Source organism: Sus scrofa, chromosome 2, assembly GCF_054392235.1.
Source record: "Sus scrofa isolate SSC_HxYL_T2T_F1_AM1 chromosome 2, Sscrofa_HxYL_maternal_Yorkshire_Landrace_v2.0, whole genome shotgun sequence".
NCBI classification, from domain to species: Eukaryota; Metazoa; Chordata; class Mammalia; order Artiodactyla; family Suidae; genus Sus; species Sus scrofa.
Genome location: NC_139384.1, coordinates 78,463,938 through 78,536,026, shown reverse-complemented (window position 1 = coordinate 78,536,026; position 72,089 = coordinate 78,463,938). Strand labels below are relative to the sequence as shown.

The window sequence follows — 72,089 nt, the reverse complement described above, 5'->3', positions numbered from 1 at the left end:
TGAGGGATTTCCAAATCTGCACAGAAGGTGAGATGTAACATCATCAGGTATTGCAGCTGGGAGTCCAAAAGGCTTATGGAAAATGACACCAGGACCAGCAAGCCACAGAGGCGGGGGTTCATGATGACCAGATAGTGTAGGGGGTGACAGATGGCCACCAACCGGTCATAGGCCATGACTGTCAGAAGTAGACTCTCCAAACAGGCAAAAAGAGAAAAAAAAATCACCTGAGCTAAGCACCCCGCATAGCTGATAGATCTTCTGTGTGCTTGGAGGTTCACTAGCATCTTGAGGACAGTGGTGGAGCTGACACTGATGTCAGCCAAGGACAAATTGGAAAGGAAAAAGTACATGGGTGTGTGGAGGTGGGAGTCAGAGGTGACAGCCAGGATGATGAGCAGGTTCCCAAGCAGGGTCACCAGGTACATGGACAGGAGGAGCCCAAAGAGAAGGGGCTGTTGGTGTGGATCCTCTGTGAGGCTCAGGAGGAAAAATTCTGAGACAAGTGTAAGATTCTGTGGTTCCATGTTGAGGGGACACCTTCTGAAAAAGAAGAAAGGGTTGAATAAACAAAACAATGTAGGGGCACCCAGATAAGTATCCATACTTTGGATTTAAGCAATTCACAAATAAAGTGTTCATGCTTGAAGACCATACACCACAGTGCCTTCAGCAATATTTCTCAGTTGTTAGCTCGTCTTCATTGAAGCAAAAACATAGACTTCTTTCTTTATCCATCTATTAAGGGCATGAGGAAAAAAAATATTAGAGAAATAAGGAGATTTTGAGATAAATCCATGAACAGAGAAAAATATCTGTCCCCTTATTTTGAATGAAAAATTTGGAATAAAAATATTCTTCGCTCTTTAAAAATATTTTTCTAATAAGATGAGACAAAAAAGCACTGAAATATACCATGTCTTCTGCAAATAAAGTACAAGAAATCCCCTTGATTTGCATTGTATGTCTAAGAGCTAAAATTTCACTCACAGGAGTATAAATTAAAAGCAAATGTTTATAATCACATAGTATTTTAATATGCCAATTATAATTTTAAATTAAATTATATTTGATTTATAATGTTGTGCCAATTTCTGCTGTATAGCAAAGTGACCCAGTCATAGATAGATAGATAGATAGATAGATAGATAGATAGATAGATACCTTCTTTTTTACATCATGGTCTATCCCAGGATATTAGATATATTTCCCTGTGCTATATGGTAGGCCCTCATTGCTTATCCATTCTAAGTGTCACAGTTTGCATCTATTAACTCCAAACTCCCAGTACCTCCCAGTCCTTCCCCCTCCCCCTTGGCAACCACAAGTCTGTTCTCTATGTCTGTGAGTCTATTTTGTAGATAGGTTCATTTGTGTCATATTTTATTTTATTTTTGATTTTATGTCATTTTTAATTATTCAATTATATTTATAGTTGTATAGTGATCATTACAACCAAATTTTACAGCATTTCCATCCCAAACCTGTGTCATATTTTAGATTCCACATATAAGTGATACTACATGGTATTTGTCTTTCTATTTCTGACATATTTCACTTAGTATGAGAATCTCTAGTTGCATCCATCTTGCTGCAAATGACATTATTTTGTTCTTTTTATGTCTGAGTAGTATTCCCTTTTATATATGTACCATATCTTCTTAATCCATTCATCTGTTGATGGGCATCTAGGTTGTTTCCATTTCTTGGCTGTTGTGAATGATGCTGCAAAAAAACACAAGGGTGCATGTATCTTTTTGAATGAAAGTTTTGTCGGGATATATGCCCAGGAATAGGATTGCTGGGTCATATAGTAATTACATTTTTAGTTTTCTGAGGTGCCTCCATACTCTTCTCCATAGTGGTTGTACCAATTTACATTCTGATCAGCAGTGTCAAAGGATCCCCTTTTCCCCACACCTTCTCCAGCATTTGTTATTTGTATACTTGTTAATGCTGGTCATTCAGACTGGTGTGATGTGGTACCTCATTGCAATTTTGATTTGAATTTCTCTAATAATAAGCAACGCTGAGCATCTTTTCTTGTGTCTACTGTATATGCCAATTATCTTTAAGGGTTTTTCATCTTTACTTGGTTTTATGACATCCATCTTCTATGGAGATAAGTCATCACTCAAATGTGTGGGTTTATTGGTCAAAGTTTCTTCAAAAATAACTTAAGTATGAATATTTGGCCTTGGTGGACTTCACATTTATATGTATATGTGTGTGTGTGTGTGTGTGTGTGTGTGTATGCACACACACACACACATTTTTTTCGGACACACCTGTGGCATATGGAATTTCCTGGGCTAGGGGTTGAATTGGAGCTGCAGCTGCTGGCCTATGCCACAGCCACAGCAATGCCAGATCTGAACACATCTGTGACCCACACCTCAGCTTGCAGCAATGTTGGATCCTTGACACATTGAGCCAGGCCAGGGATAAAACCCACATCGTCACAAACATTCTATCAGGTTCTTAACCCAGAGAGCCACATCTATAACTCTTGATAAAGATATTTTTGATAGAAGCTCAAACTCCTGAAGAATTGCTGATCTTGAATATAGCACTAATATATGATATACCAATGATTAAATAGTAATTAACTTTTAATAAATATTTTGAACTTATTTTTCCTTTTTGCAGAGTTTCTTCTAATAGTGCTACACACTCTCAGAAACAGGTAAGAGGCTGAGTTTCCTTTTTGTTCTTTTTGTTTTTAGTGCCTAGGTAAAACTTCTTTAACATGTCTCCAATCTTAAATATTTGTGAAGGGTTGGTTTCTCATAAATCCAACCTTCTCATGAACTTACAAAAAATGTAACACCAAAGCCAGGTCTCAAACTCTCACTTGGCCTTCTCATGCCAGACTCAGGGCTTTTTAAAGTAATATTTCTCTGTCAAAGAATCACATTTCTCCTACATTCAGCTCCATGATGAAGGCGACTCAGGTCTTCATTTCTCCTGACAGGTCTAAATGATGTAATTTGGGAAAAATCAAAAGAGAAAAAACTGAAGACAAATATCATGAATATCTGGAGAATTTATTCATCAATTCAGTGGGATATTAATTGGGCTGATTGTACACAGTTGCTTAAGAAATCAACTTAAAGTACTTAAAGTGTGGCTATCAGTCCTAGCTGATCATCATAATTAACCTTCTGTCTTTTAAATTTTAACTGTGGACTGGCATGGCCTATAACCAATTAAAACAGAATCTTTATCCATAAGTCCTTTGGACATACTAACATAGAACCAGGGTGGAGAACCATTGCCAGGCAAAATAAATGTTGCATTATTGTTATGCATTATGATACAGTATTTACCACATTAAATATACATATTAAATAATACTTGCTTTAGATGTCTTCTTTTTTTTTCTTTTTGGCTGCATCTGAGGCATATGGAAGTTCCCTGGCCAGGTAAAGATCCTACTCCACAGCAGCCATCAAAGCCACTGCAGTGACAATGCCAGATCCATAACACCCTGAGTCACAAGGGAAATCCTAGAATTCCTATTTCTTACTGATAAAACTTGAGGTATTTTTCTTATCCCTGCATGGTCTTATTCCCCTGCCCCTTAGCTGCCCAAAGATAAACACTGCCATGAATTTAGTAGATGCATTTTCTTTTCAACAGCTCCATAGTGTTGGTGTTAACTTATGCATTCATAAGCAGTATTCTTGAAAACTAACTTAAATGCTATTACACTATGCATATTTTTTTACTGATTCTGATTTACAAACATATTTTAACCTCTCAGTGAAGTACATACCTTTATTTCAATACTTAAAATGAACATAGTATTACCTAAAGGATAAACTTCATTTTATTTTTCAAATTCTTATGACACAGTTAAGGAAATTCTTGTGCCAACATTCATATTACCCAAGTAAGAATTTCCCAAAGATACGTGCATATAAGAATATTGTTTGAACTGGAAAACTTGAACCCTGTGCAATCTTACTCTTAATGACCTATAATTGTTTCTTGATGGAAAAAATCAAAATCAAGTTCATGCTCTGATTATCAAGGTTAAATTTAAAAAAATCCAGAAGTCTTACTAGCAATAGTCTTTTCATGATAGAGCCATGTGAAAATTCCTGTCTGTATAGGAAGTATTATTTCCATGTGTCAGATTTCCAAAATGGACTGGAAAATGCATTACTACCAGAGAAAACCCCATCATCTATAATATTCATGCAAACCACTTGGTCCTTTCTGCTCATTCTCAGATGGGCTCAGAAAATGCCAATGGAAGGAACCCATGGTTCTACTTCCATTTGATCATCTGAGAGTAAGGCAGGTTCCAATAGAAAAGAATCATTCCACTCTGGTGGGACAGAGCCCTGGGATGGGAATCAGGAGGGCTTTGTCTGAGTCCTACATCTTTTAGCCACTAAATCTCACTGTGCTTGTATCCCTAATATTGACATAAGGCCAATAACCCCCATCTGTAGGATACCCATGGTTTCAAGGAAGGGGAAATTCCCCCTTCTACCCCTCTTGAGTTCTTGTTCATGGACTAATAAAAAAATGACACAAGACAGATTAATAGGAGAAAAAGAAACAAATTGAAATTCATGCACATGAAGGTCTCATGGAAGTGGTACCTAAGTGTCCAAAGCTGGCTACTCTCTTTTTTCCTTTCTTTTCTTTATTTCTTTCCTTTTCTTCTTCCTTCCTTCCTTCCTTCCTTCCTTCCTTCCTTCCTATCTTTTCTTTCTTTCTTTCTTTCTTTTTTTTTTTGTTTTTGTTTTTGTCCTTTTGGGGCTGCACCCGCAGCACATGGAGGTTACCAAGCTAAGGGTCTAGTCGGAGCTACAGCTGCCAGCCTACGCCAGAGCCACAGAAACACAAGATGTGAGCCGAATCTGCGACCTACACCACAGCTCACAGCAACGCCAGATCCTTAACCCACTGAGCAAGGCCAGGGTTTGAACCTGCAACCTCTTGGTTCCTAGTCGGAGTCATTAACCACTGCGCCATGATGGGAACTCCCTATTTCTTTCTTTCTTTCTTTCTTTCTTCCTCTCCTTCTTTCACAGCTCCCATGGCATTCAGAATTCCTGGGCCAGGGATCAAACCCATAACACAGCAGTGACAATGGCAGATCCTTAGCCACTAGACCACCAGGAAATTCCCAAAGCTGGCAACATTTATACTTTTTAGACAAAGAAAGAAAACATTGGTGAGGAATTGACAGGACAAAGAAACGTAGTCGTTGGGTGCTGCTTTAGTGAAGAATATAAAGAGAGTATAGGCTTGGGATGGTAAATTAAAAAAATTGCAAAGTTTGTGTACAGAGGCTTCTAGGCTCCAAATTCCCTAACTCTGATAGTAAGGGAGTTCTTCTACCTCCAGAGGCAGGGGGCGTTTCTTTCATATGAGAGATTTATTTCCTGCTTCAGGGAGACAGATGAAAGTCAAGAATTTTCTTCTTGCTTCTGCTGCATCTCAAGCAACTTCAGCTTGAACTACTCAAGATACCATTGTAGCATATTTTGGGATACCCCAACCCTGATCCCCAAGAATGGCACCTAAAAGAAGTCAGGACATAATACATATTCACTCACGATTCTTCAATCAGAATTTGAATCATTTATTGGAATAAAGAGTTTATTTTATTTTGTTTTGCCACACCCATGGCATACAGAAATTCCCAGGCTAGGGTTCAAATCAGAGCTGCAGCTGCTGGCCTATGCCACAGCCACAGCAATGTGGGATCTGAGCTGTGTCTGCCGGCTTGAGGCAATGCCAGATTCTTAATCCACTGAGTGAGGCCAGGGACCGAGTTGCACCCTCATGGTTACTAATCAAATTCATTTCCACTGAACCACAAAGGGAACTCCTATTTTTATGACTCACTTTTTTAAAATAATTGAGTGTTGTAGATTCTATTAAATGGAAATTTAAAAGTCCCCTACAAAGGGACACAGAGGCATACAACCCCTGTTTCACCTTTTGTCTAGTCCTATAAGACATCACTGGAAGGAGTGAAAGGACAGGCAGGAAAGTGACCAGCGTGTGCAAGACCTATTGCCCACATCCTGTTTCTGAGAACCAGGGAAGGGTCTAGTCAACATCTAACAGAGATTTTTTTTTTTCTCATAGCCTATTCTGTGCCAGGCGAGGAGAGGCTCTGAGAAGTCAGAAATGAATGAGACTTAGAGGTTCAGCTCCAGGCATTCAGAATCTACTTATGCAAAGACAAAATTAAAATGCTCTCTCTGGATCCAGAGAAATTAAACTTCAAATTACAGGACATTTTCTTTGAAAATATGTTACTTAGCCATGATGATGATGATGATGGTGAAAATAATACCTAAGATTTACTTTACTCTTACTATAATGCATCCATCACATATTTATTCATATGCTTAGTACCAATTTTGTTTCATTCTGGCTCAACACACTTGTATCAATGGACTATCACTTTAGATGATAATGTTGAGACTTGAAGATATTAAGAACTTTCCCAGTATCATTCAGATAATAAGTAGAAGAAGCATGTTTCAAAATTAAATTGTGGGCCTCTCAGGTTCATGCCCTGAACTCGTCCACTCTTTTTCCCCACACTTGAGAGAGGAAAGCAGAGGTTCAGAAGTCTATTCTGGTCTTTTCTGCCTAAGACTAGAACCCAACACCCTGACTCTATATTCCCCTAGAGATCAAGAGGGTATAAATTACAAAAATAAAGGAGGAAGTGGACAGTGAAGCAAAGCCCGATAGAAGAAACGAGAGAGAGAACTGCTCTGAATTGTCATGAGCTGATTCTTTCTAGGATCCCCTCCTTCAACTCAGCCATCCTTCTTAGAGTTAATGGATCAGTTGCTTCCCATGCCCTCTACTGTGGTCCTCCAAGAACCCCCAAAGGGAAGAGCACAGTGAGCAGGGTCTCTGCCTGGGATGAAAAGGAAGAGAGTTTGCTTTTTGCTATGTTTTTGTTTGTTATGGCTTGATAAAACTTCTTAAATATGTCCCAAATCTTCAACATATTTCAAGTATTGATTTCTCATCAAATCCACCCTTCTTATGAACAGCTGAGACATTTAGGATCAAAGCCAGATCTCAAACACTAAGTTGGCCTTTTTTTATGGTAACTTGAGTGAACTTCAAGTCAATTCTTCCTTATAGAGGAAAAAGCATGTCTCCTCCTAAATTCAGTTCCCTGAATGCAGACTGTGTCAGCAGGAGAGAGGACTGTGTAGGTGCCTATGAATGGAGTTTCACTGTCTGCATTCAAATTGAACTTTACCCATTTTCTACCCCCAGGGCCTGAGAAAACTACTTTAAAACACTGTGGTCCCACCCTCAGCTGTAAAGTAGTGGTAACAGATAAAAGTAGACAAGCTACATAAAAACCTTATCTCAGCACCTGGCACTTGAAATCACTACATAAAGGCTTGTGATATTTGGATTACCATCATCATTTTCATCTTTACCATCTTCATGATCAAATGGAGCACTTAGGAGTGAGTTTAGAACCACCTATTTTCTGTACAGGTAGAAAAGATGCCAATGGAAGAGAGGAGCACTGTGAGGGGAAAACAGAAATTTAAATAAAATTTCTGGGATCCCCACCAGTCCCCCAAACCTCAGTTTCATAGGTGTCTGAGCTGAATCTGCATTTTTCTATACCTTCTGCCCTTCCCAACTGTCTGCTGGTTTGAGGATGAGAACACAAGGCTCTCCCAACCTTTCCTGCATTCAGTGTCTCCCAGGGCACCTGGCTTTCCTTGTGTTGTGTCTCTGCTGGAGCAGGACTGAGGAAGGCCCATGGCCTGCCCCTCCCCTACCTGGTGTTGGATGCAGGCTGAGGCTTTGTCCTCGGGACTGGCAGGAAGAGAGACCCAGGTATGACCTCCTGGTACAGACAAACGTGGGGAGAGGAGGCAAACACATATGGATCTCATTGGACTGGAGCTGGCTAGATGAAGGCCTAAGAAGCACATTCTGATTATTTACAGTGTAATGACCTTGAGACCTCAAGTCATGACACAGATAATTAGCCAGATTGGTCCATGGTCTCTCAATCTCTGAGGATTTGCTAACTTAATGGTAGAGGAATAGGTAAAAAAATGAATGCATTTGGAATGCCCTAAGCTCTTACCCTTCTCAGGAGGAGGTTGACTTCTAAGTTAGGTATCTTGTCATTAAACACAGACACATTTTAATTAATTAGAAAATGTAATATGTACTTTTATATCTGCAAATCCATTGAATTTGTCACGTAATTTAGAGAGATACAGGTGTTCCACCCCAAGAGTCTGACAGTATTTCCATTTTTTTAGTTAAGATTTATGTCTCTGGGAACTTCCTATTTTTCTTTAGGTATCCCTGGTTTGGGATTTGAATTTATTGGATATTTATTGATTTTGCTATTTCCAATGACAGTTCAAATTCTAGTTTTAACTTTATTAGAATGTTAGATTCTAAGTTCTAATTAATTTAAAATTTGAGCTCTAATGTATCTGCTTATTTTATGTTTGCTGTTACATTTCACAAGTGGGTGTATTGACATATTTCTCTGGTAACTTGCTAGCTTGCTTTCACACTTCAAGGGGGCTCAGAGACCTCTACATTCAAAATGTCAACCAGGACTGCAGTGCTGTCATTCTGTGAGTAGAAGAGTGTCTGATTCCAAATTCACTTACATGGTTGTTGATAGGATTGATTTATTTGAAGACCAGAGGATTCCCTTAGTTTCTGACCAAGTAGGCTTCTGACAACATGGCAGCTGGCTTGCATCATGGGTGAGCTGGTGATACTGGCAAGGCGAAAGCAGGATTTTTCTAAACACTAGTGGTGGACTGGACAGCCCAGTACTTTTACCATTTCTACACATTGGAATAAAGTCACTGTGTCCAGTCCACACTCAAGGATACAGGTATATACAAGACCACGAATACAGGTGGGATGGTTCATTGGGAGCACACCTGGACCTACCCACCACATAGTCCTGACCCTCTATCAGGACAGTTGACTCTAAGAAAACATATTATAGGGAGGAGGGAAAGATGGCAGAGGGGCAGGACGTGGATCACAACTTCTTCCAAAAATACATCAAAAACACATCTACATGTGGAGTGATTCTCACAGAACATCTACTGAACACTGGCAGAAGTTTTCAGACTTCCAAAAGGGAAAGACAATTTCCAGGTAAGTGGGTAGGACAAAAGGGAAAAAGAAAAAAGAGAGAGATAAAGGAATTGGGACAGACTCTGGGAGGAAGCTGTGAAAGAGGAAATCTTTCCATGCATGGGAAGACCCTTCACTGGTGGGGAGATCCATGGGAACAGAGGGGGAGTTTTGGAACCTTAGAGCAGATTGTAGCCACTTGTTTGGGAAGGGAAAGCCAGAGAAAGACCTGCACAGAGGGTCAGTGCTTCCACCTGGCACACCCCAGCCTGAGATGCTCATCTGCTTGGGTAGGCAGGGGCTTGGTGCTGAGGCTCAGGCTTTGGGGGTAATATTTGGGGAGAGACTGGTGTTGGCTGCTTAGAGACAACCTGTGGGAGCTAGGGTGTAGTGCATTATAACTGAGCAAGTGTGGGAAGAAGCCTGGGTCCACCAGAGAGGCAGGGTGCCTTTGGGGGCATGAGAGGGGAGGGATGGCACCACCATAGATCTTTCTTTTTCTTTTTCTTTTTTTTTTTTTTTTTTTTTGTCTTTTTCGCCATTTCTTGGGCCGCTCCTGCGGCATATGGAGGTTCCCAGGCCAGGGGTCGAATCGGAGCTGTAGCTGCCGGCCTACGCCAGAGCCACAGCAACGCAGGATCCGAGCCACGTCTGCGACCTACACCACAGCTCACGGCAACGCCGGATCCTTAACCCACTGAGCAAGGGCAGGGACCGAACCCGCAACCTCATGGTTCCTAGTCGGATTCGCTAACCACTGCGCCACAATGGGAACTCCAGATCTTTCTTTTTCCATGCACAGGCTCAGGCTGAAAGGCACCCCCCCTTTTTTTTCTTTTTAGGGCTGCACCCATAGCATATGGAAGTTCCCAGACTAGGGGTCAAATCAGAGCTGCGGCTGCTGGCCTACGCCACAGCCACGGCAACACCAGATCTGAGCTGCATCTGCAATCTACACTGCAGCTCAAAGCAACACTGGCTCCTTAACCCACTTAGCAAGGCCAGGGATTGAACCAGTGTCTTCATGGCTACTAGTCAGGTTCATATCCCACTGAACCATCACAGGAACTCCTACAAGGCACCACTTGCATGAGCTCTGGCGGGGTGGGGTTTCACTGGTGACATGTCAGGCTCCAGAGCAGGTATAGGCCATTGCCTCCACTGAGGGTCTCACTGCCATGCCCCTACCTTCCTGGAAGTGTACGTGTGGACCATGGCTGCCTCTCCCCCAGAGGGACCCACCACCACCAGGCATCAACCCCTCCCCTTGCCTTCCTGGGAGTACATATAGTCCACCACCACCAAGATTCCCACAGCTGCACACCAACCTCTGCCTATGACTCCCTGGGAGTGTTCGTGGCCCACTGCTGTCTCTGCCAAGGGACCCACAGCCAAACACTGACCATTGCCTCCACCTTCCCAGGAGCTTGTGTGGCTCCCAGTCATCACCAATGATCCCATGGCTGCCAACATCTGTCCTTGCTTCCCTGGGAGTGTGTGTGACCCACTGTCACAGCGGCTAAAGGGCCCATCACCAGTTGAGAACAGGTGGTTGCCACTGGACTCCAGGAGGGGTTGCACAAGGCACTGCCACCTCCCTTGGAGACTCAATCACCAGCCATCATCCAGCTCCAGGAACAATCGTGAACCACTGCTGCTCCCATCACATGTGAGGCACATGTGAGGCACCACCACTACTGAGAACACTAGGACTGGGCACCAGCCACCACATCAGCACATCTACTCTCAGGGGGATAATGACCAGCACAAGCTGAGGAAAGAGGTGACAGGCACCCATACTAAAATATCCTGTGACTAAGGGGGAAGAGCTGAAATCTCTCTTCCTAACTGTGTGAACCACTGGTTTTAAGTCTCTGCTGCTTGGCTTCTAAATTCAGCACAGGTGGATTTCTCATTGTGGCTCAGTGGCAACAAAAGAGACTAGTATCCATGAGGATCGGGTTCAGCCCCTGGCCCCACTCAGGCGAAATAAAGATCCAACGTGGCCATGAGTTGCAGTGTAGGTGCCAGATTTGGCTTGGATCTGGTGTTGCTGTGGCTATGGTGTAGGCCAGCAGCTGCAGCCCCAATTTGACTCCTAGCCTGGAAACTTCCATATGCCATGTGTGAAGCCCTAAAAAGAAAAAATAATTAATTAAAATAAATTCAGCACTGGTGGAATATCCAAATTGATGAGTGCTTCCCCAGATGAGATGAGTCTTTCTTTAGCAGCCATGGGTTTTTGGGCACATATATATACCGAGGTTGGACCAGGCCAGAATCTGAGATGCCTCTGTAGCTTCCATAGCAGGTCCAGATGCATGAATACTGCATTCCTGGGTCCTGACCTCAATGGATCTACACTGAAAACAGTGGACTAGTGAAAACAACACTTGAGAGACACCAGGGCCAATTACCTACATACACATGGTTAAGGTGGGGTTGAGAGAAATACCAACAACAGTGTATTTCTGTGAGCTCAAACAATGGGGAGAAGGTGACACAATAAAGCACATTCTCAGATGAACAACTCCAGCAGAGGGATACTCAGTGGCTCCTCTCCCAGTGAGACTGCTTCAATCTCACCTGCCTTTTACTGCAGGTCAGAAACACAGCTCAGAAACAGATCTGGGGCTTCCGCTCCAGCAACTAGGGAACAGACCCTGCCCTTTATAGGGCAGTGACAACCACAGAGCAAACAGGAGACATCACTCCATATCCAGTGCAGGCTCTGGTCACCACGACTTCAATCACACCTTCAAACCATGTGAGAGTAAACCACAGACATTCAATATCCAAGTTCAGGATTATCTGATTTCTGATCAATTAGAGAGGTTGAATGTCTTCAAGTCTTTAGAACCTTTAAGTTGGAATCTTGACATCATTAGTATAATGCGATTTTGGCTTATGAAGTTTAATATGTGAATGATCTGTTGCGACCTTCCACATCTTACCTGTGCAGTCCTCCTGGCTCAGAGTTCTATGGATGAGGAATTCAGAGATTGATTTCTCATTATCTGATTTGTAAAAATAGACTATATACCCAACTAAGCTAAACATGGAATAAAAAAGTCTAGCTGTGTGTCTGTGCATAAATGTGAGAGGAAATATTGAAGGAGCCAAATGCCCAAAAGGCAGGAGTTTGGAGAAGAGTTAGAGAGAAAAAAAAGTGAGAAACAAGAAATTTTAGAATGCTGGAGAAACAAGACAAGCATAATAATAAATTGAAATGATTTCATAGTTGGGAAGCAGAGAGCAAATTCTAGGATCACTGCTAAACTGAGATTTCATGGTATATGAAAATCAAAAATATGTTCGTGAGTGATTTTTTTTTGTAATTTCTCAATCCCCTACCTTTGCTATGATGAATTTTCTCAAAGAAGACAAAAAAGTCAGTACCTTCCTGTTTTGTCTTATTGCATGTCCAATTGAGAGATTTATATCCTGATTATTTGTCCCTTCTTATTTCTTGAAACTTATAAAACCACTATTTAATCTGTGACTTAATCTTGAGCATACTATTAGATGGGCAAAAACTGGTCCCATTATATATTGACAGTAATAGAAGTAAACCAAACATTAATTATCTCAGGTGTTTATAGAACACTCTATATAATCTCCAGTGGTCTGGGGGGAAGGGAAATTGTGTGTGTACGTATTAAAAACATTTTGAACTTTTTAACACTTACAGAAGGGCAGAGGTATAATAATAAATTTGGCCCCACACCAAAGTGAGATGTTGCCTTTGACATCTTACCCTGGGAAGTAACATTTATTTATATTTATATTTTTATGTATTTATGTATTTATTTATTTTCTTTTTATGGGCACACCTGCAGCATATGGCAGTTTCCAGGCCAGGGGTTGAATCAGAGCTGCAGCTGAGACCTATAACACAGCTGTAGCAATGCTGGACCAAACCTGCATCTGTGATCTATACGACAGCTTGCAGCAGTGCCAATGATTAACACAAATCATTGAAGCCAGGGATCGAAATCTCATCCTCACAGAGCAATGTCAGGTTCTTAACTTGCTGAACCACAGTGGCAACACCCCTGGGAGGTAACCTTTAAACCTTTGAAATTTTCTTAAGGATAGGAGTAGTGGTTATTCATGGTGAATACTCTGGACCATACCTGATGGTACATGATAATAGAGAGTCATGCCCAAAAGACAAACCATTAAAGAGTTAGAACTTTGGGCAAAGTGACATCAACCGGGCCTCTGGGGAGGGAGGCTCAAAATTGAATTTAACCATATGTGCACCAATGAAACAAATCAGGTTTATGGAATGAAGCTTCCATACAAATTCTAGATTCTGATGTTCAGGTGAGCTAACTACTTGGTAAGATATTTTTGAATATTGTCACACATTGTCTCCAAGATGTAATGAGTCTGGAATCCATGGAGAAAGGACCTAAGAAGCTTCACCCTGGGACATTTCAGATCTTGCCCTGCATCTATTTTCCTTAGTATGGTTCTAATTTTTATCCTTTGCTATAACTAAACTCTAATCCAAGGTACGGAACATTTCTGGGCTCTGTGTGTCATTCTAGTGCATTGTTGAACCTGAGGGAGTCCCCCCCTCACTTTGAATCATTCTAGAGATTATTGAATGTGAGAAAGTCCTCAACTTTGTAGCCAACATGCCAGGAATGAGGGTGACCCTGGGACCCCCTGTACTTGTGGCTGCTGTCTGAAATGAAGGCAGTCTATGAGGACTGTTCCTTGAGACTTTGTGGTTTTCACATACTCTTTGTAGGGAGGAAGGGCAGTGCAAAAATTCAAGCCAGGTTGACGCCCATCAGAGGCCTCTGAAAACCATCAGGGAGATCTGGATCTGGGGTGATTCCTAAGAGTTGGCTGGAAGTGGGGCAAAGGAGCCAAAAGTTTATATCCCCACATCACAGAGTCATTGGGTGTGAGCTGCCTGGTGGCACTCTGTAGCTGAAGCAGGTCCTTCTAGGAGTTGATGACTGATGGATGAGTAACACCCAACATTTGGAGCAATATATCCACTATTCCCCAAAAGAGATATATTTTTTATCATAGTAAGATAACATAAAGTTTACCATCTTAATTCCTTTTTAGTATACTGTTCAGTGGTCTTAAGTACCTTCATATTGTTTTGCAATCATCACTACCATCCACCTCCAGAACATTTTTCTCCTTCCCTTATGAAAACTCTGTGCCCATGAAACATTAACTCCCCATTCCTCCTCCCAAACCTCTGTCAACTATCATTCTACTCTCTTCATCTCTGAGTTTGACTACTTTACATACTTCATATCAATGAAAACATTCAATACATGTCCTTTTGTGTTTGGCTATGTAATATGACTGGGGAGAAGTTAGATGGAAGGGGAAGGAGAATTATTAGAAAAATTGAGAATCTTTTTGCTCCAGTAGGTACTCACCAATCTATTCCTTGGGAAGCATACATCCTTGTTGTCCTGGGAAAGTCCCAGTTGACAACTGTTTATTCAAACTCAGTATTAGTGTCCTATTTCAATTTCACAATACCTTAATTTTAAGTGAAATGAAATAGTCATTCTCCTTGCTCAGAAATCATTAAGGAGCCAAAACATATTGGAAGTCTTGGCTATGGAGATAGGGTTTAGATCCACTTAGGAAAACAAGGAAAATTATAGGAAAAGCATAGAAACAATAAATAAAAAGAAAAGTACAGCTATGCTTATCTTTCAATGATGGAAACAAGACTTGCCAGGATCAAGAGGCCTAGGTAATGCATATAGAAAATAAGAAGGCTATCCTGATGTGCTATGAAAAATCCTGGATGGGCAATGACTTGCATGGGGAGCCCAAACAATCTCACAATTCCATCAGCACTATTTGAAGAGGAAAAGTTGTGTTAACAGAAATAAGAGAGCCAGACAAGTACACATATGCTATGTGACTGCAGATTCAGAGTTTATTGTTGTCCATATTTGATTTTCATACCTTTCCCAGTTAAGAACCAAAGAAAGACAGCACAATTATTGAGATTAGACTATTCTGCTGATAATCGCCCAAAGGGCACTCTTGATGTCCCTGTTCCTTAGGCTGTAGATGAAGGGATTCAGCATAGGTGTGAACACAGTGTACATCACCGAGGCCACTGCACCCTTCCTGGGGGAGGAGGAGATGGCCGAACTGAGGTACACCCCAAGGCCTGTTCCATACAACAAGCAAACAACTGACAGGTGAGAGCCACACGTCGAGAAGGCTTTATACCTCCCTCCTGATGATGATGAGCCTCTCAGAATGGAAGAAAGAATTCGAGTATAAGAGTAAAGGATTCCTGAGAGTGGAATTCCACCAAAGATGGCACCAATGAAATAGATTAATATGTTACTGGTGGAGGTGTCAGAACAGGCAAGGTTGAGGAGCTGGGAAAGTTCACAAAAGAAATGAGGGATTTCCACATCTGCACAGAAGGTGAGCTGTGACATCATCAGGTAGTGTAGCTGGGAGTTCAAAAGGCTGATGGACAAGGATACCAGGACCGACAAGCCACAGAGATGGGGGTTCATGATGACCAGATAGTGTAGGGGGTGACAGATGGCCACTAACCGGTCATAGGCCATGACTGCCAGAAGTAGACTCTCCAAAGAAGCAAAAAGAGTAAAAAAGGTCACCTGAGCTAGGCATCCTGCATAGCTTATAGATCTTCTGTGTGTTTGGAGATTCACTAGCATCTTGGGGACAGTGATGGTGCTGATACTGATGTCGGCCAAGGACAAATTGGAGAGGAAGAAGTACATGGGTGTGTGGAGGTGGGAGTCAGAGGTGACAGCCAGGATGATGAGCAGGTTCCCAAGCAGGGTCACCAGGTACATGGACAGGAAGAGCACAAAGAGAAGGGGCTGCAAATCCAGATCCTCTGTGAGGCCCAGGAGGAGGAATTCTGAGACAAGTGTAAGATTCTGTGGTTCCATGTTGAGGGGACACCTTCTGAAAAAGAAGAAAGATTTGAATAAACAAAACAATGTAGGGGCACCCAGATAAGTATCCATACTTTGGATTTAAGCAATTCACAAATAAAGTGTTCATGCTTGAAGACCATACATCACAGTGCCTTCAGCAATATTTCTCAGTTGTTAGCTCGTCTTCATTGAAGCAAAAACATAGACTTCTTTCTTTATCCATCTATCTATGTGTGTACAATTCTGTGGGTCCATGTTGAGGAGGCATCTTTTGAAAAAGAACAGAGAATTTAATAAATAAAACAAATGTAGATACACTCAAGTAAGTGTCTCTAGTTTAGATTTAAGCAATTCACAAATAAAGTATTCACACCCAAGGACCATACAGCCTAGTTCCTTCAGCAGTATTTCTCAGTCGTGAGCTCTTCCTTATTGATGCCCAGGATATTCGCTTGCTTCTTTATTACACATATTTTAGAGGCATGAGTCTAAAGAATACTGGAGAAGTCAGGATATTTTGAGATGACAAACCCATGAACATAGTCAAATATCTGCCTCCTACTTTTGAAGGAAACATGTGGAAAAGTATTCTTTTCTCTTTAAGAACACCATTCTAATTAAAGGACACTAAAAAGCACTCAAATGTACTGTATCTTATCCAAGGGCAGTTCAAGAAATTCCCTTGGTTTCCAGTGTTGTCCCAAAGAACTAAAACCTCAGTCATTGAAGTATAAAGTCAAATGTTCATAATCAAATAGCATTTTTATACACCAGTAATCTTTAAGGGTCTTTCTTCTTTATTTGGTTTTATAACATCAATTTTCCATGGATATAAGTGCTTACTCAAATGCATGTGTTGTCTGGATATTCAAAGACCCTTAAAAATACCTCAAATATAAGTATTTGGCTTTGAGGCATTTCACATTTTGGTAAATTTATTTTTATTTATTTAATTTATTTATTTTTAAAATTTTATTGGGTAGAGTTGATGTACAATATTGGGTTGGTTTCAGGTGTAGAACAAAGTGACTCAGTTGCACATATATGTATACCTATTCTTTTTCAGATTCTTTGCTCATCTAAATTATTATAGAACATTTGAGTAGATTTTCCTGTGCTGTACAGTAGGTCCTTGTTAGTTATCCATTCTCTATGTAGTAGTGTATATAAGTCAATCCCAAACTACCAATTCTTCCCTGCCCCCAACGGTTTCTCCTTTGGCAACCTTAAGATTGGTTTTAAAATCTTTGTTCTTAGATTAAAAATTAGATTCCACATGTAAGTGATATCATATTATATTTGTCTTTGTCTGTCTGACTGATTTTACTCAGCGTGATAACCTCCAGGCCCTTCCATGGTGCTGCAAAGGCATTATTTCATTTTTAATGGCTGAGTAATATTCCATTGTATATATGTAGCACATCTTCTTTACCCATTCCTCTGTCGATGGTCATTTATGTTGCTTCCTCATCTTGGCTATTGTAAATACTGATGCAGTGAACACTGGGGTGCATGTATACGTTCAAATTATGGTTTTCTCCATATATGTGCCCATGAGAAGGATTGCTGGATCCTGTGGTAGTTGACTTTTGTTTTTTTAAGGAAACTTCATACTCTTCTCCATGGTGATTGTACAAATTTACATCCCCCCAACATTGCAGGAGAGTTCCATTTTCCCCACACCCTCTCTAGTATTTACTTTTGTAGACTTTTTGATATTATGTGTTATTAATACTATTATTATCATATAAAGACATAAACATTTAATAATACTTTAGAAATCATATTTATTACTGATAAAACTTGAGAGTTTTTGCTGTTTCTGCATGATTTTATTCCCCTGAACTTCAGTTGTCTAAAGGCAAGCATTGTCATTTTCCTTTCAACGTTTCCTAAGATTCTTACTGATTTATGTATTCATAAACAATTTTCTTGAAAACTTACTCAAATGATATTACTCTATGCATACTGTTTACTAAGTTCTTGTCTACAAAAGTATTGTGTTTTATGCCTCACCAAAATACATATATCTATTTCAATACTTAAAATGAGCATAGTATTACCTGAGGGATAAACTTCATTTCATTTTTAAACTTCTTATTATGGCACAGTTAAAGAAATTCTTGTGCCATACTCCATATTACATAAGTGAGAATTTCCAGAAGATATATGCATACAAGATAATTGTTTGAATTGCAAACATTGAAGCAGTTTTACTATTGATGACCTACAATTTTTTTCTGCTGAAAAAAATCAGGCAAAATCAAGTACATACTCTGTCAAGGTTAAGTTAAAAAGATCCCTGAAGCCTGACTAGCAATAGCCTATTCATGATAGATGTACATGAAATTTTCTGTCTTAGATAGGGAATGGTATTTCTATATCTCACATTTATAAAATGGGCTGGAAAATGCATTACTATTGAAATAAACCCCAATCATCCATAGTAGTCATGCAAAAATCCCCTTTCAAACTACTTGGTCCTTTCTGCTCATTCCAGAATGAGCTCACCAAATGCAAACGGAAGGAATCCATGGTTCTACTTCCATTTGCTCATCTGAGAGTAAAGCAGGTTTCAAAAGAAAACAATCATTCCATTCTGGTGGGACAGAGCTCTGGGATGGGAATCAGGAGGCCTTTGTCTAAGTCCCACATCTTTCAACCACTAATTGTGGAGTGTGTCTAAATCTCTCCACTTGGCTGCATTGATATCTCTCATATCAAAACAGAATCATTAGCACCCATTTGTAGGACATGTGTGGTGCTCTTTACTCCTCTTTTAAAAAATTAGAGTATAGTTGATTTGCAGTGTTATGTCAGTTTGCAGCACAATGACAAAGTCATACACAGAAATACATGTTTTTTTCTCATACTGTCTTCCATCATGTTTCTACCCAAGAGAATGGACATAGTTCCCTGTGCTGTACAGTAGGACTTCATTGTTTATCTATTCTAAATGCAATAATTTGCATCTACCAACCGAATCGTCTAACCCTCTTGAGTTATTGTTCATGGAATAATAATAATAAAATAGATTGAAGACAGATTTGCAGGAGAAAAGGAAACAAATTTGAATTCATAAGCATCAAGGCCACATGGAGATGAGACCTAAGAAGTGTCCAAAGAAGGCAACTTTTTTGCTTTTTATATAAAGAACCAATACATTGGGGAGGAATTGACAGGTCGCAAAACTTAGTTTTGAGGTGTTTAATTAGTAAAGAAACTAAAGAGTTTGGGCTTGGGGTAATAAATTATAGAAATGACTTCTAGACCCTTAATTCCCTATCTCTGATGGTAAGCAGGTCCTTCTACCTCCAGATGCAGCCAGTGTCACTTTCATAGGAGAGATTTATTTCCTGCTTCTCAGGGAGACAGAGAGAGCTTCCTTCTTGTATTGGCTGCTTCTTAAGCAGATTCAATTCTGGGAGTTCCTGTCGTGGCTCAGTGGTTAACGAATCTGACTAGGAACCATGAGGTTGCGGGTTTGATCCCTGGCCTTGCTCAGTGAGTTAAAGATCCGGCATTGCCATGAGCTATGGTGTAGTTGCAGTTGTGGCTCGGATCCCGAGTTGCTGTGACCCTGGCGTAGGCTTGTGGCTACAGCTCTGATTAGTCCCCTAGCCTGGGAACCTCCATATGCTGTGGGAGCAGCCCTAGCAAAGGCAAAAAGACCAAAAAAAAAAAAAAAAAAAGCAGATTCAACTCAAACTAATCAGCATCCCACCTCAGCATGGTATTTGTGGCCTCCAATATTCATTCCAAATAGTGGCATCTAAGAGAGGTCAGTACTTAATAAATATTCAGTCATGGTTTTTAAACCAGAATTTGAATCATTATTGGAGTACTTAGGAATTGATGAAGTACAATCCTAAAAAGTTTTTTTTTTTTTTTTGCTTTTTAAGGGGGCACCTGTGGCATATAGAAGTTCCCATGCTAGGGGTCCAATTGGAGCTATAGCTATTGGCCTCTGCTCCAGCCATAGCAACTTCAGATCTGAGCTGCATCTGCAACCTACACCACAGCTCATGACAATGCCAGATCCTTAACCTGAGCGAGGCCAGGAATTGAAACCACAGCCTCTTGGTTCCTAGTCAGATTTATTTCCACTGTGCCATGACGGGAACTTCCTAAAAATATTTAATGATATTATGTTCTCTTATATGGGAGAGAGAGAGAAGCCTGTCCTGTATCAGGGAGTTCATTTACAGAATGAGTAGAAACCCTAAAATGTGTCTCAACCCACACAATTAGATTAACTTTCCCTTTTCCTTCTCTCTCTCCCTTTTTTATTTTTATGATCCACTGTTTTTTTAAATAATTGAAAGTTTTAGATTGTATTAAATGAAAAATAATAGCTCATGTAGAAGGTGACCAGAGACTTACAAACACTGACTCACCTATTTTCTACTTCTACAGAACATCACTGGAAGGAATGAAAGTACAAGCAGGTAAGTGCCCAGTGTGTGCAAGACCTGTTGTCCACACTCTGTTTCTGAGAAACAAGGGAGGGTCTATTCAACATCTAACAGAGATTTTTCTCCTTGCAGCCTATTCTGTGCCAAGAAAGGAGCAGCTCTGAGGAACCAGGTATGAACGAGACCTTGCTGTTTCCTTCCACACACTCAGAATCTACCTGCCTAAGGACAAAAAAATCTCTTAGGATCCAGGGAAAATCCAAACCTCAGATCACAGACTATTTTAGTTGAGTAATTGGTACTCAAACTTGAAGATGGTGATGATTATGACAATGACGACAATACCTCAAGTTTACTCTTGCTGTAATGCATTCATCTCACATGTAGTCACATTTTTAGTATCCATTTTGTCTCATTCTCACTTAACACAGTTGTATCACCTGGATATCGATTTAGATGAAAAATGTTCAGGCTCAAATATATTAAGAACTTGCCTAGTGTCAGTCAGATAATAAGTAGAGCAGGTAAAATTCAAAATTAAATTGCAAATCTCTGATGCCCACACATTGAACTTCTCCACTCTGTTTCCATCCATTTCAGAGAGTGTAAGCAGAAGTTCAAAGGTCTCTTCCAAGCTCCCTAAACTGTGATTTTCAACTGTTTTATACCTAAGAATAGAATTCAACACCCTGACTCTATACTCGCTTTAAGATCAAAAGCTGGTATTCACATTGTGGTTCAATGGAAATGAATCTGACTTGCATCTCTGAGGACACAGGTTTAATCTCTGGCCTCACTCAGTGGGTTAAGGATCTGGCATTGCTGTGAGCTGTGGTGTAGGTTGCAGACGCAGCTCAGATCTGGCATTGCTGTGGCTGTGGTGTAGGTCAGCAGCTACAGCTCCAATTGGACCCCTGGCCTGGGAACAACCATATGCCATGAGTGTTACCCTAAAAAGAAAAAATAAAATAAAATAAAATTTTAAAAATATCAAAAGGATAGAAATGATAAGAATTAAAAAGCCAGTGGACAGTGAAACAAAGTCCAAGAGAAGGAACAAGAGAGAGAGAGAGAAGTGCCTTGAATTGTCATGAGCTGATTCTTTCATGGATCCCTGCCTTCCTTCCTATAGTTGATGAAGCAGGTGTCACCCATGCCCTCCACTGTGGTCCATCATGAACCCCAAAGGGAAGATCACTGTGAGCAGTGGTCTCTACCTGGGATGAAAGGGAAGAGTTTGCTTCTTTGTCTTTTTATTTCCATGGTTAGGTAAAGCTTGTTATAAGTCTCAAATCCTCAGCATTTGTCAAGTATTGATTTCTCATCAAAAGCATCCCTCTTATGAACTGTTGAGAAATTTAGGACCAAAGCCAGATCTCAAATGGGAAGTTGGCCTTCATATGTCAACTTAAAATATTCTCAAGTCAATTCTTCCCTCTAGGGAATTTCTCCTAAATTCAGCTCCTGGAATACAAATTGTGTTGGCAGGAGAGTGTACTGTGTAGGTGTCCTATGAATGGAGTTTCACTGCCTGCATTCAAACCTGACTTTACCCCCTTTCTTCTCCAAAGCCTGATAAAAATGACATTAAAACACTGTGTTCCTATCTTCAACTGTAAAATGAGGATAACACTTTTTTTGGGGGGGGGTAATGCAAATAAAGGGAAAGAAGCTACATAGAAAACTTTTCCCAGAGCCTGGCACATGGAATCCCCAGATAAAGGCCTGTGATACTGTGGTTACAGTCATCATTTTCATCATTACCATGTTCATCAGATTCATGAAGCACTTAGGGGATAGTTTAGAGGAACCTATTTCTTGCTCAGGTGGAAAAGATGCCAATGGAAGATATAAGCAGTGTGAGGGGAAAACAGAATTTAAAATAAAAATTCTAGGATCCCATCCAGTAAAAACAGCATCCACTTCATAGGTGTTTGAGCTGAATCTTAGCATTTTGTTATCCTCCCTCTGGCTATCCCAAATGTCCCCCTTGTTTGATGATGAGAAAACAAGGCTCATCCAACATTAAGGGTCTCCCACTGCACCTGGCTTTCCCTGGGTTGTGCTGTGTCTCTGCTGGAGCAGGACTGAGGAAGGCAGACAGCCTGCCCCTCCCCTACCTGGTATTGGATATGTGTTGAGGCTTTGTCCTTGGGACTGGCAGGAAGAGAGACCCAGGTATGACCTCCTGGTGCCAACAACTCTGAGAAGAGGAGACAAACACATATGGATCTCATTGGACTGGAGCTGGCTGAATGAAGGGCTAAGAAGCACAGTCTGATTATTTATAGTGTAATGATCTTGAGACCTCAAGGCATGAAGCAGATAATTACCCAAATTGGTCCATGGTCTCTGGATCTCTGAGGATTTGCTAATATAATGGAGGAAGAAAAAGAGGACAGTGAATATATTAGGAAGGATCTAGGCTCTTTTTCTGTTCTAGAGGAGGCTGACCTCTAGTCCTCAACTCTGACAAGATAATGTGTATCTTATTAAGTTCAAGCACTGTTTTTTTTTAAAATTAGAAAGTAATACGTGACTTTTCCATCTGAAAATACACTGGGTTAGTCTTATAATTTAGAGAGATTGAGGTCTTCCATACCAAGATCCTTTTGGTATTTCTATTTTCTTAGTTAAGATTTCTGTCTCTGAGAACTTCCTGTTTTTCTTTTATAATATTGGTTTGGGGTTTTGGATTTTATGCCTTGGAGATTTACATTTTTTTTCTATTTTGAATGACACAAATTTCTAGTTCTAATATGACAGATTTAAAAATTATATTCTAATTAATTTAAAATTCCAGCTTTAATTTTTCTCTCCAGTTTATATATGGTGTTACATTACACAAGTGGGTATTTTGACATATTTATCTGGTAACTTACTAGTTTACTTAAACACTTCAAGGGATCTCAGAGATGTGTACATCAAAATGTAGACCAGGGCTGCCGTCCTGTTGAGGTTTGACTAGGAGAGTGTGTAATCCCAGGCTCCCTTGCGTGACTGTTGAAATAATTGAGTCCTTTGAGGGCCAGAGGATTCTCTTAGTTTCTTACCAAGTGGGCCTCTGACAATGTGGCAGCTGGCTTCCCTCAGAGCAAGGTGGTGAGATCCAGGAGAGGGCTATCAAGAAGAAAGCTGACTTTACACATTCATGTTGGAAGGGACAGCCCAATATTTTTTCAAAGTCAGTTCACTGGAAGCAAATCACTGTGTCAGTCCATAATCAAGGAGATGGATATATACAAGGGCATGAATATAGGTGGCAGGGTTTATTGGGAGCATCTTTGAAGCCACCACCACACAGGCCTCACCCTCTATTGGGAAGGGTGGCTTTAAGAAGAATAGACCATATAGATATTCTTCTGTTTTCCAGCTGGGTCTCTAAGCCATCACAACATCATCTTTTCAAGACATTTTTTTTTTGTCTTTTGTCTTTTTAGGGCAGCATCCATGGCACATGGAGGCTCCCAGGCTAGGCGTCTGATCAGAGCTGTTGCCACCAGGCTACGCCACAGCTACAGCAATGCCAGATCCAAGCCATGTCTGTGACCTACACCACAGCTCATGGCAATGCTGGATCCTCAGCCCACAATGCGAACCAAGGATCAAACCTGCAACTTCATGTTTCCTAGTTGGATTCATTTCCCCTGCACGACGATGCGAACTCCCTTTTCGAGAAATTTTTGCTAGAGAACTGGCACATGGAATAAATTGCCCTGTTTTGGGTACTTCGGCAGATCCCACCAAGCTGCTCCTGGCCATACAGTCAGAAATACCTCCAGTTCTCTTACACCAACAGAGTCATTCTGTTGATTTCAGTCATTCAGTGCCCAAATTCAATAAACATTTTATTTCTGCTCATAGAGGAGGTATGTCTCTCTAAATATATTTTCTTTAGAACTCTTGTGTTTGGACTCATGCCATTATTAATATAGTGTACTTTTTTTTTGCCACGTGGAAGTACCTGGGCCAGCGATCCAACCTGAGCTATGGCAGTGGCAATGCTAGATTCTTAACTGCTTGGCTACTAGGGTAATCCTAATATAATGTACTTTTGTCTTATAAAGTGAGGTATGTAAGGTAATGGTGTGTTGCAACATCCTACCTCTTATCTTTGCAGTCCTCCTGGCTCACAGTTCTTGGTATGAGGAACTCAGAGATTTTTTTCTCACTAACTAAAATGTAGAAAACTACACTACACAATTCAGTTGGCTATGGAAGAAAAAAATGCTAATGTTGTGTGTGCATAAATGTCACTTTCCTCTAAGTTTGAGAGATTCCAAATTACCAAATGGCAGGAGTCTAGAAAATTATTAGATAAGAAGAAGAGGATATCATAAAAGAGAATGAAGTAATATTATTTGCTGCAAAATATTTGGACCTAGAAACTGTCATACTAAGTGACATTAGACTGTGAAAGACAAAAATCATAAGATATCCCCTATGTGTGGAATCTTTAAAAAAAGTGGTAAAAATGAACTTATCTGCAGAACAGAAAAACTCACAGACTCTGACAAGCTAAATGTTACTGAAGGGGATAGATGGGTGGGTGGGAAGGATGTAATTGGAGTTTGGGATTGGCATATGCCCACTGAGGTATACAGAATGATTGGCCAAGAGGGATCTGCTGTATAGCACATAGAACTCTACCCAGTATTCTGTAATAATCTATGTAGGAGAAGAAACTGAGAGAGAATGGATATGTGTATGACTGTACACTTGGTTGTACAACAGAAATCACAATCTTGTAAATTAATTATACTTCAATAAAACTTAAAAAAATAAACTAAGGGAAATCAACAGTGAAATAATCTATAAAGAAGAAAATTTCATATACTAGATCTGTAAGAAAATGATAATAAATGGCATGATTTCATTATTTTTCATGGCTGAGTAGTATTCCATTCTGTATATGTACCACATCTTCATCTCTTCATCTGTTTAAATAGAACAAGATGGAAGATAATATGAGAAAAATAATGTATATATATGTATGACTGGGTCACTTTGCTGTACAGCAGAAATTGGCACAACATTGTAAATCAATGATAAATAAATAAAATTTTAAAGAAGAAAAAAATAATTATAATAATAAATGGAGATCTTTCATAGTGGGAGAGATCAGATATTATGATCAATTCTAAACTGAGTTTAGAATACATGGTTTATCAAAGTCAAAGATATGTTCTCAAATGATTTTTGTTGTTCTGAATCCCACACCCCTGTTATCATGAATATTCTTGAAGGAAACAGAAGGATCAACACCTTCTTGAATTCTCTTTTAGATGTCCAATTGAGAAATTCTATCTTCATTTTTTATTCCTCTATTATTTCTGAGGCTTATAAACCCATGCTTTATTTTGTGACTTCATTCTTTTCATATTATGAGATGTTTAAAAAGAAAAATGCTATTGAATATTTATATGAATGGGAATAAATCAACTACATGTTTCTTCTCTCAAGGGTTTATAGAATACTCTATATAAGGTCCAGTAGTCCAGGGAAGAAGGGAAATAGTGGCTGTGTGTATTTAAAATATCACTTTTTCTGGTAAGAGAGTGAATAATTTATTCACCATTATACAAAGTAAAGGTGCACTTAGGCTCTCTCCTCAGTATGCTAGATTTTGAGAGTAGGAATAAATGATGTTAAATCAAGCCCTTAAATTGCTCATGGTCTAATTTGCAAAGATGATAATGTCTTCTCTGGCTACCAGGTTAAACACACTTTGAGTTTCAAAATTCATTGTCAGTAAAGTTGATAGCAACTTAGCTCCTTGATAAAAGGCAGAGTATATTAAAGTAGTTACTGGAAGCTTTTCAGCAAGATCAGATTGCTACCTCAGAAACTATGTTTAGCATGTCTGAAGGAAATATTGATATGATCATGGATCATAGTAGTTTTTGAATGAAAAGCTGATAAATATCAAAAAATATCAAAATCAAATATCAAAAGCTGACAAATAGCAAAAAAATAAAAATCATATATCAAAAAGCAGCCAAGTTCTCCTCCTTGGCTGCACATTAGACCTACTTGTGATGTTGTTAAAACTCTTCAAGATCATGGAAAACAATAGTCCAGATAAATCTTAATTTATACTAGTGGGACTCAGGCACAAGGATTTTTAAATCTTGGCAAGTGCTTACTTTTGAAGTCATGACTGAGGACAGTGAAATGCATTCTCTGACAACCTGCATCAGTGGATTTCACTAATGCCATTGTTTTGTGGACAACAGACAAGAACTGAGGAAAGGGTTGAGAATCATATATGTTTGGTTAAAAGGATGGGCATTCCTTTATGGCTTAGAGGGTTAAGGATCAGTATTATCACTATTGTGGCTTTGGTTAGTGCTGTAGTACAGATTCAATCCCTGGCCCAGCAATTTCTATATGATGAGGGCATGGCCAAAATAAACAAAAAAACAAATAAAGAATAGTTGTGAAAAAGTTCTACAGGATTCCTGAGTCATAGGTGACAAAAACAGTAGATTCCACCATTTCTATCAGTTTGAGAAGCATGTTTTAATACATGTAGGATTACAGATTACTCCTTCAATCCCATTAAAGATGTATCAAAATAAGCAATACTCCCATATGACACATGAAGATGAATGAAAACATGAAAGCTACAAAATTATGTGACCAAGGGGCATTCTTGTCAATTCCAGAAATATGTTTTTGCTTTTTTTTTTAACCTTGCCTGAGGCTACAAATCCAAAAAAATATTGCTAAGACTTATGTCAGTGTTCTTCCTATGTTATCTTCTAGGAGTTTTACAGTTTCAGGTCTTACATTTTGGTCTTTGATCTATTTTGAGATTTTGTGTACAGTGTGAGAAAATATTCTAATCTCATTGTTTTACATGTGACTGTCCAGTTTTCCCAGAACCACTTGTTGAAGAAACTGTCTTTTCCCAGTTTGGTATTTTTGCCTCCTTTGTCATATGTTAGTTGACTATGTGTGCATGGGTTTCTGGGCTCTCTATTCTGTTCCCTTGATTATGGGGTCTCTTTTTGTGCCAATACCATACCCTTTTTATTACTATACCTTTGTAGTGTAGTCTGATTCAGGGAGTGTGATTCCTCCAGGTTTGTTCTTCTTTCTCAAGATTGTTTTGGCTATTTGGGGTCTTTTGTGTTTCAACAAAAGTCTTAAAAAATTTTGTTCCAATTCTGTGAAAAATGTCATGGGAATGTTGATCAGGATTGTATTAAATCTATAAATTGCTTTGGGTTGTATTTTAACAATATTGATTCTTCCAATTCATGAACACAGTATATCTTTCCATTTCTTTGTATCATTTTAAATTTCTTTCATAAATATCTTATGGATTTCAGAGTATAGGTCTTTTACCTCCTTGATTTAACTTATTCCTAGGTTTTTAAAATTATTCTTGATGTGACTATAAATTAGATCGTGTGTTGCTTTCTCTTTCTCATTGTTCATTATTAGTATATAGAAAAGCCACAGATTTCTGTGCATTGATCTTATTTCCTGCAACTTTATTGAATTTATTAGTTCAAATAGTTTTTTAGTGGAGAATTTAGGTATTTCTATGTATAGCATCAAGACATCTGCAAATAGTGAGTTTTATTTCTCCCCTTCCAATTTGGATTATTTTTTATTTCTTTTCTTGTCTGATTGCTGTGGCTAAACTTCCAATACTATGTTAAATAGAAACAGAGAGTGTGGGCGTCCTTGTCTTGTTTCTGATTTTAGAAAAAAAGCTTTTAAATTTTCACCATTATGTTAGCTGTGAGTTTGTCATAATGGCTTTCGTTATGTTAGGGTATGTTCCATCTATAACAATTTTGTTGAGAGTTTTTTCATGAGTGGGTGTTGGATTTTGTCAAATGATTTTTCTGCATCTATTGAGATGATCATGTGCTTTTATCTTTCTTTTTGTTAATGTGGTATATCACATAGATTGATTTGCAGATATTGAACTAACCTCATATCCCTGGGATAAATCCTACTTGATCATGGTATATTATCCTTTTTATATATTGTTGACTTAAGTTTTCTAATATTTTTTTGACAATTTTTGCATCTAGTCTTCAGAGATACTGGCCTGCAATTTTTTTTTCTGTGGTATCTTTTTCTGTTTTGGTATCAGAGTAATGGTGGCCTCATACAATCAATTTGGGAATGTTCCTTCCTTTTCAGCCTTTTGGAATAGTTTGAAAAGGATAGATATTAGCTTTTCTTTATATGTTTGGTAGAATTCCTCCATGAAGCTATCTAGTCCTGGACTTTTGTTTGTTGGATTTTTTTTGGAATACTGATTAAATTTCAATATTAGTATTCAGTATGTTCAGATAATCTATTTATTCTGGATTCAGTCTCAGAAAATTGTATGTTTCTAGGAATTTACCCCTTTTTTCCCTAGGTTGTTCAATTTAAATCGTTCACATATCACTGTTTATATAGTATTTCTATTGTATTGACTATAATTGACAGATCAATTCTCTTTCCTTCCTACCAGACTCTGTTTTTTTTTCTTATCATCTTGGTTGCAGGGGTCATCCTGCTTGTCTCCAGCCAAAATTCAGTGAGAATCATTCTATATGTAGTTGTAGTTTTGATGTGTTTGTGAGGGGAAGTGAGCCTGACATCTTCCTACTACACCATCTTGATCTCTCTTCCATTTCACTCTTTGATGTTTGACTGCTGACAGCTTTTAGCTTTTAGAAAAGTACATATGAACTGTGGAAAGGGGTGTACATTTTAAGTATATTAAAAGAGAGAAGTCTATTTCACACAGATGGCAGGGTCATTGCTCAGAAACTACAGGAAGCTGTCTATGCATATTGGATACAGTCATGCAGTGGTATACAATGGGTGAGAGAATACTTTCCCAACCCAATAAAAGACCATATATATTCAGATATGAAATATGGAGAGGAATGAAAACCATGAGACTACAAAAATAGTGCAGCCAAGGAAGAAGGATTTGCAAATCTAGATGTTTTCCCCCTACATTTTCCAACCTACATTCCAAATAGATGGAATAGATATTACTATTAGACTCTTCTGTTAATAAGCCTCCACAGAGCACTTTTGATGTCCCTGTTTCTCAGGCTATAGATGAAGGGGTTCAGTAAAGGAGAAACAACAGCATATACCACTGATGCCACCACACCCTTCTTTGGGGAATGTGAAACAGCAGAACTGAAGTACACCCCAAAGCCTGTTCCATAAAATAAGAAAACAACTGACAGGTGAGAACAACATGTAGAGAAGGCTTTATACCTCCCACCTGATGATGAGACTCTCAGAATGGAAGAAATAACTTGAGTATAAGAGTAAAGAATGCCTAAGAGTGGAACACCACCAGAGATGGTACCAATGAAAAAGATTAATAGGTTATTGATGGAGCTGTCAGGACAGGCAAGTTTGAGGAGCTGAGAAGGGTCACAGAAGAAACTAGAAATTTCTACATCCTTGTAGCAGGTAAGTTGTAATACAATCCAATTGTGCAGCTGGGAATCCAAAATGCTAATTAAAAAAGACACCAAAATCAAGAAGCTACACAGGTGTGGGTTCATTATGACTGGGTAGTGCAGTGGGTGACAGATGGCCACAAACCTGTCATAGGCCATCATAGTCAGGAGGAGACTATCCAAACATCCAAAAAGGATGAAAATAGACATCTGCGTCAGGCAGCCTGCATAGGAAATGACCCTGCTGTGAGTTTGGATGTTCACAATCATTTTGGGAATGGTGGTGGAGGTGTAACCAATATCAACCAAGGACAGGTTGGAGAGGAAGAAGTACATGGGAGTGTGGAGGTGGGAGTCAGAGATGACAGACAGGATGATGAGCAGGTTCCCAAGCACGGAGATAAGGTACATGAACAAAAACAGTCCAAATAGGAGGGGCTGCACTTCTGGATCATCTGAGAGTCCCAGGAGGAGGAATTCTGAGACATGTGTTAAATTGTGTGATTCTTTGTAGCTTGGACACCTATTGGTTAAAAAATTGATAAAAGGAAGTAAGAAAAAAGGCAAAAAAACCATTGCTTTTATATTTTTAATATAAGTTTTTCACTACTATTCACATTTGAGGACCATACACCCCAGCACCTTCAGGAATATTTCTCAATTGTGATAAACTCAGTCTTCTGAACACTTTATTACTTTTTGATTTTATTTAATTCTTTCTCTACACACCTACTTAGAGACACTTAGCTGAAGAATTTAGAAGAACAAGAACGGAGTTTCCGTCGTGGCGCAGTGGTTAACAATTCCGACTAGGAACCATGAGGTTGCGGGTTCGGTCCCTGCCCTTGCTCAGTGGGTTAACGATCCGGCGTTGCCGCGAGCTGTGGTGTGTAGGTTGCAGACGCGGCTCGGATCCCGCGTTGCTGTGGCTCTGGCGTAGGCCGGTGGCTACAGCTCCGATTCAACCCCTAGCCTGGGAACCTCCATATGCCGCGGAAGCGGCCCAAGAGATAGCAACAACAACAACAACAAAAGACAAAACAAAACAAAAAAAAAAGAAGAACAAGAACATTAGAGAAAAAAAAAATCATGATCACAGTAAAATAGATCCAAAACTTTTAAGACAAAATATCATTAAGAAAATCTTTTCCAGATTTCCCATGGTGGCTCATTGGAAACTAATCTTACTAGTATCTATGAGGACACAGATTTGATCCTTGGTCTTGCTCAGTGGGTTAAGGATACTTTGTTGCCTTGAGCTGTGGTGTAGGTTGCAGATGTGGCTCAGATCTGGTGTTACTGTGGCTGTGGTGTAGGCTGGCAGCTACAGCTCCAATTCGACCTCTAGCCTGGGAACCTCCTTATGCCCCAGGTGCAGCCCTAAAAAGACAGAAAAAAAAGAAAAGAAAAGAAAAAAGAATAAAAAAAGAAAAAGGGGCATCTTCCCCTTTAAGAATATTGATTGATTGATTGATTGATTTTTTATTGTTATTTCTCCCAACACACTTTTTTTTTCCACTGTGCAGCATGGGGACCCCGTTACACATACGTGTATACATAATTTTTTCTTCCATTGTTGTGCTCTGTTGTACCTGGACATAGTTCTCAGTGCTACACAGCAGGATATCATTCCTTTTTTTTTTTTTTTTTTTTTTTTGTCTTTTTGCTATTTCTTTGGGCCGCTCCCGCGGCATATGGAGGTTCCCAGGCTAGGGGTTGAATCGGAGCTGTAGCCACCGGCCTACGCCAGAGCCACAGCAACGCGGGATCCGAGCCGCGTCTGCAACCTACACCACAGCTCACGGCAACGCCGGATCGTTAACCCACTGAGCAAGGGCAGGGACCGAACCCGCAACCTCATGGTTCCTAGTCGGATTCGTTAACCACTGCGCCACGACGGGAACTCCGAGGATATCATTCTTAATCCATTCCAAAAGCAATAGTTTGTATCCATTAACCCCAAACTCCCAATCCCTCCCACTCCCTCTCCCTCTCCCTAGGCAACCACAAGTCTATTCTCCAAGTCCATGATTCTCTTTTCTGTGGAAAGGTTCATTTGTGCTCTATATTAGATACCAGATATGAGTGATATATGGTATTTGTCTTTCTCTTTCTGACTTACTTCACTCAGGATGAGAGTCTCTAGTTCCATCCATGATACTGCAAATGGCATTATTTTGTTCTTTTTTATGGCCAAGTAGTATTCCACTGTGTATATATACCACATCTTCCTAATCCAATCATCTGTTGATGGACATTTGGGTTGTTTCCATAATTAAAGGAAATGAAAGCAGTCAGATATAATTTTAAAACTCAGAGACAAGGCTAGAAAGTCCTTTTACTTAGAGTATTAGTAAACATTCTACAAATACTAGTCCATGTTAGCTGAATTTAAAATTAAAATCTAATATAAACAGACCAGGGATTCTCTTTCGCAATAAATCAATATATTTGCCAGTGATATTTATTTATTTATTTAATTTCTACTGAGGTATATTTGATTTAAAATGTATTAGTTTCAGGTGTACAGCAAAGTGATTAACTTATACACACACACCTACACATATATATGTATACACATACATACATTTCTTTTTCAGATTCTTTCCTCATATCGGTTATAATAAAATATTGAATATAGTTCCCTTTGCAAATTTTTCTAAATGGATGATTTTTTTAAATTAAGGTATAAAGTGTTTTTTTTTTTTTTTTTTTTTTTTTTGGTGGGTGTATGTGTTTTTTCAGAAAAAAAAACTGTTAAGGAGAAATTAAAATGCATTTTATAAGACCTAAAATAATCTTAATGTTTAATTTAAACTTCCAAGTCAGAAAAATTAATTTTGCACATATATTTCTGGCTTATTTTTACAACTATATTATATTATTTATATTATTAGTATCATTATTTATATCAATTTCTTCTTTTGAAAATCCTATGAAAATTCTACTGTCTTTTCCCATATAATACAAGTAAGAATTTCTATATAACATACGAAGGAAGGTTAGGTGTTTGACTGCTAGCAATTGATGTGTGTTCAGTTTTGCTAATAGTTGCCTGCACTTGTTGTACCAATGAATAAATCAATTACTATGAACTACGTCCTCTTATAATTAGGGGTTACATTGAAATCTGTCACATACTAGTCATTTCATGAGAGCTCCATGTGAAATGTCATATGTCATGGGAAATATTTTCAATCTTAGATTTTCTTTTCCTTTTCTTTTTTTTTTTTTTGACCATGTCCCAGCATGCATGCAGAATTGCCAGGCCAGGAATCAATCCCACACTACAGGAGTAACCAAAGCCACAGTAGTGACAATGCCAAGTCCTTAACCCACTGAGCCACCAGGGAATTCTCGATCTCAGATTTTCTTTTTTTTTTTTTTTAAGCCACACCTGTGGCATATGGAATTTCCCAGGCTAGAGGTCGAATCAGAGCTGTAGCTGCCAGCCTACACCACAGCCAACGGCAATGCTGGACCCAAGCCGCATATGAGACCTTCAACAGGACTCACAGGAATGCTGGATCCTTAACCCACTGAGCAAGGCCAGGGATTGAACCTGCAACCTCATAGTTATTAGATTCGTTTCCACTGTGCCACAACAGGAACTCCCCAATCTCAGATTTTCAAACTGAACTGTGAAATGTATGACTATTCATAGAAAACCCTATAAACCACATTTGGCCACATTTGTGCCATAAAGTCCCCTATAACATCAGGCTCATTCTCATAAATCACAAGTGAATCCCTGAATTCAATAAAGGAGAAATCAGTTCATTTACCTCAGTTTTCCCTTCTGTAATGAAATTAGATTTGGAAAGAAAGCCACTCATTAACTCTGGTGGTGAGTATAGCACCCAAGTACAAGAATAAAGAGATCATTGTCTGAGTCCAGAATCTCTTACACCCTATGTGTAGAGTGTGTAAATCTCTCAAGCATTCTGTACTTTGTGTTCCTTATTGCAAAAGGGGAGACTAGAACCCATCTGTAGGACATGTGTGACACATAAGGGAGATTTGGAATCTAATAAAAATTTGGTCTTTTTTTTCGCAAAAATGTCAGTCATTGGAATAACGTATTCAGTAATTAAATATCACACCCCAATTTAATGATCTTTTATGGATTATATGGCAAGGACATGACAGCTTTTCTTATCTCAAAGGCACTAAGGCAATAAATGACTTGAGGTCCAAAAATATGTCTAAGTCCATTCAATAAGATTTACCTCTTTTTCCTTCTGCTTCATATTTATAACATTTATGAAAATCTCTAAAGTGGTTTTTCAATAGTTGAAAGTTATGATTCAATTAAGTGGAAAGTAATAGGTCCTATGGAAAAACCGACATACATAGAAACAAGAGTTATTTGTATTTTTTAGGGCTGCACCCAGGGCATAGGTAGGTTCCCAGGCTAAGGATCGAATCAGAACTATAGATGCTGGCCTACACCACAGCCACAGCAACATCAGATCTGAGCCATGTCTGTGACCTACACCATAGCAATGCCAGAACTTTAACCCAGGGAGCGAGGCCAGGGATCGAACCCACATCCTCATGGATACTAGTTGGGTTCGTTAACTGTTTAGCCATGACAGGAACTCCCAAGTGTTATTTCATCTTGTCTCTAGTCTTTATTTTTTTTAATTTTTTAGGGCTTCACCCATGATATATGGAAGTTCCCAGGCTAGGGATCAAGTCAGAGCTGTAGCCACTGGCCTACACCACAGCCACAGCAACACCAGATCTGAGCCGCATCTGCAACCTACACCACAGCTCACAGCAACACTGGATCCTTAGCCCAAGGAGCGAGGCCAGGGATCGAACCTGCGTCCTCATGGACACTAGTCAGATTTGTATCCGTTGAGCCACTATGGGAACTACTTCTTCTCTAGTCTTATGGGACATTTCTCAAAAAAAAGTGATGAAACACAGGAATCAGGCTGGTGATGAAAGCTGTATTGCCTGTGCTTTGTTTCTGTGAACAACTGAAGGGTCTCATCAATATTCAACAGAGATTGTTTTTGTTCTGTTTGTTTTCATTTGTCAGTATCTTTCATCAACTAAATTTTCATCAACTAAATCCTTTTAAAAGGATTATTCTATTAACCTTTTTTTTAGCTTTATCAAGAAATTATTGACATATATTACTGTGTAAGTTAAAGGAGAATAGCATGATGATTTGATTTATATATATATTGTGAAATGATTGTTATCATCTTTAGTGCTTCTTCTGTGCCAACAAGAGATAGGCCCTGGGGAATTAGAAATAAATTATACTAGTCATTTCTTTTTATTAAGCCCCTATTTGTCTAAGGCAAAAAAATCACGAATGCAGGAAAAATAATGTAACTATTCTTTCAGGTCATATGATATTTAAGTCAAATAACATGAGGATCAGCCTTATCATTATTGATAATAATAAATTTTCAAATTTATTTTCCCTTATTTTATATATCCATTATATATGGGTCACATAGAGCATTCATTATCTATTCCATCCTATCTTAATGGAATTGTACCAACTAGGAGTCAACTCAGATGACAGTGCTATCTCAGAGATACTAGGAACTTGCCCCATAACACACTAACTAGAAGAGAAGCAGAGAGGATTCAAAACTGAATTGCTATACTCTCAACTTCATGACCTTCAGAATATTTGAGCAGAGGTCTAGAGATCTTATTGCAGGCACATTTAAAAAATATCTCTAGGAGTTCCTGTTGTGGCTCAGCAGAAATGAACCCAACTAGTATCCATGAGGACATGGGTTCAATCCCTGGTCTTGCTCAGTGGGATAACGTTCTGGCATTGCTGTGAGTTCTGGTATAGGTGGCAGATGCAGCTTGGATCACATGTTGCTGTGCTGCAATGTAGCCAGCAGCTACAGCTCCCATCCCTGGGAACTTCCATATGCCATGGGTGTGACTCTACAAAAAAAACAATGAAGAAAGAAAAATATGTCTAATCTTCTAATTCAATGCAATCCCTATCAAATTACCATGGAACTTTTCACAGAACTAGAACAAAAAAAAATTGTATGGAAACACAAAAGACACAATATAGCCAAATCAATCTTAAGAAAAAAAAATGGGTACAATCACTGTGGCACTTTGTCTCTGCAGTGGCTCAGGTTAAGGCAGTGATTTGATCTCTGGGCCCTAGTGGTGGGTTAAAGATTTGACTTTGCCACAGCTGTGGTATAGGTCAGAGCTGTGGCTTAGACTCGAATTCTGGACCAGAAACTTCCATATGCCATGAGTGTGGATACAAAAGAAAAAAAAAAGAAAAGAAAAACAGAGCTGGAGGAATCAGGCTGGCTGACTTCATACTATACCACAAAGCACTAGTCATCAAAACAACACCACCAACAACAACAGAACAGTATGGTACTGGCGTACAAACAGAAATATAGGTTAATGGAATAGAATAGAAAGCCCAGAGATAAACGAATTCACCTATGGTCAACTAATCTATGACAAAGGAAGAAAGAACATACAGTGAAGAAAAGACAGTCTCTTCAATAAATGGTGGTGCTAGGAAAACTGGACAGCTACATGTAAAAGGCTAGAATTAGAACACTAACATTACACACAAAAATAAATTCAAAATGGATTAAACATCTAAATCATGATAATGTGAGAAAAAGGAATGTATACATGTGTGTGTGAGTGGTCACCTTGCTTGTACAGTAGAAAATTGACAGAACACTGTAAACCAGCTATAATGGAAAAAATAAAAAATCATTATAAAAATTAAAATAAAATTTCAAAGGCAAAGAAATAATAAAATAAATCTTAGACCAGATACTATAACGCTCCCAGAAGAAAACATAGGCAGGACACTCTCTGACATAAATTGCAGCAATATCTTATTTGATCTTCCACCTAGAGTAATGAAAGTAAAAGCAAACATTAACAAATTGGGCCTAATTAAACTTAAAATCTTTTATACAGCAAAGGAAGCCATAAACAAAATGAAAAGACAGCCCACAGAATGGGAGAAAATCTTTGCAAATTAAAGGACTGACAAAGGATTAATTTCCAAAATATACAAACAGCACATGCAACTCAATATCAAAAAACAAAACAAAACAAAACTAACCCAATCAAAAAGTGGCCAGAAGATCTAAACAGATAAACCTCCAAAGAAGATAGACAGATGGCCAAAAAACACATGAAAAGATGCTTAAATTCGCTAATTATTAGAGAAATGACAATCAAAATTATGATGATGTATCACTTCACACAATTCAGAATAGACATCATCAAAAAGTGTACAAACAGTAAATGTTGGTGAAGGTGAAAAGAAAAGGGAACCAACCTACACTGTTCGTGGGAATATAAATTGGTTCAACCACTATGGATAAGAGTATGAAGCTTCCTTAAAAAATTAAATATAAGACTACCATTTGACCCAGCAATCCCACTCCTGGGCATATATCCAGAGAAAACCATAATTTGAAAAGATACATGCACACAATGTTTAATGCAGTGCTATTTGGAATAGCCAAGACATGGAAGCAACCTGAATGTCCTCTGACAGAGGGATGGGTAAAGGTGTGGTGCATACATACAATGGAATACAACTCAGCCATTAAAAAGAACGAAATAGTTCCTTTTGAAGCAACATGGATGCGACTAGAGATTATCATACTAATTGAAGTCAGAAAGGGAAAGGCAAATACCACATGATATCACTTATATTTGGAATCTAAAATATGGTACAGATGTACCTATCTACAAAATAGAAACAGACTCACAGACATAGACAACAGACCTGTGGTTGATAAGGGGGAGGGGGTAGGGAGTGGAATGGACTAGGATTTTGGGTTTAGTAGATGCAAACTATTACATTTAGAATGAATAAACAACAAGGTCCTACTGTATAGCACAGGGAACTATATCCAAACTCTTGTGATAGAACATGATGGAAAATAATATGGAAGAATGTATATATATGTATGACTGAGTTACTTTGCTGCACAGCAGAAATTGGCATAACTTTGTAAACCAACCATACTGTAATTTAAAAAGATTAAAAAAGAAGCTGTGATACTTATATACAATAGAAAAGAATGAAATAATGTCATTTGCAGCAATATGGATGGACCTAAAGATTCTCATACTGAGTGAAGTTAAGTCTGACAGAGAAAGACAAACATTACATAACATCACTTATAAGTGGAATTTTTAAAAAGGATACAAATGAACTTACTTGCAGAATAGAAACAGACTCACAGACTTTGAAAACAAACTTTTGGTTACCAAAGGGGATAAGGGTGGTGGAAGGAATGGATTGAGGGTTTGGGATTGGCATATGCACACAGTGTATATGGAATGACTGGCCAGTAGGGACCTGCTGTATAGCATATGGAACTCTACCCAATATCTTTTTTTTTGTCTTTTCTAGGGCTACACCCATGGCATATGGAGGTTCCCAGCCTAGGGGTCTAATCGGAGCTGTAGCCATCGGCCAATGCCATAGCCACAGCAAGGCGAGATCCGAGCCACATCTGCAACCTACACCACAGCTCACGGCAAGGCCAGATCCTTAACCCACTGAGGGAGGCCAGGGATCAAACACGCAACCTCATGGTTCCTAGTCGGATTTGTTAACCACTGAGCCACGATGGGAACTCCCTACCCAATATTTTTTGAAAATCTATATAGGAAAAGAATCTGAAAAGGAATTGATGTGTGTATATGTATAACTTAATCGCTTTGTTGTACAGCAGAAATTATCACAAGATTGTAAATCAACTATATCTCAATAAAACTGTAAAAATAAAGATAAAATGATAAACATACCAAAAAACAATAAAAATATGTCTAAGACCTGCAGTTGCCAAAGGGGAGGGCATTGGGAAAAGGATGGAGTGGAAGGTAGGGGTTAGTAGATGCAAGCTATTTTTACACAAAGGGGATAAACAGCAAGATTCAATCACATAGCACAGAGAACTATATTCAGTGTCCTAAGATACAACACAATGGATAAGAATATAAAAAGGAATGTGTATATATACATTATATATATATATACATACATGCACTACATGTACAGCAGAATTATATACACTTGTATATATACACTTTGATGTACAGCAGAAATATACACATTATAAATGAACTACACTGCAATAAATAAATAAATAAAAACATGTCTACTTTCCTGAGTAATAATGTAGCCCAAGTCCCTGACTTTATGTCTTCCTTTAAAAAAAATCAAAATATAGTTTATTTACAATATTATATAGTGTCAGGCAAAAAACATAGTGATTCAACATTTGCATAGATTATACTCCATTTAAAGTTTTTTATACAGTAATGGCTATACTTCTCTGTGCCCTACAATATATCCTTTTTGCTTATCTATTTTCTGTGTAGTAGTTTGTGTCTTTAGTCCCATATTCCTAATTTGTCCCTTCCTCCCACTCCCTCTTTGGTAACCATAAATTTTTTCCATATCTATGAATCTTTTTCTGTTTTGTTATATACATTGATTTGCTTTATTGCTTCTTTAAAATAATAATAATGGGAGTTCCCATCATGGCTCAGTGGTTAATGAATCCAACTAGGAACCATGAGGTTGCAGGTTCCATCACTGGCCTTGCTCAGTGGGTTAAGGATCCGGCATTGCTGTGAGCTGTGGTGTAGGTTGCAGATGCGGCCTGGATCCCGCATTGCTGTGGCTGTGCTGTAGGCCGGCAGCTACAGCTCCGATTGGACCACTAGTCTGGGAACCTCCATATGCCACAGGACTGGTCCTAGAAAAGGCAAAAAGATAAAAAAAAAATAATGTGTGCACGTATACCTTGTGAGGGATTGTACAGATGAAATGAAACAAGCTGCATGGGGAACATAGCTCAGAGCCTGGCACTTAGGAAGCTTTCAGTGAAGATCCTAGATGTTTTGGTTACTGTCCTCCTCCTCCTCATTCCAAAATCACCTTTGTGATTCTTTTTGGGTGTTTAGGGGACATATTGGAGTGACCCATTTCCTGCTATCATGTGGTAGAATCTGTGTGAGAGGAAAGCAGAACTCTGAATGAAAGATTTTAAACCCCTCCAGAACTGAGAGCACAAACTTCATAGAGCTTGGAGCTGAAGCTTTGCATACTGGTGCCATAATATCTGTCTTTTTTTTCATTTGCTTGTTTTGTTTTTTTAGAGTATAGTTAATTTACAGTATTGTGTAAATTTCTGCTGTACAGCACAGTGGCCCAGTTATGTGTGTGTGTGTGTGTGTGTGTACACACAATGAAATATTACTCAGACGTGAAAAAAACACAAAATAATTCCATTTGCAGCAACATGAATACAACCAAAGTTTCTCATACTAAGGGAAGTCAGAAGAGAGAGAAAGACAAATACCATATGATACCACTTATACATGGAATCTAAAACATGGCACCAATGACCCTATCTACAAAACAGGAACAGATCATGAATACAACCAAAGTTTCTCATACTAAGGGAAGTCAGAAGAGAGAGAAAGACAAATACCATATGATATCACTTATACATGGAATCTAAAACATGGCACCAATGATCCTATCTACAAAACAGAAACAGATCATGGACATGCAGAGCAGACTTGTGGTTTCCAGGGATGAGGGGGGAAGAAGTGGGATGGATGGGGAGTTTGGGGTTGGTAGATGCAAACTATTAAATTTAGAATGGATAAGCACCCTGCACAGCACAGGGAATTATATCCTAGCATCTGTTTGACTCAGCTCTCCTGTTTGTCTTGGTGATGAGGAACCAATGCTCCTGACAGTCTCTCCTCTACCCATTGTCTCCTTAGGCACTTACTGGGCTGTACCGTGTCTCCAATGGGACATGACCAAAGAGTGCAGATCTGTTGCTCCCCTTCCTGGTGTGTGATGAAAGCTCAGGCTCTGTCTTCAGGATTGCTAGATAGACAGAGTCAGACATGAGCCCTTGGTTGCAGATGACCATGAGAGAAAGAGAAGCAGGTATGGGGTCCACTGGACTGGAACTTTGAAACAATAGACTAGAGTCACAGGCTGATTATTTACAATTATATGGCCTTGGGGGCCCAATGCACAGAGCACATAATCATCTATATTAGTCCATGTTATATAATCTCTAAGGATTTCCCAATATAGTTAAAGAGGAAAATTGAAAAATGAATGTCTATAGAAGGTCTGGGGCTTTTGCCTCTTGTGAGGAAGACTGCCCAAACTTCTCACTTATTTTTATTTTTTTATGATATATCTATGCTTTCTTTTAAAATCCTTTAATTTATTGTGGTTAAACTATACATAACAATTTACCACTTTAATCATTTTTAATTTTATTTTATTGGAGTGTAGTTGATTTACAATGTTGTATTAGAAAGGGGATCAGAATACACATAAATATATCTATTTTTCCCATATAGGTTATTGCAAACTATTGAGTAGATTTTCCTGTGCTATACAGCAGGTTCTTATTAACCATCTATTTGATACAGTAGTGTGTATATGTTCTTCCCACCCTCCCAATTCTTCCCTCTCCCCAACAGTTGATTTTTTTAACTGTACAGTTCTGTGGAATTAAATATATTCACATTGTTGTGAATCACCACCATCCATCTCCAGAACTTTTTCATCATCTCGAGCTGAAACTCTGTTCCCATTTAACACCAACTTCCATTGCTCCCTCCCCTCAGCCCTGGCACCTACAATTCTCTTTAGGTCTCTATGGATTTGACTCCTCTACATACTTCGTGTAAGTGGAATGAAAGAGTATTTCTCCCTTTGTGACTGCCTTCTCTCATTTAGAATAATGACTTCAAGGTTCATGCATGTTATAACATGTTCCAGAATGTCTTTCCTTTTTAGGACTGAATAATATTCCATTTTATGTTTAGACCACGTTTTGTTTATCCACTCATCTGTTGATAGATAGTTGGATTGCTTCCGTCTTTGGCTATTGTGAATTGTGATGCTAGGAACATTGGTGTACAAATATCTGTTTGAATCTCTGTTCTCAAATCTTTTAGGTATATGCCCAGAAATAAATAGCATGCTGGATAGTATGGTCATTCTATTATTAATTTTTTGAGGAACCACTATATTGTTTTGCATAGTAAGTGCACAATTTTACATTCCCACCAGCAATGCACAAGTGTTCTTATCACTCCACATCCTCACCAACGCTTGCTGTTTTCCGTTTTGTTTTTGTTTTTATAACAGTCATCCTAAAAGTGTGATGTATTAATCATTGTGGTTTTCTATTTAAAGTTTGCTTTTATTTTTTAACAACCTTGTTGAGCTGTGATTCAACCCTATGATTTACCCATTTAAAGTTACAACTCAATGGTTTTTAGAATATTCACGAAGTTGTGTAAAAATCACCATATTCAAATTTTAGAATATTTTCATGACCCCAAAAATCAACCCTATGCACATTAGCAGTGAATCTGCATCCCACCCCCAGCCCCAGTCCTAGGCAGTCATTAATTTGTCTTTGTGAATTTGCCTATTTAGATCATTTCTTATAAATGGAGTCATCCATTATGTGGTCTTATGTGACTGCCTTCCTTTTTTTTTGTCTTTTTAGGGTCGCACATGGAGGTTCCCAGGTTAGGGGTTGAATTGGAGATGTAGCTGCTGGCCTACACCACAGCCACAGCAACAACAGATCCGAGCCCTGTCTGCGACCTACACCACAGATCACAGCAATGCCAGATATTTAATCCACTAAGAGAGGCCAGGGATTGAACCTGTGTCCTCATGGATGCTAGTCAGATTTGTTTCTGCTAAGCCACGATGGGAACTCTGTGACCAACATCTTTTACTTAGTATAACATCTCCTTTTTAAAAAAAAAATTAAGTATATTTGACTTACAATATTGTGCCAATTTCTGCTACACAGCAGTCTTCTGACCCAATCATACATATAAATACATTCCTTTTCTCATATTATCTTCCATCATGTTCTATCCCAATTGTGTTTTTGATTTGTATTTCCCTAATAATTACTGATATTGAACATCTTCTCATGTGCTTATTGGCCTATGGTCTATCTTCTTTGGAGAAATATGGTTCAAGGATCAATTGTCTATTACTTCCTATATTTGCTTTTAAAATCTTTTGTCACTTTGGTTAAATGGATAACTGAGTATTTTTTTAACAGTGACCTGTTTAAACTTTCACTAAAAACTAAAACCTGACTACCCAAGTCCTTATCAAAACTATCTAAAAAAGACCCCTACCATGCTCTTCTCTAAAAAGTAATCATAACTCTCATCACTAGAGACCTTCGATATACCAAACAAAAAAAATTATCCAAATGTCATTGCCTGTTCCTCACTCACCATCCAAGGATCCTTCAAATCCAGCATCCAAAAATCTTGATTGACTGCCCTTTGGATGGAAAAACTGGATTTATAGTTTTTTCTAACCATTCAGCTTTGTTTTTCTTTTATTTACATAAAATGCTCTCCTTCCCATTAAATGCCCGATTACTCACACCATATAGAGTCCTAACCTAGATGAATGCCCTGCTCACCTGAAGCACCACCTCCTAAAATGAAATACCTCCTTTTTTTAAAAAAAATTCTGTAGGACTTCATTTATATGAAATTCTAAGACATTAGACCAAACTAAGCAATAGTTACAGAGAATAAGTTAGTGGTTGTTTGAGTTCATGGATAGAGGGTAGACTCCACACTCTGGACAATTCAGTTAACCCCATTTCTTTTATTCGTAAACAATATATAGATGTTCTCACAAGATAGCAAATATTGATTGATGTCGAATGTTAAAATGCCCTTACCCCTTTTATTTATTTTATTTTATTTAAGAAATATTAATTATTTTTGTCTTTTTAGGGCCACACCCACAGCACATGGAGGTTCCCAGGCTAGAGGGCTGAATCAATGCTGTAATCACTGGCCTATGCCACAACTGCAGCAATGATAGATCCCAGCTACATCTGCAACATACACCCAGCTCACTGCAACACTGGATCTTTAATCCACTGAGGGAGGACAGGGATCCAACCTGCATCCTCATAGATAGTCAGATTCGTTTTCCACTGAGCCATGATAGGAACTCCCCTTTTCCTTTTTTTAAATTAAAGTACAGTTGATTTACAAAGTTCCTTCAATTTCTACTGTACAGCTGAGTGACCAAGTCACACATACACATTCTTTTTTTAAATTTTTATTTACTTATTTATTCAGACAAAACTTTCCTTAAAAAAGACACATGTACTCACATGTTCATTGCAGCACTGTTCACAATAGCCAAGACATGAAAACAACCCAAATGTCCATCAACAAACGATTGGATTAGGAAGATGTGGTATATTTTTATTTTTTATGCTATCTTCCATTATGTTCTAGCCCAAGAGACTGGGGACCATTCCCTGTGCTATACAGTAGGACCTCATTACTTATCCATTCTATTATTTATTTATTTAGTCTTTTTAGTGCCACACCCATCGCATATGGATGTTCCCACACTAGGGGTCTAATCAGAGCTATAGCTGTGGGCCTACACCACAGCCACAGAAATGCCAGATCTGAGCCTCGTCTGTGACCTACATCACAGCTCACGGCAATACCAGATCTTTAACCCACTGAGCAAGGGCAGGGATAAAACTGCATCCTCATGGATGATAGTCAGATGTGTTTCTGCTGAGCTGCAACGGGAACTCCTACTTATCCATTCTAAATGTAATAGTTTGCATCTACCAACTCCAAACTCCCTCTCTGTCCCCTTATTTACCCCCTCTCCCCTGGCAAACACAAGTCTAATCTCCATGTCTGTGATCTGTTTCTGTTTTGTTTGAGACACAGGTTTTCAACTGCACTCACCTATTCCTGAGACTGAGAAACTAAATCAATAAGATATGGACAACATACTGAGGTATTTTCTTTTCTTAGTGTCCCAGACCGTGTGTTTCTCTCCCTTTACAAATCTCTCAACTCATGACTTGATACTCATGAGGTATCACTTTGACATTTGATATATATATAAACTTCTCAAAGTTTCAATTCAAAGGAATTGAAGGGTAGCAGAATATGCTATCTCCAAAGATGCCACTTTGTCAGAAAGATTATTTTCAGCTGAGGGTGATTTAGAAGAAACGGATACAAAAAAGCTCTCTGTCCTCCTCCTATTTTCCTAAAAAGCAGGACAAAAATATGTAAGGGGGGGGAGCTCTTCTTCCCTATCTAAAAGAAGGTCAGGAAGATTCTTATTTAACTGAGACAGTTCTGGACCCTTTTCAGAACAGAGATGGCCCCACAGGAGTCTACATGATACACCTTACTAAAACTAGCTCTTATCTACCATTTATTCTCCTCATAGAAAAATGAGAAATACTTAAATATGTACTTATGTCAAGGTATGGGCCAAAAATACCTCTTCAGTTTGTCTAGAGTCTGGTCTTTCCATTGTAGATGCATATAAAAATACCCATCATGTCTAGGGAATAGTATTTCCATAGCTCACATTTCCAGAATAATCTGAAAAATGCACTACTGTTCATAGAAAACTCAATGATTCAAGATCTTCATCCAATAAAGTCCCCTCTAAACCACTTGGCCCAGTCCCCTAATTCACAACTGAATTAACCAAGTCCCAAGAGAAGGAAATAATGGTTCTGTCTTTATTTCCTTATCTGGGACTAAAGCAGGTTTGAAAAGAAAACAATAATTCTGCTTTAATGGTGGAGAAAGAGCTCTGGAATGGAAGTCAAGAGATCTGTCTGAATCTCACATCTTTCACATATTAAATACGGAGTGTGTGTAGATCTTTCCACTGCTCCATGCTGGTATTCTTTACATAGAAATGGGAAAAATAACACCTGTCTATAGGACATGTTTGGCATCTAATAGAGGTTTGCACTTAATAAGTATGTTTTTTAAATCAAAATTTGAATCATAGTTGGAATAGTGGGTTTATCAATGAATTACAATCCCAAGAAAGACTTGAGGACCTTTTATGCTGTGGTCCTGCAGAGATAAAAGCCCTTCATGTCCCAGGGAATTCATTTGTGGAATAAGTGGAAATCCTATGGTGTGTCTTAGTCCATGCAAAAAATACTTCTTGATTATTTTTTTCATTTTAATTATAATCTCTACAATTTTTATACCTGTGTTGTAGATTGTATTAATTATAAAGCTGTGCCCTTAGACAGGAGTATTGTTTCCTCTTTTGTCTAGTGCTACAGAATATCACTGAAAAGAACAAAATCACAGGTAGGAAAGCACCCAGTTTGTAAGACATATGGACTCTACTCTGTTTCTGTGAACCAAAGAAGAATCTAAACAATATTTAACGGAAATTGTTGTTATTCTTGCAGCTTACTCGGTGCCATGAAAGATATAGGCTCTTGGAAGCAGAAATGAATGACATTCAGTTATTACCCTCCAAGCATTCAGAACCTACCTGCATAAAGACAATAGACTATTCACTCAGGATCTAGAGGAAACCAAAACTTTAGATCACAGGGTAATTTCGCTGGGTCTCTAGAACCTAGCTTAATAAAAATAAAAATGCGTAAAATTTAGTCTGCCTTTACCATATGTACTAATCACATATTTAGTCACATATATTTCCTTTTTAGGGCTGCATCTGTAGCATATCCAAGTTTCCAGACTAGGGGTCGAATTGGAGCTGCAGCTGGAGCCTATGCCACAGCAACAGCTGCAGCATTGCCAGATGTGAGCCAGGTCGAAGACCTTTGCCACAGCCTACGACCCACTGAGTGAGGACAGGGATTGAACTCACATCCTCAGGGACACCATTTTGGGTTCTTTATCCTCTGAGCCACAATGGGAACTCCTATGTTTAATTCTTAGTCAATTCTGTTTTATCAAGTGACAAGGCTGAAGCTCAAGGGATACTAAAATTTTGCCCATTGTCACAAGATAATAAATGGAAGAGGTAAGATTCAAAATTAAATTGTGTGTCTCTAAGGACCATGCTTGGAAAATGTTCACGGTTTAATATGAAGGTTTAAGCAGATGTCCAGAAGTCTATTCCAAACTTCCCAAAGTATAGCTTTTAACTGTTCCTAGCTAAGAATGGAACCAAACAAATATTCTAACTTTAAGTCTCCCTTAGACTGAGAAGTGATCAGTGCAAATATGAAGAGGGGAATGGAACATTTGAAGCAAAATCAAAGATCAGGGACAAGAAATAAATGTGCCCTGAGTTATCATGTCAACACTCTCTGTGATTCCTGCCTATGATCTCAGCCACAGCTACTAGAGGTGATGCAGCAAGTGCAGCCTAGTGATCTCCACTGTGGGCTACCTGAAACCCAAGTCAAAGAGCATAGTGGGGGGGGGGCATCTGGAATGAGGAGATGAGACATGCTGGGATGACCAGCAAGACAGAAAGAACACTATCTAGGTGCCCTGGGAATGGAATATCACTGTCTGCATTCAAACCTGATTTCACCCCATTTTGACACTAGGACCTGATTAAAATTGCATTAAAGTGCTCTATTCCTATCCTCAACTATAAAATGATAATAATGCATGTGGCTCTCCTTGGAATATAAATACAGGTAAAAGGTAACAGGCTACATAAAAAGCTTAGCTCAGGGAGTTCCTTGGTGGCTCAGTGGGTTAAGGATATGACATGGTCACTGCTGTGGTTCAGGTTGCCACTGTGGAACAGGTTTGATCCATGGTCTAGGAACTTCTGCATGCCACAGGTACAGCCAGAAAAATAAAAACAAAAACAAACTTAGCTCAGTGCTTGGAATTTGAAATCCCTAGGTAAAGTTTTGTCACATTGTGGTATTGTTATCATTTTCATCATCATCATCCCCATCCCCATCACCCTTCCTGATCCCTTTTTAGTACCTAGAGGGACAGTTTATCTCATTCCTGCTATCCTAGGGAGATATCTAGGATGGCAGAACCAGTGTGGGGGGAAAGCAGAACTTTGAACGAGAGGTTTTTGGATCTCCCACCAGAACCAAGAACATATATATTCTGAGCTGAAACTTTGAAGACTGGTGCCCTCCATCTGTTTGATACAACTCTCCTGTTTGTTCTAATGATGAAAAAACAATACGCTTGGAGTTCTCGTTGTGGTTCAGCAGGTTAAGAGCTTGACAGTCTGTAAGGATGTTGGTTCTATCCCTGGCCTCTGTCAGTGGGTTAAGGATCCGGTGTTGCCACAAGCTGTGGTATAGGTCACAGATGTGGTTCAGATCTGGTGTTTCTGTGGCTGTGGTGTAGGCTGGCAGCTACAGCTCTGATTCAACTCCCAACCCGGGAACTTCCATATGCTGTGATGTGTCCTTAAAAAAGAAAAAGAAATAGTCTTGACAGTTTCTTCTCCATCCACCATCCCTGTTGTACTCACTTGGCTGGGCTGTGTCTCTGCTGGGGCATAAACAAAGAAGGAGAATCCACTGCCCTTCTCTTGCCTAGCAAGTGATGAAGGTTCAGATTCTGTCCTTATGACTGGCAGGAAGACAGGAGTAGTCATGGACCTCCTGATGCAGCGATTCTGGGAGGATAAGAGAGAGAGATGAAGCCTGCTAGAGTTGGACCAGTAAACTGAATGACTAGAGACACAGGCTGTGATTTAGTCTTGCATGGCCTTGAGAACTCAATGCATAGAGCTGATCATTAGCCAAATGGGTCCATGTTATCCCAGTCTCTGAAGACTTGTTATTATTAATGGAAGAGGAAAAGTGAAAAGTGAATGTGTCTGCAAGAGTCTGGGCTTTTCCTCTTTCAGGAGGAAGCATACCTATACTTTTCACTTCCAACTTCCAACTTGCAGGGACTTTATAAAAGCAGATACTTGGGTGACTAAGAAGGACCTACTGTATAGCACAGGGAGTTCTACTCAATGTTTGTAATAACCTATACTAGAAAAAAAGAATGGATATATGTGTGTGTGTGTGTGTGTGTGTGTGTATATATATATATATATATATATATATAATTTATTTTTCTGTAAACCTGAAGCTAATACAACATAGTAAATCATCTATATCCCAATAGTTTTTAGAAAAGCAATCTATGACTGAAAGAGAAAGACAATTACAGGATGATATCACTTATATGTGGAATCTAAAATATGGCACAAAGGAACCTATATACAAAACAGACACAGACTCAGAGATATAAAGAACAGACTTGTGGTTGCCAAGGGGGAAGGGGAAGGGAGTGGAATGGCCTGGGAATTAGGGGTTAATAGATGCAAGCTATTACATTTAGAATGGATAAGCAATGAGGTCCTACTATACAGCACAGGGAACTATATCCAATCTCTTGGAATAGAACATGGTAGAAGACAATATGAGAAAAAGAATATCTATCTATCTATCTATCTATCTATCTATCTATCTATCTATCTATCAACCTATCTATCTATATACACACACATGTATGACTGGGTCTCTACACTGTACAGCAGAAATTGGCACAGCATTGTAAGTCAACTAGACTTTAATAAAAATAAAAAATTAAAGCAGTTTATGTCAATTTCTGCTATACAACATAGTGACCCGGTGCTATGTTCCACCATATTTTATCCCAAGATATTGGATATACATGTTCTATGTACACACACACACACACACACATATATACACATGTATATATACATTGGAGTTCCATGTGCTGTGTAGTAGGACCTTACCGACACAACACTGTGTGAAAATGTAACAGCAAACTAACAAAATAAAATTATGTTTTATAAATAAAAATGCAACATATGACTTGTATATCTGAAAATTCATTTAATAAATAATGCTGTGTAGGGAGAATTATGTCTTCTACACCAAAAATCTTATACAATTTCCATTTTCTCAGTTAAGATTTATGTCTACAAAGAGAAATGCTTGCTTTTCTTTATGTATTCCTGCTTTAGGGTTGTAGATTTTATGTTTGGATGACCACCAAATTTTTAATTTTTCTGTAAAATTTATGTATGCTGGTACATTAAATAACTATTTTGACATGCTTATTACACTGACAGTTTGCTTAAATACTAACAGGGGTTTCATAGATGTCTGCATTCTAAATGTAGGGCTGTGGTCATCTTAAGGCTTGACTAGAAGAGATCTGATTCTAAGCTCACTCACGTTGCAAGAATTCATGTCCTCATGGGCAGTTGGCTGTAAGCATCATCTCAGGGCTTCTCTAAAGGGCAGCTAACAACATGGCAGCTGTCTTCTGTCAGAGTGAGCTAGTGAGATAGAAGAAGAGGGCTGACAAGGTGAAAGTCTGTGTCTCCTTACACATTAAAATATTGGGAGTTCTATCTCACTGTTTTGTTCATTGGACGTAAGACTCAAGGTCCAGCCCATTTAGAGATGGGTCTATACAGGGGTATGCATGTAGAAGACAAGGGAGGTTGGGAGCATCTTGGAAGCTGCCTACTACAAAATAGTCACCCTCTATTAGGAATTTAGGCTCGAAGCACAGTAAGACTCCAGAGATATCTCTCTGCTTTCCAGCAAGGTCCTCAACTTTTCAGATCACCCTTTTCTCAGAAAACCTTACTGGAGAAAAACTGGCATATGGAAGAACTTATCTGTTTAGAGTATTTCTGTTGATGCCACCATGCTTCTCCTGGTGATGCAGGCAGAAGAAGTCCCCTGGTTTTTCTTACATCAGCAGATGCCCTACATTGATGTCAAGGTGAGCCACAGGCATTCTGTACCCACGTCCAACAAATGTCCTTAGAAGTCTCTGGTCTCTGCTTATCTAGAAAGGGCTCATCTCTCTCCACATACATATTCTTTTAGCATATTTGCAATTGAGGTCTTAAATAAAATGTGCTTTTGGTTTCTATAGTGGAATAAAGTAGAGGTATGGAAAGGATGATCTGTTCCAACTTTCTAAATCTTATCTTTGTAGTCGTCCTGGATCAGTGCTCTTGGTATGAAGAACTCAGAGACTGATTTCTTATTAGCTGATAATGACGAAAATTTGAATATATATTATTGGAGTTCCTGTCATGGCTCATCGGGAACAAATATGACTAGCATCCATGAGGATGCAGGTTTGATCCCTGGCTTCACTCAGTGGGTTAAGGATCTGGTGTTTCTGAGAGCTGTGGTGTAGATTGCAGATGAGGCTATGATCTGACATTGCTGTGGCTGTAGCGTAGGCCAGGAGCTACAGCTCTGATTTGACCCTTAGCCTGGGAACTTCCATATGCCACGGGTGTGGCCCTAATAAGCACAAAAAAAAAAAATGTATTTCCCATTAATTTGGGTATCCCAGGAAATAATGCTAATTATGTGTATGTTTAAATGGCAGAGGGAAATTTAGGGGAGACAAAAATGACAGGAATGTAGAGAAAGGGGCCTGAATGTTGAGAAATTTTAGAATTCTTGGGCAGTAGGGAAAATCTAATACTCAACTGAAATCATTTATGGGTGGGATGAGAGGATCTGATATGAGAGTCACTTCCAAAGCTGAGTTTAGAGAACATGGTATAAAAAAACCAAAGACATTTACATTTGTGCAGAAAATGAATATTTACTTTGTGCTTTTTTTACTAATTTCCCCTCCCATGAGGAGTGTCCTTGAAGGGCACAGAAAACCACCTTCTCCCATTACCTTTTTAGATGTCCAATTGAGAAACCTCTCTCCTCACCATTTTTTCTTTGTATTTGTAGAACTTATAATACTCACCTTTATTCAATGACGCTTAAAATCTTAGACCTGTTATTACATGGGGAAAATGGATCCAACTGAAATTCATAATAATAAACACAAACTATATATTTTCTCTCTGAAGTATTTGTATAGTATTCTATTCCAAGTCTAGTGGTCCAGGGTAGAAAGGAAATACTGAATGTATTGATATAGAAATGTCTTCACTTTTCCAAAGGGAGGGGGGAGGAGAGAGATGGACTGGGAGTCTGAGGTCAGTAGATGCAAACCATTATATTTAAAATGGATAAACAACAAGGTTCTGGAATTCCCATTGTGGGCTCAATGGCTAACAGATATAACTAGTATGCGTGAGGATATGGGTTTGATCCCTGGCCTTGCTCAGTGAGTTCAGAATCTGGCATTGCAGTGAGCTGTGGTATATGTCGCAGGCACAGCTCAGGTCTGGCATTGCTGTGTCTGTGGCATAGGCTGGTAGCTACAGCTTCAATTCGACCCTTACCCTGGGAACCTTCATATGCCTTGAGTGTGGCCCTTAAAAAAAAAAAAAGGTCCTACTGTACTGTACTAAGGGAACTATATCCTATCTAGGATAGACATGATAGAAAAGAATATTAAAAGAATGTGTATATATGCACATATAACTGAGTCACTTTGCTGTACAGCAGAAATTGACATGATATTATAACTATAACTCAATATTATCAACTCTACCTCAATTAATTTTTAAAAATGTCTTTACTTTTCCTTACAAAATAAAAATAATGTATTCAAAACTATACAATGTGAAGTCTTGCTTAGTTTCTGATCTCATTGTGCTATTTTTGAATACATAGGCAAAAGATTAAGTCTCAGCTCTCAAATTGTTCAAGTTCTCAATTGCAAAAATAAAGTGGTAAGATATTCCATCATAGTCCAATTTAAAGTCAGTGAAGTTGGTAGGTGATTTAGCTTAGTGGTAAAAGGCAGGGTAAATTAAATCAGTTATTCAATAGCTTTTCAGAAACACAGAATTCTACCTCAGAAACGATATGTAAAATCTCTATGGAAAGATTGATATATACACAGATACCTGGTATGTACCAGAAAGGAGCCCAAAGAACATTGATCATGACAGAATACTACTCAGCCATAAAAAAGAACACAGTAATGCCATTGCAGCAACAACGATACAACTAGAGATGATCATGCCAAATGAAGTAATTCAGAAAGAGAAGGACAAATACCATGTGATATCACTTATATGTAGAATATAAAATATGGCCTAAATGAACCTATCTACAAAACAGAAACAGACTCACAGACATAGAGAAAAGACTTGTGGTTGCAAAGGTAGGGGGTAGGGAGTGGGATGGACTGGGAGTTTGGACTTAGTATATGCAAACTATTACATTCAGAATGGATAAACAATGAGGTCCTACTTTATAACACAGGGAACTATAGCCAGTCTCTTAGAAGATGGAAGAGACCACGATGGAAGATAATATGAGAAAAGGAATACATATATATAAAATATATGTATGAATAGATTACTATGCTGTACAGAAGAAATTAACACAACACTGTAAATCAACTACACTGTAATAAAAATAAAATGAAATAAAATTAAATTAAATTAAATTAAATTAAAAAGAGTGAAGCATGGATACAAATTGGGATCCTAAAGAGGTTCTTTCCAAATTGTTGAGACCATGATTTTTTGTTATCCTTGAATAACAAAAATTAAGACAAAGCTAAGCTTATTAATAATGACTTGGGGAGTTCCCGTCATGGTGCAGTGGTTAACGAATTTGACTAGGAACCATGAGGTTGCGGGTTCGGTCCCTGCCCTTGCTCAGTGGGTTAACGATCCGGCATTGCCGTGAGCTGTGGTGTAGGTTGCAGACGCGGCTCGGATCCTGCGTTGCTGTGGCTCTGGCGTAGGCCAGTGGCTACAGCTCCGATTAGACCCCTAGCCTGGGAACCTCCATATGCCCCGGGAGCAGCCCAAGAAATAGAAAAAAAAAATTAAAAAAAAAATAATGACTTGGGTGACTTAACAACCCACAGGCACCTTTAGAGCCACACAGTAACTGGAAATATGAAAGTATTACATTAAACTTAACTGTACACCCTAGGTCAAGACATATTATTACAATCCCCTTTTTTTCCTGAGCACAACTTGCAATCTTCTGAATTCAGAATCTCACAACATACCTTTATCCCCCAGGCTATTATTTATCATTCAGAGTTAAATAAAATAGAAACCATTCTTGTCATTTTAATGAAGATAATATAATGAAAGAAATTGATTGAGTAATTATTGAAAGGTTAAAGGCAAAAAAGAAAAATGTGGTAACATAAAGACATAGTTTTACACATCACAAGAGAAAAAAATTGCAGCTATGTGTGGGGATGGATGTTAACTAGATTTAATATGGTGTTGATTCACAACATATAGAAATATTGAATCTTTATATTGTATACCTGAAACTAGTATAATGTTATATGTTAATCATATCCCAATGTTATTAAATTGTTCAGCTTTTTAGTTATTGTGATAATGAGTGGCCACTTCCAAGCTTCTTACACTCTAGACTCAAACGTCTACTAAAATTTTAAACTATTCTTATACAGTAATAAAATATCCATGTACATAGCTGAATATCATCTTCTTCAGGATTTAAAAAATTTTTATTGGTGTATAGTTGATGACAATGTATGAACTTTAGTCACCTATGCAATGTAATTGAAGAAACTTTAAATGGAATAGAAAGGATTTTTATCAGAAAAATTGGAAAAACCTCTTTGCTCTGATAGATCCTCTCACATCTACTCCCTGGGCATCATGCATCTGAAATTTACATAGGAAGGTCACAATTGATAACTGATTATCCAAACTAAATATTAATAGTGCTTCCAAAGGTTTAGACAAGGTATTAGATATCCACTCTACCTGCTCAAGAATCTTCTCATGTTTATTAAGGGGTAAATATTCATAGAAGTCTTTGTTCTAAATGTAGGGTTTAGATTCTCTGAACAAATAGGAAAAAGTAATAGGAAAGTATAGAAGATATACATAACAAAAAAGAGAGCACTATGATTATTTTGCAGTGAGAGAAATGAGAGACCTCATGACCAAGAGTTCTGGGTAATGGACAAGGAAAGTGGGAAAGTGCACTGATAATACTGTGCATAGCCCTGGAGTGACTATGACTTAAGTGGTAAATCCAAAGTAATCTCCCAATTTATTAGAGTTATACTAAGAGGAACAGCTGAGTAAACAAATGACAAGGAGACAAATGAGTCCCCATACACCATGCGACTTCAGATTCAGAATTTCTTGTTGTGAATATTGGATTTTGCTACATTTTCCTGTCCTATGAACCAAAAGGATAAGACAGATCTTGAGGTGAGGCTATTCTGTTGATAATCTTCCACAAGGCGTTCTTGATGTCTTTGTTCCTCAGGCTGTAGATGAAGGGATTCAACATGGGGATGACCACGGAGTATATCACTGAGGCCACCGCTTCCTTCCTGGGGGAAGATGAAACAGCTGAACTGAGGTACACCCCAAGAGCTGTTCCATAAAATAAACAAACAACTGACAGGTGAGAGCCACAGGTGGAGAAGGCTTTATACCTCTCACCTGATGATGGAACTCTCAGAATTGAGGAAACAATTTGAATATAAGAATAAAGGATCCCTAAGACAGGAATACCACCAAAAATGGCACCAGTAAAATAGATTAATATATTATCAGTGGAAGTGTCAGAACAGGCAAGATGGAGAAGTTGAGGGGCGTCACAAAAGAAATGAGGGATTTCCACGTTTGTGCAGAAGGTAAGTTGTGACACCATCAAGCAGTGGATCTGGGAGTCCAAAAAGCTGCTGAAAAATGACACTAGGACCAACAAGCCACAGAGGCGGGGCTTCATGATGACTAGGTAGTGCAGTGGGTGACAGATGGCCACCAACCGGTCATAGGCCATCACAGCCAGAAGTAGATTATCTGAACACCCAAAAAGGAAAAAAAAGGACAACTGAGTTAGGCAGCCTGTATAGGTGATGGATTTGCTGTGTGTCTGGATGTTCACCAGCATCTTTGGGACTGTGGTGGTGATGAAACCAAGGTCAACCAAAGACAGGCTAGAAAGGAAGAAGTACATGGGGGTGTGGAGGTGGGAGTCAGAGATAACCGCCAGGATGATAAGCAAGTTCCCAAGCATAGCCACCAGGTATATGGACAGGAAGAGCCCAAAGAGAAGGGCCTGAAGTTCTGGATCATCTGAGAGTCCCATGAGGAGGAATTCTGAGACATGTGTAAGATTCTGTGGTTCAAAGATGGGACACCTGTTGAAAAAGAAGAGATAGTTGAGAGTTGTCTTGTGGTACAGCAGGTTAAGGATCCAGCATTGTCTCTGTAGTGACTTGGGCCACTGCTGTGATGTGGGTTTAGTCCCTGGCCCAGGAACTTCCACATGCTGTGGGTACAGCAGAGAGGGAGAGAAAGAGAGAGAGAGAGGTAGTTGGAATAAAACAAAACAAGACACACAGATAAGTGTGTATATGTATGTATGTATGTATGTATGTATATGTGTATACACACACACACACATATATAATTTTTTAAGGCTACACCAGCAGCATATGGAGGTTCCCAGGCTAGGGGTGGAATTGGAGCTATAGCTGCTGGCCTACACCACAGCCATAGCAACGTAGGATCCACACTGCTTCTGTGACCTACACCACAGCTCATGGCAACACCGGATCCTTAACCCACTGAGCAGAGGCCAGGGATTGAACCTGCAACCTCATGGTTCCTAGTCGAATTCCTTTCCACTGAGAAACAATGGGAACTCTGTATATATTTTTGATTCAAGCAATTCACAAGTAAAATATTCACACTGGAGGAACACTACCTTCAGCAATATTTCTATTTGAGCTCTTAAAACTGTTTCTATTTATGTCTGGGTTATTCACCTGTTTCTATACACACTCACTTTAGAGCTATTAGGCTGGAAAATGTTATAAAAGCAAGGAATTTTTTATATAACCATCCATGAACACAGTACAGTATCAGCACCCAATTTAAAATAAATTAAATAATAAATATTCTCTTTAAGAAAAAATTATCCTAATTAAATGACACTATGAAGCTCTCAAAAGTATTTAAAATGGATAAGCAATGAGGTCCTACTGCCCAGGGAACTATATCCAGTCTCTGGGATAGACGATAATGGAAGATAATATGATAATTTTCTTTTTTTCTTTTGCAGGTATATATATATGACTGGGTAACTATGCTGTACAACAGAAATTGACTAAACACTGTGAATCAACTATATCCTTAAAAAAATAAATGTAATTAGAGTTTTGTCCGGATATATGCCCAAGAGTGGGATTGTGGGGTCATATGGAAGTTCTATGTATAAAATCTACTTAAAAGAGACACAAGCACCTGCATATTCATTGCAGCACTATTCACAATAGCCAGGACATGGAAACAATCCAAATGTCCATCAAAAGAGGATTGGATTTGGAAGATGTGGTATATATACACAATGGAATACTACTCAGCCATAAAAAAGAATGGCATAATGCCATTTGCAGCAACATGGATGGAAGTAGAGACTCTCATCCTGAGTGAAATGAGCCAGAAAGACAAAGACAAATACTATATGATCTCACTTATAACTGGAGTCTAATATCCAGCACAAATGAACATCTCCTCAGAAAAGAAAACCATGGACTTGGAAAACAGACTTGTGGCTGCCTGATGGGAGAGGGAGGGAGTGGGAAGGATTGGGAGCTTGGGGTTATCAGAAACAACTTAGAATAGATTTACTAGGAGATCCTGCTGAGTAGCATTGAGAACTTTGTCTAGATACTCATGTTGCAACAGAACAAAGGGTGGGGAAAAAAATGTAATGTATACATGTAAGGATAACTTGATCCCCTTGCTGTACAGTGGGAAAATAAAATAAAATATAAAAAATAAATGCAATTAAAAAATAAAAATAAATAAATAAATATATAAGAAAATCCCCAAAGCCCTTAATCTTATACAAATTCTCTTGATTTGGAATACAACCTTTGGAGAGCTAAAACTACGTTAAGGATTCTAAATTAGAAGCAAATGGTTAAACTCTGATATTATTTTTATATGGCAGTTATTTCATTTTTTCCATAATTTGGTTATGACACCTATGTTTTACAGAGATCAGTACTCACTTAAATGTATAGTTGTGTGGTCAAACTGTTCAAATATAACTCAAATATATAAATTTTTTTTTCTGAACATCATAATTTGATAAATATGCTTTTGTTATATGCACAGCAATGATTTAAAATGGTATTAGGAGTTCCCGTCGTGGCGCAGTGGTTAGCCAATCCGACTAGGAACCATGAGGTTGTGGGTTCAGTCCCTGCCCTTGCTCGGTGGGTTAACGATCTGGCATTGCTGTGAGCTTTGGTGTAGTTTGCAGACACGGCTCAGATCCTGCGTTGCTGTGGCTCTGGCGTAGGCAACGATTCGACCCCTAGCCTGGGAACCTCCATATGCCTCGGGAGCGGCCCAAAGAAATAGCAAAAAAGACAAAAAAATAAATAAATAAAATAAAATAGTATTAATTTACAGGAGTTCCCAAAGTGGTGCAGCAGAAACGAATCTGACTAGGAACCAGGAGGTTATGGGTTCGATCCCTGGCCTCGCTCAGTGGGTTAGGTATCTGGCGTGGCAGTCAGCTGTGCTGTAGGTCACAGACATGGCTAGATCTAGTGTTGCTGTGGCTCTGGCGTAGGCCGGTGGCAACAGCTCCAGCTAGACCCCTAACCTGGCAATTTCCATATGCCTCAGGTGTGGCCCTAAAAAGACAAAAAAAATAGTATTAATTTACAATGCACCATTGATTAGCAATAATTAACTTTTAATAAATATGCTGTACCTATTTTTCATTTTTTCCTTCTTTTTTTAAGGGCCATCGGTGTGGCATATGGAACTTCCCAGTCTAGGGGTCTAATTGGAGCTATAGCTGCTAGCCTACACCACAGCCACAGCAGCATGGGACCGAGCCGAGTCTGTGATCTACACCGCAGCTCCCAGCAGTGCCAGATCCTTAACCCAATGAGCGAGGCCAGGTATTGAACCCTAATCCTCATCGATACTAATTGGGTTCAGTTCCATTGAGCCACGACAGGAACTTCTGTTTTTCATTCTTTTGCAGGTTTTTTTCCCCCTATCAATACTGTATTATCTCAGGGAAATGTCTGAGGTTGAGTTTGTTTTTTTGCTTTAGATGGTAGAGGCTTGATAAAACTTCTTAAATGTATCTATAATTGAAAGAATTTGTGAACGGTTGATTTCTCATCAAATCCAACCTTATTATATACCGTTAAGAAATTTACAACCAAATCCAAGTCTGAAATCTGAAATTAAAAATTTGATACCAGTTTAAATGCTTTTCAATTCAATCTTTCTTTATTGGATTCCTCCTAAATTCAGCTCCCTAAAGTCAATTGAGTATTCATTTCTCCTTGCAGGTCAAAATGTGATTTAATTTGGAAAATGTGCAAATGGGAAAAGAACAGAAATATTATGATAAACATGTGGTTATATAATTGAATCGGCCTTATAGGGTTGCTGTCAGAAGTTAAAAAATAAAGATGAGGTGCTTAGACAGTGGTTCACAATGCTAGTTGACCAGGATCATTACATATGGATCTTTTAGAAGTTCTGTTGTAGTGATTACAGCTAGAATCAATAAAATCAGAAACTTTGTACAAACATCTTTTGAGTATACTAAAATATAGCCAGGATAAAGAACCACTGCCAGACACTTAGCAAATGATCCATTAATATTACCTATTATTATTATTACCATTATTAACCTCTACCAATATTAAACTATAAATATTTAATAATACATTCTGTAGAATTCATTTTCCAGCTTTATTTATGTATAATAATAAGTAAAAATTATACCTATTTAAGGTATACAATGTGATTATTTTGGTATATATACATAGTAAAATGATTACCACAATCAAGCTAATTAATAGATCCATTATCTCACATAGTTACAATTTTTGTGTGTGTGTGTGGTGAGAAACCTACGATCAACTAACTCTCTTGTCAAATTTCAAGCATACAATACAGTATTACTAACTACAGTCACCAAACTGTAAATTACACCTCCAGAATTTACTCATCCTGTGTATGTAACTAAAACATTATATTCTTTGACCAATATCTCCCCATTTCCCCCACACCTAAACTCCTGGCAACCATCATTCCACTTTCTTCTTTCATGAGTTGGATTTGTTTAGATTCTACACATAATCTAGGCCATGAAATATTTGTCTTTCTGTGCCTGGCTAACTTCACTAAGCATAATGTTCTCAGAGTTCATTGATGTATCACAAGTGGCAGGATTTATTCATTTTAAAGGCTGTATAATATTCCGTGGCTTATATAACACATTCTTTATCCATTCATGCATTGATAGATACTTAGGTTGTTTCCACATCTTGGCTATTGTGAGTAATGCAGTCATAAATGGGAGAGTACAAACAGCTTCTTGACGTATTGATTTCATTTCCTTTGGATATTAACTGATAAATTGATTTATACCCATGTAGGATTGGAACTCATATTCATTATCATTTATCATTCATACTAATAAGACTGGGTTGTTGGGGTGTTTTTGTTTTGTTTTGGGGCTCTCTCTACCCTTATGACCCCCATCTCCCAGTATTTCAGTTGCCCAAGGACAAACACTGTCATGACTTTGGAGGATCTATTTTCCTTCCAATGTCTCCATAGTATTTATTTATGTATCTATATGCATCTTTCTTGAAATTTACCTAAAAACTATCATACCACATATATTATTTCTGTAGAATTTCTGATTAAATCAGAATATTTCATTTTGATGTTTTCTGTGAAATACATATATTTATTCCAAATACTTTAAATGATGCATAGCATTATGTGAAGATAAATTTCATTTTATTTTTAATTTCATGAGACTTCTAAGAAAAATCTTGTTTCTAATGAATTACTTGCACAATGTGGATGAAGCTAGAGAGTATTATGCTTAGTGAAGTAAGTCAGATAAAAACAACTACTCTGTGTTATCACATATGTGGAATCTAAAAAATAAAACAAATGAATGTATATAACAAAGCAGAAATAGACTCATAGATATAGAGAACAACCTAGCAGTTACCAAACTGGAGAGAGATGAGGAAGGGGTGAGAAAGGGATATGGAATAAGAGACACATACTACTATATATAAAATAAATAATAAACAAATATACATTGTATAGCATAGGGAAATATAGCCATTATTTTGTAATAACTTTAAATGGCATATAATCTATAAAAATGTTGAATTGCTATGTTGTAACCTGAAACTAATATAATATTGTAAATAAACTACACAGAAGGAAAGAAAGAAAAAAGAAAGAGTAAGGAAAGGAAGAAGGAAAGAAAGGTTGAGGCTTTCCAGCCTCTATCATCTCTGTCAGAAAAAAAGAATATACTTGTGCTTTTCTCCATATCACACAAGTGAGAATTTCTATAAAATATGTGCATTAAAAGTCATTGATTTTTTAAAAATTCATTGCATTTGTTTTCCCAATAGAAAAATCAGGTGAAATCAACTATATTCTACTATTGTCCAAGTACAGACTTAGAAAGATCTCCTGAGAGTTCCGACTGTGGCTCAGTGGTTAACATACCTGACTGGTATCCATGAGGATGTGGTTTGGATCCCTGGCCTTGCTCAGTGGGTTAAGGATCTGGGGTTGCTGTGAGCTCTGGTGTAGGTCGCAGACATGGCTTGGATCCTGTGTTACTGTGGCTGTGGCATAGGCTGGCAGCTACAGCTCTGATTCATCTCCTAGCCTGGGAACCTCCACATGCCTCAGGTGAGGCCCTAAGAAAACAAAAAACAAAAAACAAAAAACAAAAACAAAAAAAAAGATCCCCTGAAATCTGCTGAACAATTGTCTTTCCATTATAGATCAATATGAAAATTTGCATCTTGTATGGGGAATAATATTTCCATATCTGAGATATCCAAGATGGGGTACAAAATCCATGACTACTCATAAAACACTAAGAACAATACTCATACAATGAAGTTCCCTGTAAACCACTTGACCCATATCTCTATTTCACAGATAAGCTAACCAAATACTGAGAAAAGGAACCCATAGTTCTTCCTCCATTTTTTCATCTAGGACTAAGGCATGTTTGAAAAGAACACAATTATTCTGCTTTAATGGTGGAGAAAGATCCCTGGGATGGAAGTCAGGAGACCTTTGCCTGAATCTCATGTCTTTCAAGTACTGAACATGGAGTCTGTGTAAATCTCTCCACCTCTCTGTGCTGATATCCCTTATCTAGAAATGGGAAGAATAACACCCACCTCTAGAACCTGTGTGGAACCTAACAAAGGTTTGTACTTAATAAATATTTAGCCATAATCTTTAAATCAGAGTTTGAATCATTGCAAATGATGCAACTGACAAGCGCTTTATCTACAAAATATACAAACAACTCAACGGCAACAAAACAAAACAAAAATAAAACAATCAAAAAATGGGCAAAAGACATAAACAGAGATTTTTCCAAAGAAGACATAAGGATGACCAGTAGGCACATGAAAAAATGTGCAACATCTCTAATTATTAGAGAAATGCAAATAAAAACTACCATGACATACCACCTCACACTGGTCAGAATGGCCATCATCAAAAGTCACCAAATTAGAAATGCTGGAGAGAGAGTGGAGAAAATGGAACCCTCCTAGACTGTTGGTGGGAATGGAAATGGTATGGAGTTTCCTCATAGAACTAAGTCTAGAACTACCATATGATCTAGCAATCAAACCCCTGGGATTATATGTGGACAGAACTTTCACTGAAAGACATACATGCACTCCTATGTTCATTGTAGCACTATTCACCATGGCTAAGACTTGGAAACGACTTAAATGTCCATTGACAGATAAATGGATTAAGAAGATGTGGTACATATATACAATGAAGACTACTCAGACAAAAAAAAAGAATAAAATGAAGCCATTTGCAGCAACATGGATGCAACTAGAAAGAGAAAGACAAATACCATGTGATATCACTTATATGTGGAATGTAAAATATAAAACATAAAAATATAAAATATGGCAAAATGAGCCTCTCTACAAAACAGAAGCAGAGGAATTACTGCTGTGTCACAATGGGATCAGCAGCATCTGGGGAGTACTGGGACCAAAGTTTGATTCCTGGCCTAGCACAGTGGTTTAAGGATATGGACGCTTGAGTTGCAGCTATGGCTTGGATCTGATAAGAAAACCCCTTAGTATACATGTATGTGTAACTGGGTCACCATGCTGTACACTAGAAAAAAAATTGCATTGGGGAAAAAACAATGAAAAAAAAATTTAAATAAATAAATAAGGAGTTCCCACCATGGTTCAGTGGTTAACGAATCCGACTAGGAATCATGAGGTTGCGGGTTTGATCCCTGGCCTTGCTCAGTGGGTTAAGGATCGGGCGTTGCCATGAGCTGTGGTGTAGGTCGCAGACGCAGCTTGGATCCCGCGTTGCAGTGGCTCTGGTGTAGGCTAGCGGCTACAGCTCTGATTCGACCCCTAGCCTGAGAATCTCCACATGTCGTGGGAGCAGCCCTAGAAAAGGCAAAAAGACAATAAATAAATAAATAAATAAATTTAAAAAAACCCTTAAATCAGAGTTTGAATCATAGTTGGAATAGTGGGTTTATTGACGAAATTCAATTCCCAAGATAGTTACAAGGACCTTTATTCTATTGTACTACAGAGAGAGAGAAGCCCATTATGTCCCAGGGCATTCATTTATAGAATAAATAGGATCTTTTTTTAAATTACTCAATGAATTTTATTACATTTATAGGTGTACAACAATCATCACAAATAGAAATAGAAATCTTAACGTGTGTTCACAGAATAATACCTCTCTCTATCTTTAAAGATAATTCACAGAATAATACCTCTATCTTTAAAGATAATTTCCACATTAATAATTGAATATGGTAGATTCTATTAAGTAGAAAATGATAGGCCTTTTAAAAAATGTATGACATAGATATACCAAGCACTGTTTTATTATTTGTCCAGTGTTATGGGGCATCTCTAGGAGGAAGAACCCACCCCCCATGCGTAAGTCATATTGCCTAAGCTCTGTTTCTGAGAACAAAAGGAGGGTGTGTTCAATATTTAATAAAAATTTTTGTTTTGATTGCAGCTTATTGTGTGCCAAGAAAGGTATAAGCTCTGGGGAATCAAAAATGAATGTGATTTTTTTAAACTTTATTTGACCCTGTATAAATTTATGAATTATATTTTTCAGTTGTAATGCCTGTTAAACCAACTGAAATAAACTGATCTTAGATTTAGATTTTGAGTTATGTATCCCAAAGCATTAAAATAAGATGATAAATAATAACCATTAACTCAAAATGATGCTCTAAATGTTGCAACAGAAGAAAGGGTGGGGGAAAAATGTAATTGTAATGTATACATGTAAGAATAACCTGACCCCCTTGCTGTACAGTGGGAAAATAAAAAAAAATTATTAAAAAAATTAAAAAAATAAAATGTATTAAAATAGTAGTAAGTAATTATAAACTATAAATTTTTAAGCTGTTTCATTTTTAAGTTAATTTTTTTGGAGTATAGTTGATTTAAAAAAATGAACCAAGTTCATAATCTTTTGAGGCAGAGTTTTTCATGATTATAATGCCTTCGAGCTCCATCAGTGTTTTCCATTATATTAATAGTCTGTTCCTTTATGTTACTGTTGTCAAATTTTGTCTATCTATTTTCACAGAGAGACATTTGGATAGTTCCTTATTTGGGTCATTATGAATGAAGATGCTATAAATAAAAAGAAGAAATTAATGTGATTCGGTTGTTTCCCTCCAGGCACTCGGAAACCACTTGTCTGAGGACAAAAACAAAATGTTTTCTCAGGGCTCTGAGGAAAACAAAACTTTCATAGTACTTGAATATATGGTAGTTGATGATAATGATAAGGCCAAAATATACTTACTGCAGGCATCTATCTCATAGTTATTCACATATTAGTACTTATTATGTTTAGTGCTTAGTAATTGTCATTGTATCAACTGTAGATCAATTCAGATGATAATGTTGAGGCCCAGAAATCCTAAGAACTTGCCTTGGGTCACACAGATAATAAGTAGAACAGATGGATTTAAAAGTAAATGGAGGGTCTCTGAAGCCCATGCACTGACCATGTCCACTGTTTCCTTCCACTTGAGAGTCTAAGCTGAGGTTCAGAAGTATGTTTCCCAAGGTATATCTGTTAACTGTTTTCTGTTTCCTGACTAAGTATGTAAGCAAGAACTCTGAATTTATGTCTCTCTTAGAGACTGAAAGGAAATAAAATTTTTAAGCATGAAGGTGGAAGTAGATATTAAAGCAAAGTCAAGGAGCAGGTCAAAGAAAGAGAGAGTGAGCTGTCCTGAATTACTGTGTCAATATGTTCTGTGACCTTCACCTCTGATCTCAGCTAATTTCCTAATCCTATCATTTTTTTTTTGCTTTTTAGTGCATGTGGAAGTTCCCAGGCTAGGGGTTGAACTGGAGCTGCAGCTGCTGGCCTATACCACAGCCATAGCAACTCCAAATCTGAGCCACGTCTGCCACCTACACCATAGCTCACAGCAACGCCGGATCCTTAATCCACTGAGCAAGGCCAGGGACTGAACCTGAGTCCTCATGGATACCATTCATGTTCATTATCACTGAGCCACAATGGGAAATCCACTTCCTGTAACTTATACAACAGGTGCCACCTGCTCCTCTCCACTGTGGTCTCATAGAAACCCCAAAATGAAGAGCATAGTGAACAGTGGGTCTCTGCCTGTAGTGACAGAAAAGAGAAGTATCAAGTTGGACTGACAGATGAAAATATTGTCCAGATGCCACAGGAATGTAGTCTGACTGCTGGGTTCAAATCTGACTTCACTCCTTTCTATCCAAGACTATAGTTACATACAACTACATACAAATGTTATCCTGTCCTCAACTGTAAAATAATGATAATACATATCACTCTTTTTCAGAGATTCATATAGATAAAAGGTAACAAGCTGCATTAAAAATGCTTATCTCAGAGTTTTCATCGTGGACCAGCTGGCTGAGAACACAGCATATTGTCTGTGAGGATGCTGGTTTGATTCCTGGCCTTGCTCAGTGGGTTAAGGATCTGGCGGGTCACAGATGTGGCTCCAGCTGGGTGTTGCTGTGGCTGTGGTGTAGGCCTGCAGCCACACCTCTGCTTCGACCCCTAGCCAGGGAACTTTTATATGATGCAGGTTCAGCAATAAAATTAAAAAAAAAACTTACAGCACTTGGAAACCATATGTAAAAATGTTCATGATGTTGTGATCAACGTCATCATTTCCATCATTGTCTAATTACTTTCATGATCATTTTAGTGATTCGCAGATAGTATAGAAGGACGTATTTCCTGCTGTGGTGGGAGAGATGTCTATAGGAGCTAGAATCAGTGTGGGATCAAAATAAAATTGTATATGAGAGTTCCTGCACCCTCATCAGAACCAGGATTTAAACCTCATAAACCTCTAGTTGAAACATTGGATACTGATTCCCTCCCCTATGGCTGCCCTGCTTGGCTTGATGATAAAGGGAAAAAAATTCTCTTCCAGCCTTTCCTGCATCCAGATCCTCCCTGAGAACTTACCCAGCTGCTCTGCATCTCTGCTGGGGCATGACCAAAGAATGACAATAACCAAACCCCTGGTAAGTGATGAAAACTCAGGCTCTGTTCTTAGGGCTGGCAGGAAGATAGACTCAGGCATGGGTCCTCTGATACAGGCAATGAATGACTCTGGGAGGAGAAGATATAGGAATGAAGCCCACAGGACTGGAACCAGAAATTGAAGAGCTGGAAGGCAAAAGTGATTATTTACCATTGTGGGACCTTGGGGGCTCAGTGCACAGAGCTCATAATTAGCCAAATGGGTCCACGTTCTCCCGGCCTCTGAGTTCTTGCTGATATTAGTGAAAGAGGAAAAGGAGAAAAGTGAATATCCTTGGAAGAGTTTGTTGGACCCATCCTCATCTCAGGAGAAAGCTCAACTCTATGACTCACTTCTGACTCCCAAGTTATAGGGCTCTTATAAAAATCACAATATTTTATCAATTAAAAGTAAATAATGAATGCCTTAAATCTGCAAATCCATTAACTAAGAATAAAATTTGGAGAGAATTAGGTCTTTTATATCTAGAACCATACATATTTCCATTTTTAAGTTAAAATTTACATCTCCAAGGAGAACTTCCTATTTTTCTTTTAATTGTCCTGGTTGACAATGTGAATTTGAGCATTGGAAATGGATTTTGGCATTGGAGGCAGATATTTCTTGCTACTTTGAATGACAACACATGTTCTTATTTTTCTGCTGTATTGATATATATTGGTACAGTAGATAGTAGACAACTATCTATTTTGATACATGTATCATCAGGAGGTTGACCATCTGCTTAAATACTTCAGGGGGCCTCACAGAAGTATACATTCAAAACATAGGCTAGTATTATGGAGAACAGTATGGAGATACCTCAAAAAACTAAAAATAGGAGTTCCTGTCATGGCTCAGTGCTTAACAAACCCAACTAGTATCCACAAGGATGGTGGGTTCGATCCCTGGCCTTGCTCAGTGGGTTAAGGATCTGGCGTTGCCATGAGCTGTGGTGCAGACACAGCTTGGATCCCATGTTGCCATGGCTATGGTATAAGCTGGCAGCTCTAGGTCCGATTCAACCCCTAGCCTGGGAACCTCCATTTGCCATGGGTGAAGCCCTAAGAAGACAAAAATACAAAAAAAAAACCCACTAAAAATAGAGTTAGCATATGATCCTGCAGTCCCATTTCTGGGCATTTATCCAGAGAAAACCATAATATGAAAAGATACATGCACCTGTATGTTCATAGCAACACTATTTACAATAGCCAATACATGGAAGCAACCTAAGTGACCATGAATAAATGGACCTCCCCATACACACACACATGCACACATGCAATGGAATATTACTCAGCCTTAAAAAGAATGAAATAATTCTATATTTATACTATTATTATCCTAAGTGAAGTGAGCCAAAGACAAATATCATATGATGTCACTTATATGTGGAATCTAAAAAAAAAAAATACAAATGACCTTATTTATAAAAAAGAAATAGATTCACAGACATAGAAAACAAACTTATGGTTACCAAAGGGGAAAGCAAAGGGGAAAGGGGGGATAAATTAGGACTCTATTAACATACACATATGTATAAAATAGATAACCTACAGGACCTACCATATAGCATGGGGAAGTATATTCAATATTTTGCAATAACCTAAAAGAGGAAAGAATCTGAAAAATAATGGATATATGTATATGTATAGCTGAATCACTTTGCTGTACACTTGAAACTAACACAACACTGTAAATTAACTAAACATCCATAAAATAAATAATAAATAAATAAAATGTAAGCTGATACTACAGTCATATAGATGCTGGACCAGAAGAGTATTTGATTCCCAGCTTACTCATATGGCAATGGCAAGATCCAGTTCCTCTTGTGCAGTTGGCCATAGGCATCCCTCGGTTTCTTGCCACATGGACTTCTCTCCTGGACCTCTGACATTGTGAAAGCTGAAGGCAGAAGAGGGTTAGCGAGGTTGAAAGTTTGAGTATTTACTCATTAATGTTGGAATGACACACCAATATTTTTCCAAATATGTTTCATTGGATATAAGTCACTAGCTCTAGTTACATGTGTCTATGAAAGGTCATTAATACAGGTGAGAGAGTTCCTGTTGTGGCTAAATGGGTTTCAAACCCAACTAGTATCCACAAGGATGCAGGTTCCATCCCTGGCCTTGCTCATTGAGTAGATGTATCTGGCATTGCCATGAGCTGTGGCATAGGTGGCAGATGCAGCTCAGATCTGCCATTGCCATGGCTGTGGCCGTGGCTGGCAACTGCACCTCTGATTCCACTCTTGGCCTGGGAACTTCCATATGCTGCACATATAGCCCTAAAATGCAAAAAGAAAAAAGGAAAAACAGGTGAAAGTGTTAATTGGGAACCTCTTGGAAGCTGCGCATCACAAAGACTTTATCCTCTACCAGGAATCTGACCTCTAAGCACAACAATCTAGAGATGTCTCTCTGCTTTTCAACATGATCCCTGATTCTTTGGAGTTCCCTGGTGGCTCAGCAGGTTAAAGATCCAGCACTGTCACTGCTGTGGCACAAGTTTTATCCTTCGTCTGAGAACTTTTGCATGACATGGGTGCAGCCAAAAAAGAAAAAAAAAAGGCAGATACAACATAGTCCCCAACTCTTCACATCACCAACTTCTCCAAAAACAACAACAACAATAACAACAACAACAACAAAAGACCTTTACTGGAGAACTGCTACATGAAAGATGTTGCTCTGTTTCAGATATTTCTCCAGACCCCACCATGCTGCTCCTGGCCATGTCATAAGAAGTCTCCCTGGTTTCTGTTAAATACAGAGGTCTCCCAAAACTTTCCACATTGGTAATAAGTCTTACATATTTATTGTTGGAAAGACTTCTTGCTTATCTCAAGATAAACTGCCTAGGAATAACATAGAGATGCTGAGATCTCGTTGCTGACTCAGTAAGACAGAACAGCAGTGGTTCTGCTGTGCAGGTTGATTTGCATGGGGCCATCCTCATGTCCTGTAGTTCAAACTCTTTATACTACTTGGACTCACTTAGAATTTAAATTTTGCATGCTGTCATAATTCAGGTAACTCTTAATTTTGAAATTACCTAATCTTTTTTTTGTGTTTTTTAATACCTTTTTTGGGTGTGGGGTGTAGAGGGGTAGAGAGTTAGTTCTTAGTGTGCTTGTTTATATGTTTTTTTTTGTGTGTGTGTTAGAGCCATATGTTGAAAGAGACATTTAAATTTTTTAAAGGAAAAAACAATGGAGTTCTTTTATTTTTGCCAAAAGAAGCTACAGCCATTTTAGGAACAATTCAACAAGGATCTCTAGAAGTTTCTGATTTCTGCTCAACTGGAAAGGGTTCATGTCTCTCCAAACATATTATTCATAGAATCTTTGTATTTGAACTCCTGAAGTCTTTTTTTTTTCTTTTATGGCCTCACCTGTGGCATATGGAAGTTCCTGGGCCAGGAGATGAATCAGAGCTGAGGCTGCTGGCCTACACCACAGCTATAGCAATGCCAGATCCAAGCCGCATCTGTGAACTATGCTGCAGCATGTGGATCCTTAATCCACTGAACGAGGTCAGGGATTGAACCTGCATCCTCATGGAGACAACAGGTCCTTAACACACTGAGCCACAACAGGAACTCCTTGAAGTCATTTTTAAAATGCGCTTTTTGGGAGTTCCTGTCGTGGCACAGTGGTTAACGAATCCGACTAGGAACCATGAGGTTACAGGTTCGATTCCTGGCCTTGCTCAGTGAGTCGAGGATCCAGCGTTGCCGTGACCTGTGGTGCAGGTTGCAGATGTGGCTCGAATCCCGTGTTGTGTGGCTCTGGCATAGGCGGGTGGCTACGGCTCCGATTAGACCCCTAGCCTAGGAACCTCCATATGGCGTGCGAGCAGCCCTAGAAAAGGCAAAAAGACAAAAAATTTTAAAAATAAATAAATAAAATGTGCTTTTTGGCTTATATAGTGAGATAAAGTGAAGTGTATGAAAATCATGGTTTGTGGTAACCTCTATATCTTCTCTTTTCATCCCATCTGGTTCAGATTTCTCTATATGAGGAACTCAGAGTTTGGTTTCTAGCTAACTGATATAAAGAAACCTTGAATATTTACCCTGTATAACTGGATATGAGAGAAAGCATGCTAATTATGTGTGTGTGCATAAGAGGCAGAAGAATATTTTAAGAGCCCAAATGACCAAATAACAGGAGTAATGAGAAATATTGGAGAAGAACTATGAGGGCTGAAGCGTTTAAAATGCTTGGGAGGCAGAAAAGTCTAATATTAAACAGAAGTAATTTCTTAGTGGGAGGAGTCAATCAGATACTAGTTCATTGTTAGTGAAGTTTGTAGGTAATTTAAGTCCTTGGTAAAAGCAGGGTAAATTACTGTAGTGATCTATATGGGAAAAGAATCTGAAAAGGAATGCATATATCTCTATATCTATAGATAGATATAAATATATGGATATGTATGTATCTGATTCATTTTGCTATACACCTGAAACTAACACAACATTTAAGTCAACTGTATGACAATAAAATATTTTAAAGCTGAGTAAATTAAACTTGTTACTGGATAGCTCTTCAAAAATCACAGATTGTTATCTCAGAAATAATATGTAGCTTCTCTAAAGGGAAGATTGATATGACTAGGGGTACATAAGTATGTAGCAGAAAACAGAATGATCCACAAAACAGATTAATCATGATGGAAAAGAAGGATGAATTGTTATAAAGTGAATCCTAATAAGGTGGCTACTAGTGAAAGGAAAGATTTCCCATTTGCTGAGGATGTGATCATATGCTATCCTTGAGTAATAAAAATAAGATAAGACTATACATGACCATGATCTACAGGTACAATTAGAATCTCACAGTAACTGGGAATACTATACCAGTACTTTAAACCTCAACTGTATATCCAAAACTAAGCCATATCATTACGATCACCTTTTTTTATGCTAAGTTCACTTTGAAAATTTCCAGTTGCCTCTCACAATGTAGCTTTATCCCCCATATTGTGATTTACTAGTCAGGGTTCAATCAAGAGAAGGAAATCACATTAGTTACTTTAATAGAGATAAGTTAATATAGGTAATTGGTTAAATAATTATTGAGAGATGAAAGGCACACAAGAAAAGTTTGTAACACAGCGTGGTCACTGAAAGAAGTGGTGACGATGCCAGGTTAAGGGGTATTGGGGAAATGCCGGGTGTTAGGGCATGGCGACTTTTACTGACCATGAATTAGAAGGACCTAAGAGAAACCAGATAGAAATTCAGAACAGTGGTTTACAGATGCCCATCTCCCATCACAACACCACAACTTAAGCATAAAAGGGTGAGTTTGGAGCAGAAACTCCAAACTGATTAACCAGCACATATGACCAGCTGTAGAGCATGGAAAGAGAATATAGGTGAAAAAATAATACCAGGAATATTGAGAAAAATCATATTGACATTGCTAAGGTAAATACTCTATCTTCTTCTTTATGAACTCTGATTATTTAAAGATCTTCAGGATCTAACTATGAACAATAAAGGACCCAAGACATACAAGTTATCTTTGTATGAAAAGTCTGGCAGAATTCAATAGTCCTCTACATTGGCTGCATATGAGACCCACCTGGGGTGCTGTTAAAACTGGTCATGCTCTGGACTTCCCTTGTGGTGCAGTGGGTTAGGGATCCAGCACTGTCACTACAGCAGCCCAGGTCTCTGCTGTGGTACAGGTTCAGACCCTGGTCT

The 72,089-nt window shown here is 38.5% G+C and overlaps 4 protein-coding genes across 4 annotated transcripts in view; all 4 read right to left on the bottom strand.

The window, feature by feature from the left end:
- LOC100520719 (olfactory receptor 7E178-like) overlaps window positions 1-527 on the bottom strand; it is a 930-nt gene extending 403 nt beyond the window's left edge. Inside the window, exon 1 of the mRNA XM_003123261.4 lies at window positions 1-527. This exon is cut by the window's left edge and continues 403 nt beyond it. Within this exon, the coding sequence (XP_003123309.3) occupies window positions 1-527 (527 nt within the window).
- A 14,622-nt stretch (window positions 528-15,149) lies between these two features.
- On the bottom strand, window positions 15,150-16,082 carry LOC100520888 (olfactory receptor 7E178-like). Its single transcript, XM_003123262.3, has one exon. The coding sequence runs from the start codon at window positions 16,080-16,082 to the stop codon at window positions 15,150-15,152; it is 933 nt and encodes a 310-aa protein (XP_003123310.2).
- A 13,426-nt stretch (window positions 16,083-29,508) lies between these two features.
- On the bottom strand, window positions 29,509-30,504 carry LOC100521068 (olfactory receptor 7E24-like). Its single transcript, XM_013987440.3, has one exon. The coding sequence runs from the start codon at window positions 30,502-30,504 to the stop codon at window positions 29,509-29,511; it is 996 nt and encodes a 331-aa protein (XP_013842894.2).
- Window positions 30,505-54,908: 24,404 nt separating this feature from the next.
- Window positions 54,909-66,325, bottom strand: LOC100521772 (olfactory receptor 7E24-like). Its single transcript, XM_085011715.1, has 2 exons — window positions 66,311-66,325; window positions 54,909-55,913 (listed from the first exon to the last, which is right to left on the bottom strand). Exons 1-2 carry the CDS (start codon window positions 66,323-66,325, stop codon window positions 54,909-54,911), a joined length of 1,020 nt encoding a protein of 339 aa, XP_084867841.1.
- Window positions 66,326-72,089: the final 5,764 nt, after the last annotated feature.

Coding starts and splice junctions, on each gene's coding strand:
- LOC100520888 (XM_003123262.3), bottom strand. CDS start 16,082: ATGGAACCACAGAATCTTACACTTGTCTCAGAATTCCTCCTCCTGGGC.
- LOC100521068 (XM_013987440.3), bottom strand. CDS start 30,504: ATGGTTTTTTTGCCTTTTTTCTTACTTCCTTTTATCAATTTTTTAACC.